The 72,089-nt window shown below is 34.2% G+C and overlaps 4 protein-coding genes across 4 annotated transcripts; 1 reads left to right on the plus strand and 3 right to left on the minus strand.

The window, feature by feature from the left end:
• Positions 1 to 11,936: 11,936 nt before the first annotated feature.
• Positions 11,937 to 12,902, minus strand: LOC134360619 (olfactory receptor 6C6-like). Its single transcript, XM_063075233.1, has one exon. The coding sequence runs from the start codon at positions 12,894 to 12,896 to the stop codon at positions 11,937 to 11,939; it is 960 nt and encodes a 319-aa protein (XP_062931303.1). The 5' UTR covers positions 12,897 to 12,902.
• Positions 12,903 to 22,691: 9,789 nt separating this feature from the next.
• Positions 22,692 to 23,633, minus strand: LOC134360516 (olfactory receptor 6C74). The gene has a single exon (XM_063075005.1). It carries the CDS (start codon positions 23,628 to 23,630, stop codon positions 22,692 to 22,694), a length of 939 nt encoding a protein of 312 aa, XP_062931075.1. The 5' UTR covers positions 23,631 to 23,633.
• Positions 23,634 to 41,754: 18,121 nt separating this feature from the next.
• Positions 41,755 to 42,693, plus strand: LOC134360591 (olfactory receptor 6C76-like). Its single transcript, XM_063075176.1, has one exon. It carries the CDS (start codon positions 41,755 to 41,757, stop codon positions 42,691 to 42,693), a length of 939 nt encoding a protein of 312 aa, XP_062931246.1.
• Positions 42,694 to 60,261: 17,568 nt separating this feature from the next.
• Positions 60,262 to 61,200, minus strand: LOC134361307 (olfactory receptor 6C4-like). Its single transcript, XM_063076345.1, has one exon. It carries the CDS (start codon positions 61,198 to 61,200, stop codon positions 60,262 to 60,264), a length of 939 nt encoding a protein of 312 aa, XP_062932415.1.
• Positions 61,201 to 72,089: the final 10,889 nt, after the last annotated feature.

Genomic DNA, 72,089 nt, shown 5'->3' on the forward strand with positions numbered 1-72,089 from the left:
AATTCCATTTCTTTCTGTAGACAAATCACTTCCCCACTTTCTGAAAGCCTGGATCATGTCTTTATAATGTAAATTATAGCATCATTTGATTTTCAGTATGAAAATGTCCTTTCGTGTATTCATTTTATCTTTGAGGAAACACAGGCCCCATGATTTCTAATAACTCTCCTAAGACCACATAAATGGTCAGTGATGTAAGACTCTCATTGCCAGGACTACTGGCATATCTTAATTTTTAGCACCATCATCATTTTTGTCCTTATTGTCCTTATCACATTTATATTTCTTATTGATGCATGAATGTTATCATCATCTCTTTATTCATTCTCATTTAATATGCTATAGACAAAAACACGACAATATTCTTCTTGTTTACCTCAGTACTATATTGTCTTAATTTATGTTTAATTTCTTTATCATACTACTCAGGTGATATACCTCATTGCTAGCAATGATTAAGTGATATTTATAATACCATATTAAGTACGTACTTGATAACATTTGATAAATTAATTCTTAGGATTTTGCTTCAATCACAGGAACAAATATAAATCTTGAAAATTAAAGAAACAATGAAAAATTTAGTTGTAATCTTCCTAATGATTCCAAGTATTTTTTTTATACATGATCAGTTTTGAGAAGAAATAGTCATCGTACAATATCATAATTGCTGGGAAGGAAAGAGATACCAGGAAATCTGTAGCTGTCTTTTTCTATCCTTGATGATGCCTGAGGTAGTTTTGATTTAGATCAGACCAATTTAAAAATGCTTAGGTGGAACATAATAGTTGAAAGACAACCAAGACTCTCAGGGCTCTACAGATTATATGTTTATGCAAGTTTGAAAATACTTTTATCAGGAAAAACACATAGTTTTCATAAATTAAAATTTCTCAATCTCAGTACTATTGACATTTCCGGCCTGACATTTTTTGTTGTGTGGGGCTGTCTTTCAACAAATGATGCTGGAAAGACTGGCTGTCCATGTGCAAAATTATCAACTGTGATCCATCTTCCACACCATGTACAAAACTTAATGCACATGAATCATAGGTATAAAAATTAATATAAAGGTATAAACTTCACAGGAAAAAACATAATAGAAAATACTTGTGAGCTTGGGCTAGGTAAAGTCATGCCCCTCCGCTCCCAAATTGATAAATTCAAATAATCAAAATTAGAAATATCTGCTCTTCAAAAGACATTAGTTGTGAATGAATAGACAGGCCTCAGGCTGGAAAAAATTTTCAAATCACATATCTTAAAAATGACTTGTACCTAGAATACATAAAGAATATCGAAATGTAATAATATATGAATAAATAAAAAGAGAAAATTTAAAGCGTTAAATTTACCAAAGAAAAAATAAAAATGGCAAATAAGCATAAAAAAGATGACCAACATCATTGGCCATAAGAGAAATGAAATTAAAATCACAATCAGATACAAATATGCATGTTTTGGAATGGTTAAAAAAAATGTAACCATAGCAAGTGTTGACAAGGATGTGGAGCAATTGAAACTCTCATACACTGATGTTGGGAATGTAAAATTATGCAACCATTTTAGAAAACAGTTTTGCAATTTCTTAAAAAGTTAAACATATACCTACCGTATAACCCAGCCATTACACACCTGGGTGTTTATCCAAAAGAAATAAAAGCATATGACCACACGCAAAGATTTGTAGTCAAATGTTCATAGCAGCTTTAGTATAATAACAAACAACTGGACACAACCTTGGTGCCCATTAACAGGTAAATGAATAAATAGTGTGTTACAGTAAAATTGAGTAATATTAGCAATAAGAAATAAATTATCTGGGCCGGCCCCGTGGCTCACTTGGGAGAGTGCGGTGCTGGTAGCACCGAGGCTGTGGGTTCGGATCCTATATAGGGATGGCCGGTGGCTCGCTGGCTGAGCGTGATGCAGACCACACCATGCCGAGGGTCACGATCCCCTTACTGGTCCAAAAAAAAAAAAAAAAGAAATAAACTATCTATGCAGACAATAGTGTGGGTAAATCTCAGAATAATTAGGCTGAAGGAAAGAAGCCTAGTTAAAAAGAATTCCATTTATACAATATACTAGAAATTGCAAATTAATCTGTGGAGATATAAAATTGATAAATGATTCCTAAAGGATGGGGCGGAGGTATGGCAAGCAGAGATTACAGCGCTGCATAGGAATCATGATACTAAAAGATACGTTCGTTATCTTGATCGTTGTGATGGTTTTAGCTTTATATAATTCTTAGTAAATATAAAATATTTTATATACATCAAAGCTTATTACATTATACACTTTAAATCTATGCAGTTTATTGTACACTATACCTCAATAAAGCTTTTTGAAAATATATTGACTCAAACTGAATCATCATGGAAAATAAATACCACGTACAATAAATACGTGCTTTTTGTCTATATGACCCAACTGTTTTCTAAAATTGTTGTGAAAAATTATCCAGTGTTGTTTCATATCGACATAGTGTCAGTTGAAATCATTAACTGATAAAAGGTTCATTTCTCAAACAAAAGTATCTTGCAATTCCAATTCCTTTTCCGCTTCCCAATTTACATTAAATAATTCTGACCCAGGTGAATAATTCAGACTCTTCTCTTTTGGCAACACTAGTGTATTTCTGCATGTTCACTAATTCAGAAAGTTTTCAAGCCAGAAAAGGTACATTTTCTTTGTGCAAGTATTTCATTTATTAACTTGGCTTTGGGATGGTAATACAGCCACATCCTTTCTCTCTCCCTCTCCCTTTGTTTGCGCTTGTAAGGTCGATACCTCCCCCTGTTTGCAAGCCCTACATATATGCATCTGGCCTCAGGTGTTGGTGACTACCTTTAGAATCTAATATATCAGTACTATGCCTTTTATTTTTGACCTTTTTAGCAATTCACGGACAACATAAAATTCTCATTTAACATGCAGTTTTGCAAGCAATTTTGCAAGCTATTTTTCTTTATTACTAAAAGTAAGATTACTATTATTATCACTGAATGATTCTGAGAATCTTCTGACTTAAAAATGTTTTTTTCTGGGGAAGGGGGAGTGGTCAAGATGGTGGAATAGTTGGTTCCTGGTGTCTCTCTCTCTCACAGAGCAACCAATTTGCAGCTTTTGAGGAGCAGCAACAGAGGACCCAAAATCTGTGCTAGAACGGACAGGAGCTGCCCACCGTGGGACCCCAGTTCAGGTTCTCCTCATTTCCTAAAGAGACTTTAGAGCTTTTGGGCCCACACGCCCCAAGCCTACTGGCCAGAGAAGGCAGGCAGGGCCGGGGGGTGGGGGGTGGGGGTGGCTAAAGGCGCAGGCCGTCTATCTCCGTGAGTGACCTGGGAGGCACAGGTTCCCAAGCCCCGAGCCAGACAAGCTGGTGAACGCAGGCAGGGTGGGACTTCCAGCACAGACCATCCGCCACGGGTTTCTGAGCCAAGAGCTTGACAAGCCGGTGAAGGCAGGTGGCCTGTGACTTCCAGTCCAGGCTAGTTTCTGCTGCCCAGAAGCAGCAGACCCTTGAGGATCCAAGCTATACAGCAGGGTGAAACGAGTGAACTGTGATACCCCAGGCCACGATGACAAAACACCAAAGGAAAGAAACCAGAAATATGAAAAATCAAGAAAGTACATAGCCACCAAAGAAAATTAATAACTTACAAGTGCTAGACCCTATAGAACAGGAAGACTTTGAAATGACAGACAAGGAATTTAGAGTAACTACTCTAAGGAAACTAAATGAGATACAAGAAAACTCAGTGAAACAACACAATGAAATGAGAAAGAACATACAGGATCTGAAAGAAGAAATGTACAAGGAAATCAATGCCTTGAAAAAGAATGTAGCTGAGCTTGTGGAGCTGAAGGATTCATTCAACGAAATAAAAAATACAACAGAGAGTTTAGCCAGCAGACTTGAACAAGCAGAAGAGGGAATTTCTTGCCTTGAAGACAAGCTGTTTGAATTATCACAGGCAGACCAGAAAAAAAGAAAAAAGAATCAAAAAAGTTGAAGAAAATTTGAGAGAGACAACTGACAACCTTAAGCACTCAAATATCGGAATCATGGGTATTCCAGAAGGGGAGGAAAAGGAAATGGCATTCAAAAACATACTCAATGAGATAATAGCAGAAAACTGCCCAGGTATAGAGAAAGTTACAGATCCCCAGATTCAGGAAGCTCAAAGATCACGAAACACATTCAACTGAAAAAGGTCCTCTCCAAGACATGTGATAATCATACTGACAAAAATTAAAGACAAAGAGAGAATCTTAAAAGCTGCAAGAGAGAAGCAGCAAGTCACCTAGAAGGGAGCCCCTATCAGAATAACATCAGACTTTTCATCAGAAACTCTAAAAGCCAGAAAAGAATGGGATGATATATTCAAAATACTAAAGGCCAAAAATTGCCAGCCAAGAATACTTTACCCAGCAAGGCTATCCTTCCAAAATGAAGGACAAATAGTACATTTCTCAGACAAACAAAAACTGTAGGAGTTCACTACCACACAAACAGCCCTACAAGAAATTCTCAAGGAAGTACTGGTTTTATACCACAAAAACAACCATCACTACCATGAATACACAAGAAAGAACAATACCTACCAGCAAAACAAAAATGCTAACAAAAGAGAGAAAAAATAGTTTATCTATCTCCCCAAGAAACCAACAAATATAGAAGACAAACAAAATTTGAAAAAAAAGGAACAAAAGATACTTAAGACATCTAAACAAATATCAGTATAATGCTAGGAGTAAATCAACACTTTCAATAATAACTCTGAATATAAAGGGACTAAATTCCCCATTCGAAAGACACAGATTGACTGACTGGATTAAAAAGATGGACCCAACAATATGTTGTCTCCAAGAGACTCACTTGACCTGTAAAGACACACATATACTAAGAGTGAAAGGACGGAAAAAGATATATCATGCAAGTAGAAATGAAAAACGAGCTGGAGTAGCTATTCTTATATCAGATAAAATAGACTTTAAAGGAAAAAGCATTAAAAAAGATAAAGATGGACCATATATAATGATAAAAGGATCTATCAATCAAGAAGACATAACAATCATAAGTATATTTGCACCTAATGTTGGAGCAGCCAGATTTACAAAGCAAATGCTATTAGATCTAAAGAAAGAAATAGACACTAACACCATAATAGTGGGGGACCAGAACACCTCACTCTCATCATTGGACAGATCATCTAGACAAAAGTCAACAGAGAAACACAAGATCTAAACAATACTTTAGATGAATTGTATTTGGCAGATATCTACAGAACATTCCACCCAACAACCTCAGAATATTCATTCTTCTCCTCAGCACATGGAACATTCTCCAGGACAGACCACATGTTAGGTCACAAAGCAAGTCTTAACAATTTCAAAAAAATTGGAATAACTCCACATACTTTTTTTGATTACAATGGATTAAAATTAGAAATCAAAAACAAACAATACTCTGAAAACTATACAAACTCATGGAAATTAAACAACATTCTACTTAATGACTTGTGGGTCCAAGAAGAAATTAAACAGAAAATCAAAAAATTTCTTGAAACTAATGAAAATAATGACACATCATACTAAAACCTGTGGGATACTGCAAAAGCAGCACTAAGGGGGAAATTTATTGCATTATTTAACTCAGTAGAATGGAAAGATGGCAAATAAATAACCTAACACTTCACCATAAAGATCTAGAAAAGCAAGAACAATCCAAAACTAAAGTTAGTAGATGGAAAGAAAGAATTAAGATCAGAGCAGAACTAATTGAAATAGAAACATGAAAAACAAAACAAAAGATCAAAGAAACAAAAATGTTGGTTCTTTGAAAAGATTAATAAAATGACAAACCTTTAGCAAGACTAACTAAGAAAAGAACAGAGAAGACCCAAATAACAAAAATTAGAAATAAAAAAGGTGAAATTACAAATGACACCTCAGAAATGCAAGAAATCATTAGAGACTATTATACACAACCACATGCCAACAAATTTGAAAATCTGGAGGAAATGGATAAATTTCTGGATGCATACATGCTACTAAAACTGAGGCAAGAAGATAGAAAATCTGAACAGACTAATAACAACAAAAGAGATTGAAGCGGTTATCAGAAGGCTCCCAACAAAGAAAAGCCAAGGACTGGATAGGTTCACTGCAGAGTTCTACCATATCTTCAAAGAGGAACTGATACCAATTCTCTACAAACTGTTCCAAAAGATTGAAACAGAGGCCATTCTCCCAAACTCATTCTATGAGGCAAATATCACCCTGAGTCCAAAACCAGACAAAGATACATCAAAAATAGAAAACTACAGGCCAATATCCTTGATGAATATAGATGCAAAAATCCTCAATAAAATACCAGCTAACAGAATACACCAACACATAAATAGAATTATACACCATGATCAAGTGGGATTCATCCCAGGGATGCAAGGTTGGTTCAACATATGCAAATCAATAAATGTAATATTCGATGCTCATAAAAGCAAAGACAAAAACCACATAATCATCTCTACTGATACTGAAAAAGCATTTGGCAAAATTCAACATCCTTTCATGATAAAGACTCTCTACAAGTTAGGCATAGACAGAAAGTATCTCAACATAATTAAATCCATATATGATAAGCCCACTGCCAATATCATCCTGAAACAGGAACTAGACAAGGACCTCACTCTCACCACTCCTATTCCACATAGTGTTGGAAGTACTAGCCAGAGCAATCAGAGAAGAGAAGGAAATAAAGGGCATCCAGATTGGAAAGGATGAAGCCAAGCTGTCCATTTTTGCAGATGATATGATCCTATATATTGAACAGACTAAAACTTCTACAAAAAATCTCCTAGAGATGATGAACGATTTCAGCAAGGGTACAAAATCAAGACATAAAAATCAGTAGAATTGCTATACTCCAACAGTGAACATGCAGAAAAAGAATTCAAGAAAGCTAGGCCATTTACAATAGCCGACAACAGCAAAAAAATATTTAGGAATAAAGCTGACCAAGAACGGAAAATCTCTACGAAGAGAACTGCAAACCACTGTTGAGAGAAATTAAAGAGGACACAAGAAGAGGGAAAGATATCCCATGCTCTTGGATTGGAAGAATTAACATTGTGAAAATGTCCATATTACCCAAAGTGATCTACAAATTCAATGCAATCCCCATCAAAATTCCAATTACATTTTTCTCTGAGATGGAAAAAACTATCCAGACATTTATAGGGAACAACAAAAGACTGCACATAGCCAAAGTAATCCTGAGTAAAAAAAATAAAGCTGTAGGCATAGCATGACCTGACTTTAAACTATATTACAAAACTATAATAACCAAAACAGCATGGTGCTGTCATAAAAACAGATACACAGATCAATGGAACAGAATAGAGAACCCAGAAATTAGCCCATATGCCTACAGCCATCTGATCTTTGCCAAAGGTAGCAAGTCTACTTACTGGGGAAAAGACCGCCTTTTCAACAAATGGTGCTGGGAAAACTGGATAATCATATGTAGGAGAATGAAACTAGACCCATATCTTTCACCATATACCAAAATCAACTCAAAATGGAATAAAGAATTAAATATACATCCTGAAACAATAAAACTCCTTAAAGAAAATGTAGAGGAAACACTCCAAGAAGTAGGAGTGGGTACAGAATTCATGAATAGGACCCAAAAAGCACAGGCAATTAAAGGTAAAATAAACAAATGGGATTATATAAAACTAAAAAGTATCTGCACGCTAAAGAAACAATCAACAGAGTAAAAAAACAACCAACAGAGTGGGAGAAAATATTTGCAAAATATATATCTGATGAAGGATTAATATCCAGAATATACAAGGAACTCCAACAACTTTTCAACAACAAAAAACCCCAAATAGCTCAATTAAAAAATGGGCAAAGGAACTGAACAGAAGTTTCTCAAAGGAAGATATACAAATGGCCAACAGACACATGAAAAAGTTCTCAATATCACTCAACATCCGGGAAATGCAAATGAAAACCACAGTGAGATACCATGTCACTCCAGTTAGGATGGCTAACATCCAAAAGACTGAGAACAATAAGTGCTGGAGAAGTTGCAGACAAAAAGGAACTCTCATAAACTATTGCTGGGGCTTCAAAATGGTGCAGGCTTTATGGAAAATGATATTGAGGTTCCTCAAACAATTACAGAAAGATCTACAAAATAACCCAGCAATTCCACTGCTGGGAATATACCCAGAGGAATGGAAATCATCATGCCGAAGGGATACTTGTACTCCAATGTTCATCGCAGCACTCTTTACAATAGCCAAGAGCTGGAACCAGCCCAAATGTCCATCATCTGATGAGTGGATAAGGAAACTGTAGTGTATCTACACAATGGAATACTACTCTGCTATAAAAAAGAATGAAATACTACCATTCACAACAACATGGATGGACTTAGAGAAAATCATATTAAGGGAAAGAAGTCAGGCACAGAAAGAGAAAAACCACATGTTCTCACTTATTTGTGGGATCTAAAAATTACTAAATAAATAAGCACACAAACAAATAAAGGGTGGGGGAAAGAAGACAGAATAAGCACAAAAATTCATTGAACTATTTAAACTAAGTGCACAGATACGATGTGAGGGGGGAGGGGAGGAGGTGGAGAAGAATGAGTAAAGGGGCATGAAAATCAAGTATAATGTAGTTTGAGAAGTAAAATAAAACAAAATAAAATTTTTTAAAAAATGTTTTTTCTGATAATATAGTTTTAGAGTTCTATTTTACATTTTTTCTGACAGTTTCATCTTTAGGTATTTCAGCCCCCCAGGAAACAAGAGTGTTGCTTAGATCATTAAAAGAATAACCCTGAACTGAAAAATTTTATTCATGTATAAGGATCACACTACTAAAATTAGTTTACATGTAACTACTGAAAGTGTTAAGGAAGTCTGCCCAGAGTTTAGGAAGCCACAGGGCAAAAACAAAACATTTGCCTGGAATGTCAAGTCCAATTGGTCCTAACAATGCCTTACTGGACTAGAAAGAATCTTTAATTTTTTAGGAGTTGAAACAATTTCCTTATGCTTGCTTAACAGATTTTGGTGGGTTTAATACTGTAAGAAGTGAAAAGTAAGCAGAAGAAAGTTTATAGAGGAAAATCTCCCTGTCCTAAACTCTTTAAGATCCTGTATCATAGGTTTTAAGATTCAAATATACCTCTTGTATTATCACACTTTTATTGCATGGATCTCAATCTCTGTAATCAACACAACCATAAACATTTAGTTTCCAGGAGCATGTCTGTTATGTGCACTTCAGTAAGTACTGCAAGTTCTTAGGCGCTATTTGTTGACATAATGAATGAATAATGAGTGAATGAATGAATGAATGAATGAAAAAATGAACAAACATAGTTCTCTTTCCAGAATCTGGGAATTGCTGTGTAAAAACTATTTTTCCTAGCAGACCTTGTAGTAGAGGTCTTGTTCTCCCAGACATGTAAATCTAGATCTTAACATTAACACCTGTTTTAGCCTCATGGAAAAATTAATTTACTTTAACAGTAATATAACATATTTTCCTATGTTTATTGCTTTTTTTTTTTTACTTTCCTCCATTAAAAAGCCATCTACTGTACCCTGTGGAACCATGCTTTCCAACCAGGGTAAAGAAAGAGTCTGAAGTAACATGAATGGATTTCATGGATTTAAGCATTCTTAATGGCCAGTGACTTCAAATAATCCTCTGTAATGGGATAAATTCTGCAAGAAATTTCAAAATGCATCTCATCTCTCCTAACCTATTCCCAGCACTTTGGGAAGAGCCAGTGATAGAAACAATGGCTTGCAATTTTGGAGACCATGGCTTTCGTTATTTTCAAAGAATCTGCATTGAATTGTATGTTGCCAACTCTGCAGCACACAGGACATTCAAAAATTTTTTGTAAGTATAGAGGAGAAACTGGGAGGCTATTTCTCAGAGTTCCCCACTCAATATGGTTCTAATTTACAGTGTGTCGTGTGAGGACTTTGTGCAAAATTTGGAAGTTGGAAGAGAAGCAGAGACTATTATTCTCGAGAGGTGTTTGTAGTCAGATTGGTGAGCAAAGGTGAGATCCATAGGAGCTTCTCACTAAGTGTTTAAGAACTACCTACTTTACTGCTAGGTTTCCTGGTAAGCACTTTCTCAGAAATTAATGAAAGTCACTGCCATTGTCTGCTAAGCTTTTCCAAACCATTCTCTGCAGGCTTCAACCTGAAATCTTTAGTATCAGTTTCCTCAAGATTCTGTCTAGTCTTCAAACTTCTGCTCCCCCGGTTCTTCAAAAGCAGGTTGAATCTTGGAGCCTGCTACATAAAAGTGAAGTTACAAGGAGTTAATTTGAGTCTGAGATGGCCCCTAAAATGAACAACAAAATGGGAAATGATGTTCCTTCACATGTATTATTCTTATTTCCTCTTGGGGACAATTTCTGAAACTCCACTGCCTTGAACAATGGAAATTCAGGAATAGAGTCACCAAAACAAAGGGAAAGACCCCTCTCAATTAATTCCCCTTTGGTAGACACCTTATTTCTAAAAGACATTACAGGAGGATAGAGGCTTTCAGGGGTCGGCATTTCACAATATGAAATGTGTTCACTTTTTACACTGATCAAGGTAAATGAATGATTCAGTTTCGTGGAGAGATTCCTCAGAGATTAAAAATACCAAAGCATTGTAATAATGAACGTAAACCTCACATAGGACACAGATGTTCTTCTAAAAGACATCAGAAAAAGAATGAACTATAGGTGCGGGCAACACCATGGGTGTACCTTAAAAATATTGTGCTGAGTAGAGAAGTCCAAAAAATTGCACACTTTGTTTTCTTTTATAGGAAATTTCAGAAAAGGCACAACTAATCTATAGTGACTGAAATAACTTTGGTGCCTCCATTCAGTGGCAGATGGGGTTGCAGCAGGGGAATGACTAGGAAGAGGCAAAGAGAACTATTTACTATGGTATATATGTTCTCTATCTTTATGGTTATATGGATGTGAATATTTGTCCAAATGCATTGGTTGAAAATGATTGTATGTTATTGTACATAAGATATACTTAATTAATTTGGTGATAGTTGAGAGCAAGATTGATTAGGAAACTTTTAATTTATGAATTATTTTAAATATATGGAAAGTTCTTCAAATCAGATAAAAATAAATTATACCTTGAATTTCTTTCATGGGTTACTATCGCTTGTAAACATCAGAGACTACAAAGCAATATAACCAGTTGCAACCAAAGCCTGGAGTTCAATTACTTTTACCCGAAACAACTGATAATGTTTACAAATGTGATGATTCTGAAGGTAAAACTATGCAGTGGAATCTCATTCCTTTTGTATACTTTATACCTCTGATTATAGCACACTTGATGTTTAATTTTTTATTTCATATTTCAAAGTTCATCATAAGTGATGATTCCTCTTGGAAGGCTACTTTGGTCTTTAAAATTAATCAGATATTTCTACCTCTTTTCTATCACATCGACTACATTATAAAATAATTACCAAGTTCTCTCATTGCCTCTGACAGTTTTAGCAATGCAAAATACTTAAGAGTAGATGCAATGCTTAGAAAAACACATTTATTGAAATAATTATCTAAGTTATTTGGCAAGGCTAACTTTTACAAAGCATTCAGTAAATATAACTATCACTTATGAGAATATTTCTGTGTGAAGATGGAATTTAATATTCTGTATTGAAGAAGGCAGTTTACTACTAGAGAGTAGGAAGATCTACTCAGAATAAGAAACACAGAGAAGTGCAGAGAGTAAAGAGTCTTAGTAAACCAAATATTATGTAAATACTCAAGGGGAGAAATGGTAGACCTGAGCTAATGTAATTAAAATTTGTATTCATTTTCCCATCGATCATTCAACAACATGTTATTTATGACCAAATTTTGTCTCACTGTTTTGAAAATTACAACATCTTTGAAGCCTATTCTTAAGAGCTTTTTTCACCTGCTGGTTCCTTAGGGTGTAAATAAAGGGATTGAGTAAAGGGGCAACAGAGGTATTGAGCACAGCTACACCTTTAGTTACAGTCACCCTTTCCTTTGCTGATGGTGTCATATACGTGAAGATACAACTCCCGTAAGTAATAGAGACAACAACCATGTGTGACGAGCAGGTTGAAAAGGCCTTTTTTTGTTGTTGGACAGAAGGCAATTTTAGAAGGGTTTTGATGATGTATGTGTAGGAGAGGACCACTAACAGCAATGTGATGACAAGTGTCACCACAGCTAAGACAAAAGCCATCAATTCTATGAAACGTGTATCTGTGCAAGAGATCTGCAGGACAGGAGAAGTGTCACATAGGAAGTGATCGATAGTTTTGGAAGCACAAAAATCCAGCTTGAGTCCCATGATCAAAGGGGGAAAGGTAATGAGGAATCCAGATACCCAGGAGCTGAGCACAAGTTGGTAGCACACTTTGCTGTTCATGATGATTGGGTAATGCAGCGGTTTGCAGATGGCAACATAGCGGTCATAGGACATGGCAGCCAGGAGGTAAAACTCTGTTACTCCTAACAGAAGAAAAAAGAATAATTGAGTTGCACAACCACTGTAGGAAATTGTTTTGTCTCCAGTCAGAATGCTTATCAAGAACCGTGGAATGCAGACTGTTGTGAATAAAATTTCCAAGAAGGAGAAATTTCGGAGGAAGAAGTACATTGGCGTCTTGAGATGGGGATCCAGCAGGGTGAGGAGGAGGATGATTAAGTTCCCCATCAAGCTCAATATGTAATTGAAAAATAGAAACAGGAAAATCACAATTTGTAGCAGAGGGTCATCTGTCAGTCCAAGCAGAATGAAGTCTGTCTCCGTTGACTGATTCTTCATTTCTCTTTGGTTATATCAAATCTGTAGAAAATGAAAACTAATATCACAAGTAAAGAAAGATATTTCTTCATTGTCAGTTACCTTAAGTTTCATGCTTAGAATCTTGCCTGTGTGCAAATATTTTTACAAATCAACTTAAAGTTCATCAAAATAAACATATCCTCCAATTCATCAGTCCTGTTTGTCATGTTTGTAAGAATGTTGCGATCTTCTTTTCCTGTTCAGAGTTGAATAAATACTACTTATCACTTTGCAGGAGGCTTATCAGTTGTTTGAAATGCTGTTCCATAATTTGGTTCGTGTTAACCTATGATCCATATTTCAAACACTTCATCTCAATAGGCTGTTTAAATATTTAGTATCTTCAAATTTCTGGATTTAGCTAGTATCTCAAGTAATTGGTTACTTAAGACATTCATTCATCATCAAGTTCCATTTTATATTTCCTTTGCTTACTTTTTTTTGGTATCAATTTTCTTTAGTTTTTCTAACTCCATTTTCTTGCCTTTCTTATACTTATTTTATCATTGGCCTTTAGATTCAACAGCTAAATAACTTTCTAGTAAGTCATTGACGATATCTAATTTTGAATGATAAAAACAAAACAAACAAAAAAGCTAATTGGTTCATCTTTATTTTTATCTTGTTATTCTTTATTCTATTTTTAATTTTCTCATATTGCTTTCTTGTGCAAATACAGTAAAAACTGTATATCTCTTTTGAATGTAAAATTTTTTAAACTAGTAATTGCAGTTCTTGTCATTGACTTGTATTGCAGTTATATTTTATTTTTACCAATTATAATTTTTTTGTTGTTAATTATTTTCTTCCTACTAGAGAAACAATTCTTTGTCCACCAATTTTCAGAATTGCCAGGCACAATTTTAGAGGGCATTTCTTTTATGTTCTTGTTTCTTTCTTAATATATAAGTTATGATAGGAAAAATTAAATGCCACATAGTGATTTTTTACTTTTTGATTAAAATTCTTAATGTATATTCCTCTGCTTTTCTAGATAACTTGAAATTCTTTGTTTTGCACATATTTTTTAAAGCTACTGAATCCTTAGAATATTTGTCTCAAACATATCTGATTGCTTACCACATCTTAATTTTTATATCTTACATGAATAATATGTTAATACATGCATAATAGTGCTTACAACATAAAGTATTTCTATTTCTTATCTCTTTTGTTTTTCCATTAGTCACTATTCTTCTATTATAATAAAATATGTATGAAATGTATATGCATTATTTTAATACTTATATATAATATTATAATAAATTTGTTTATGTACTGTCTGTGGAATATATATTCAACAGTAAACTAAATATGTTGGTAAGACATTGCTTCTTAATTTCATTATAGTGTTCTATCAATCATAATCTTCTGAGTTTTAGAATAATTATCTTGAGCTTGAGGTAAATATTTTTATGAAATTTCTTCAAAATGTAAAAAATAGCTGTTCTCTAATTTTCCCTCTTCAATTCATCCAATGGAACTACAGATTGACAGATAAATTAGAGACTCATTTGTATATCAAAAAATGAATGCTATTACATATATAGTATATACACACACACATATATATATGAATTTTTACTTTTCCATCAAAAGGAATAAATAAAATAAGAAAATTTAAGGACAAATTAATTCCCTGACTTAGAATTGTAAAGTTTTCCCTAATTTCTGTTTCATAAAAAGATAAGCGAAAACTTTTCTTACCTTGAACTGCATATATTGGATTTGACTTTCTGTTATGGAACATTGTAGATTACAAAGGCTGAGTTAAGGGTGGTTATAATCATTTCAAGATATTGTTCAATTATTAAAGAGATATTGCATACCAAGTTTACTTCAGAAGGCTTCAACAAAAGATGAAATATAAAGCTTTTTATGTTTCAAAATATTTCCCATTTTCACTTAAGTTCATCTTAACTGCACATCTCAGGATTCAGGCACTAAAAAATCCTAACGACTTTCTTTCATTCTTTCCAGTCTAATTAAGTTTTCTGAATGTTTTAATTAATATTTTACCACACTTATTATACCAAAGATTAAAACCTGGGGGAAAAAAGTTTTTAACTAGAATAATTTACCATATCTTATAATTCTAACTAAGCTACAGTTAGTTTTATCTTTTTGCTCAAAAAAGACACAAGGGAACCTATTGAAATTACAAAACAAAAAAAGGTAGATAAAATTTTTCCCTATGGACTGCTAATCAGAAAGCACTACTCATGTAGAAAAACATCCATGAGTTTGTTTTTAAGATCTAGGAAATAGGCAACAGTGATTTTTTTCACAGTCCTGAGTCAACGTGAGAAAATCTTCTTCAATAAGAAAATTTCTGTTACTTTCACATGAAAAAGATTGGCATCGAGGCGATTCTGTCCACATAAAATGAGTTTGGGAGAGTGGCCTCTGATCCAATTTTTTGGAATAGTTTGAAGGGAATTGGTATTAATTTCTCTTTAAAGGTTTGGTAGATTCTAGTAGCAAAGCTGTACAATCCTGGGCTTTTTGCTGGGAGACTGCTGATTACTACATCAATCCCTTGCTTGTTACTGATATGATAGAGCTTTCTATTTCTTTTTGGTTTAGTCTTGGTAGGTTGTATGTGTCCAGAAATTTATTCATTTCCTTCAGGCTTTCAAATTTGTTGGCCTGTTGTTGGTTGTAACAGTCTCTAACGTTTTGGATGTTTTTGTATTTCTGTGGTATCAGTTGTAATGTCTCCTTTTCCATTTCTGACATTTGCAATTTTGGTCATCTCTCTCATTTTTTTTTTTTTAAATTTTGGTTTGTCTAATGGTTTGTCTATTTTATTTATCTTCTCAAAAAAACAACTTTTAAGTTCATTGATTTTATGTATCATTTTGGTGGGGGGTAACTATATCATTTAGCTCTGCTCTGATCTTAATTATTTATTTCCTTCTACTAACTTTGGGATTGGATCGCTCTTGTTTTTCTAGTTCTGTGAGTTGTAGCATTAGGTTGTTTGTTTGAAATCTTTCTAATTTTTGGACATAAGTATTTATTGCCATAAACTTCCCTATTAGCACTTTTTTGCAATATCCCTCAAATTTTGATATGATATCTTTATTTTTGTTGGTTCCTAGAAATTTTTTCATTCCTGTTTAATTTTTTCTTGGACCCATATGTCATTCAGGAGCCTGTTGTTTAATTTTCATGTATTTGTCTAAAGTCCTGAGGTTTGCTTGTAATTGAGGCCATCATCACCTTGATACCAGGACCAGGCAAAGATACAACAATAAAAGAAAACTACAGACCAATGTATCTAATGAACGTAGATATAAAAATTGTAAAAAAAAAAAAAAATACTAGCAACTAGAATACAGCAATACATCAAAAAAAATTATACACCACAATCTAGTTGGATTCATCGCAGGGATGCAAGGATGGTTCAACATATGCAACTCAATAAATGTGACATACCACATCAACAAAATCAAGAATAAAAACCATATGATCACCTCAATAGATGCAGAAAAAGCATTCAACAAAATTCAACATCTCTTCATGATAAAGACTCTCAGCAAATTAGGTATACAAGAAAAGTATCTCAACATAATAAAAACCATTTATGACAAGCCCACTGCCAATATCATCCTGAATTAAGAAAAACTAAATATTTTGCCTTAAGAACAGGAAAAAAACAAGAATGCCCACTCTCACCACTCCTACTTAACACAGTATTGGAAGTACTAGCCAGAGCAATCAGGCAAGAGAAAGAAATTAAGAGTGTATAGTTTGGAAAAGATAAAGTCAAACTGTCCCTCTTTGCAGATAACATGATCCTATATACAGAAAAACCTAAGGAGTCTTCCAAAAAACTCTTAGAGCTGATTAATAATTTCAGTAGTGTTGCAGGATATATAATCAATACCCCCAAATCAGTAACATTTATTTTCTCCAATAATGAACTAAGCAAAAGAGAAATCATGAAAGTAAGCCCATTTACAATAGTCATCAAAAACAAAGCAAAACAAAACAAAACCCTAGGAATCAATTTAACCAAGGAGGTGAAAGATCTTTACAATGAGAACTACAAATCAATACTTAAAGAAATTAAAGACACGAAAAGAAGGAAAAACATTCCATGCTCTTGGATTGGAACAATCAACATTGTAAAAATGCCAATACTACCTGTATTAGTCCATTTTTGTGTTGCTATAACAGAATATCTGAGGCTGGGTGATATATAAAGAACAGAGGTGTATTTGGTTTATGATTGTGAAGAGCTTCATCTGGCATGGGCCTCAGGCTGCTTCTATGCTTGCTGGAAAATGTCAAGCCAGCCTATGGTTACAAGCAGATTACATGACCAAAGGAAGTAAAATAGAGTGAGAGGGGAGGTGCCAGTTTTCTTTAAACAACCAGCTATTGTGGGAAGTAATAGAACAAGAACTCATTCACTATCCCCCACACCCAGGGCATTAATCTAATCATGAGGTATCTACCCCAAAACCCAAAACACTCCCAACATTGCCAAGTTGGGGATCAGATTCTGACATAAGCTTTGGGGGGAAAACATATCCAAATTCTATCACTACAAAAAGTGATCTACAAATTCAATGCAATCTCCATCAAAATACCAATGACATTTATCACAGAAGTACAAAAAACAATCCAAAAATACAGATGGAACAACAAAAGACCTTGAATAGCCAAAACAATCTGGAGCAAAAAAAGCAAAGTGAAGGCATAACAGAACTTGACTTCAAACCATACTACAAAGCTATAGTAACCCAAACAGCATGAAACTGGCATAGAAACAGACACTCATAAAAGTGGAACAGAATAGCAAACCCAGAAGCAAGCCACAAACTTACAGCCAGCTAGTTTTTGACAAAGGCACCAAGAACATACACTAGGGAAAAGCCTGCCTTTTGGATAAATGGTTCTGGGAAAACTGGGCATCCATATGTAGGAGAATGAAACTAGACCCACATCACTCCCCATACACCAAAGTCAACTCAAAATGGATTAAAGACTTAAAAATATGTCTTGAAACTACAAAACTCCTCAAACAAAACATAGAAGAAGTAGGACTATGCAAAGACTTGATGAATATGACCCTTAAAGCACAGGCAACGAAAGAAAAAATAAACAAATGGAATTATATCAACCTAAGAAGTTTCTGCACAGCAGAAGAAATAATTAACAGAGTGAGAAGACAATCTACAGAATGGGAGAAAATATTTGCCAAACATGCATTTGACAAAGAATTACTAACCAGACTATACAAGGAACTCAAGTAACTTAACAGCCAAAAAAACACACAACCCAATTAAAAAATGGGCAAAGGAGCTGAATAGACCTTTCTCAAAGGAAGATATACAAATGACCAACAGACACTTGAAAAAAATGCTCAACATCACTAATCATCAGGGAAATGCAAATCAAAACTACATTGAGCTGTCATCTCACTCCAGTTAGACTGGCTATTATCAAAATACAGAGAATTATAAATGCCGGTGAGAATGCAGAGAAAGCGGAACCCTCCCACATTGTTGGCAGGACTGTAAACTGGTACAGCCATTATGGAAAACAGTATGTAGGTTCCTCAGACAACTACAGATAGAACTGCCACATGATCCAGCAATCCCACTGCTGGGTATATAATCAAAGGAATGGAAATCATCATGTCGAAAGGATACCTGTGCTCCCATGTTTATTGCAGCTCTATTTATAGTAGCCAAGATACAGAACCAACCTAAATGTCCATCACTGGACAACTGGATAAGGAAAATGTGGTATATTAACAAAATGGAGTACTACTTTGCCATAAAAAAAGAATGAAATACTGTCATTCACAACATGGATGAACTTGGAGAAAATTATGTTAGGTGAAATGAGCCAGGCACAGAAAGAGAAACACTGCACATCCTTATTAAGTGGGAGCTAAAAGAAAGAAAGAAAGATACAACAATTACAATAAAATATTGAACTTTCAAATGAAGAGACAAGAACTGAAGTTACCAGAGGTGGGAAAGGGAGCGGGGAGGATTTTAAGAGAGGAATTGGTAAAGGACCATGAAAATCCATTACATTGTATAATGGTGAATGTACTAATTATGCTGATTTGAATATCACATATTGCACACAGGTATTGATGTTCAATGCTGTACCTCAAGGTATGTACAATCAATCAACTACGTTTCAGTAAAAATAAATAGACAAACAAAGATGCAGGGCAACAGAGATACGGAATAGTTTGATCCTGTGTAATTCACTTACATATCCTTAACTAGGTAACTAGTGAAGATCCAGAGGAAGATCCTTTCTACTAGATATTGACATATTCACAAGGGGATTTGCTAGCAGCTTTAAAAAGTATTGTAACTGCTGGCCTGCAGTGAAGGTGGGAAATGATTGTATTAAAATGAGCTCCCTGATTTTGTTAGAGAGGATGGATCATGGGAAGGTAGAGACTACATTATAGTATTTAACTTACATTAGCAAGTTGGGTGTGGTTACTAATTGTTCAGTAGGGATAAAGATAAAGTGGTCACCAAAATTGCATAATTCACTGTAGTAGTGAATAACAGACCATGGAATTATAGGACTAAAATACACAGGCAACCCATTAAGCTCATACTGGGCCTATGTAATTGAAAGGACTCAGATGAGTGAAAGGAAGAATGATTCAGCATCATAATGGAATTAGATCTCCTTATCCAATCACAAACTTCAGTTATTTCAAAGAGCCAGAGCCCATGAAGAAAGTCAAATCTTTGTGGAAGGGTCATGCATTGGTAATGATATCTAAATCTTCATACTAAAGCCCTTTGCTGTAATTCATTCCATGGGCCAAAAAACCACAGCCCACAAACCAAATACAACCAAAAGACTGTTTTTGGACAACATTCCATCCAAGAATGTTCTCTACATTTTTAAAGAGTTGTTGAAAGAAGGAGGAGTAGGCAGTGGAGAAGGAGGCAGAGGAGGAGAAAAGGAATAGAAGCGTATCAGGTGTATATGATGATATGTTAAGTAACCATTTAAAAAATTTCTATTAGATACAGAAGGAGAACTTCTCAGACAAAATATTTTTAAAATACACACTAAAGAGAGTTGTGCAATTTTATTTTACAAGTAGACATATTCCAATTTTCTCTTTCTATGATAATAAGTAGCCATTAATACTATGCTTTCCTAAAGGTGTCACCCTATTACTCTGTTCTGAAATAGATGGTTTTTTAATAATAAGTGAAAAAATAATTAGTTTTTAAAAGAAAGTTGCGATAAATGAGAAATTTGGGAATTGATTGTTTGAAAATTCTGCCATAGTTTTTGACACTGGAAATTATATAGGCTTATTAAATATGAGAATACACATCTACCTATTAGAAACTTGAAAACAGAATTATTTTAACCTCTTTTAAAATTTTCCAAATAAAGAATTTTTGTGTGCTTTAAAAAAAATTATATAAAATACAAATCAAGACAGTTAATTAACAGAGAAGACAAAAATGTAGTAGCTCAATTTCAAAAAAATATGTGAATGGAACTGAAATAGTTATCGTGATTTCCACTTCTTTTAAGGTGACTCTGCATGTTATTGAGAAACATTAATTTTGTACTATGACAACTCTTCTAACTAAGTACTAGGTGAAAAAAACTTGGAGTAGGACTTTCAGATAATTTGTCAGAAGAATAAAATCAATATTTGCAAATATAACAAAGTATTACCCAAAGCAATCTACATATTCAATGTAATCCCTATCAAAATACCAATGACATCCTTCACAGAAATAGAAAAATGTTCATAAAGTTAACATGAAACCACAAAAGACCCTGTATGGCTAAAGAAATCTTGAACAAAAAGAACAAAGTTGAAGGCATCATACCACCTGACTTAAAAATATACTATAAAGCTATGGTAACCAAAACAGCACAGCGCTGGAACGAAAACAGATAAATTGACCAGTGGAATAGAATAGAGAGCCCTGAAATAAACCCAAGCACTTACAGCCAACTGATTTTTGACAAAGATGCCAAAAATATTCAGTGGGGAAAGGACAGTCTCTTCAACAAATGGTGCTGAGGAAACTGGATATCCACATGCAGAAGATTGAAGTTAGGCCCCTATTTCTCACCATACACAAAAATCAACTCAAAATGGATCAAAGACCTAAATTTAAGACTCGAAATTATTAAACTACTAGAATTAAACATAGGGAAAACACTACACAAAATGGGAGTGGGCAGTTCTTTTTTGAGTGAGACTACAAAGGCACAGGCAACTAAAGCAAAAATATGTAAATGAGACCACATCAAACTAAAATCTTCTGCATAGCAAGAGACACTGTCAGCAAAGTGAAAAGACAACCTGCAGAATGTGGTTGTGAGAAAGTGTTTGCCGACCATGTATCAGACAATGAGCTAAAATCCAGAATAAATAAGGAACTTAAATGACTTAACAGTAAGAATACCAATAACCCAATTGAAAAATGGGCAAAAGACATGAACAGACATTTCTCAAAAGAAGACATAGAAATGGTGAACAGGAACATGAAAAAGTGCTTAATATCCTTAATTGTCAGGGAAATGCAAATTAAAACCATAATGAGATATCATCTCACTCCAGTTAGAATGGCTATTGTCAACATGACAAAAATAAAACAAATACGGGTGAGGATAAAGAGAAAAAGTTTATCTCCTACACTGCTGGTGGGAGTGTAAATTGGTGCAGCCATTGTGGAAAACAGTATGGAGGGCCCTCAGAGAACTAAAAATATATTTACTCTATGATCCAGCTATCTCACTCCTGGGTGTATAGCCAAAGGAAATAAAATCAGTATATCAAAACTGCTTCCATATTCATTGTAGCACTATTGAATCAACTAAATTTTCATCAATGGATTAATGGATTAAAAAACTGTGGTGTATGTACACAATGGAATACTACTCAGCTATTTTAAAAGAATGATATCCTATTATTTGCAGCAACGTGGATGGAACTGGAAACCATCATATTAAATGAAGTAAGTCAGACACAAAAAGACAAATACCACATGATATCACTCGTATGTGGAATCTTTAAAAAAAAAAGTGGTTCTAATAGAAGTAGAGAGTGGAATAATTGTTACCAGGTGGGGATTGGGTGGGAGGGAGGGAAGAGGAAAAACTGTGCAGTAATATATACAAAACTATGCTACCCACCCTAAGTGAATAATTGTGCACCATATATATGAATTGAAACAACACACTATACCTAAAAAACTATGTACAAGTAAATGTTAAAAAATAAAGTAAGACATTTTAAAAGATGAAAATATGAAAAATTTGAAACTATCAAATTGTGTAATTTAAAATGTCATTCAATTGATTTGCCCCAAGGTTCTACTAAATACTGAGTAAGAATTTGATTTCACTTTTTGTATCCACCAGTAGTAAGGACGCTCATTAGCTGTTCAAATCTAGGTAGTATATTAAAATCTATATAGAGTAGAAATTGAATCTCTGCATACCAGAATAGTGGAAAGGAACATGGAAAAACTGAAGTCCCACTTTATCTCCCTCTGAGAGAAAATAGGAAAATAATTTTGACCAAAAACAAGAAATATTTTTTCTATTTGCTCTCAGCATGAGGGAAAAATGGGGGTGAGGGCTGGGCTTTGGAGATTAGGCAGGCCCCAATGAAAATTACAGGTCAAGAAAGAGACAATATTATTTTGAATAAAGACATTGAAGAGCTCTGTGACACACTTTATTCTTCTTGTTTTATTTTACTCATGACCTTAGTGATATCACTAAAATGATTCACTTCAATGAGAAAGCTTCAATCTTTTTGGTCATGTGTTTAAAAGCATCTTTCACCTGTTTGTTTCTCAGTGTATAAATGAAGGGGTTTAACATGGGGGCGACAGAAGTGCTGAGCAAAGCTATCCCTTTATTCAAAGACACTCTTTCCTTTGCAGAGGGTTTCACATACATGAAGATGCAGCTGCCATAAGAAATTGACACGACCACCATGTGGGAAGAACACGTAGAAAAGGCTTTCTTCCTCTGTTGAGAAGAAGGTATTTTCAGAATAGTTTTTATGATATTTGTGTAGGAGAGAATCACTAGCACCAGTGTAACCAGGAGAGTCAAAATGGCTGAGAGAAGCATCATTAATTCTATTACATCTGTGTCTGTGCAAGAGAGCTGCAGGATAGGAGAAACGTCACAGAAAAAATGATCTACAGTGTTGGCTGCACAGAAATTAAGCTTGAGACCCACAAGCAGTGGTGGAAAAATTATTAGGAAACCAGCCAACCATGAAGCAAACACCAGCAAGTTGCAGAGTCTGCTGCTCATGATGGTGGTGTAACGCAGGGGTTTGCAGATGGCCACATAGCGGTCATAGGACATGGCAGCCAGAAGAAAAAATTCAGTTGCTCCCAAGAGAATAGTGAAAAACAGCTGTGCTGCACAGTTGTTGTAAGAAATTGTTTTGTCACCTGTTGCCATACTAACAAGAAATTTGGGAATGCAGACAGTTGTGAACGATACTTCTAAAAATGAGAAATTTCGGAGGAAGAAATACATGGGTGTCTTGAGATGTATATCCAGTAGGGAGAGGGTGATGATGGTTAAGTTCCCAGTGACACTCAACATGTAGGTGAAAAAAAGGAGAAGAAAAATGACCACCTGTAACTGTGGATCATCTGTCAGTCCAAGAAGAATAAAGGTTGTCACTGTTGTGTGGTTTTTCATAGTTGATTTCTATTTTTAAAAAATAGAAGAAAAAGTTAGAACTGAAAGGGAAAGGCCTACATGACATATCTATTTTTTTTTTTTGAGATCCCTCATAAACATGTTGCTACCCACACCAAACTTCCTTCAACAGCTGCCTATAGAATTTGCTCGTGTAATTTTTACTCAAAATTCCACTAACTAAAGGCAACTCTCTCGGTTTGTTTTCTTTCCTAACGATTCATGCATTCAGACATTCCAAAGAGATAACACATTGCACTGATAAAGTCATATAAATGTAAGAACAAAGAAACACAAGGACTTCACAATATTCTTTTATCTTCTGTATTTGAAATTTTTTTCCAAAGTATTTACTTTATGTTAAATTATTTTACACTATCTGGTGATTCATTCTTTGCTAAATAAATCTTTTTCTCTGTCTTGTTACTCTTTTTTCATAGACTTTGCTATTTCTTTACGTTAGATTTCAGCTGAGGACTATCTCTTAAAATTAACACAACTTTAACATCTTTGGCCATGCACAGTGGGAATTCAGTACCCTCACAAGCTTCTGAAAACTCTTCAAGATTTACATCCTCATAACCATTTTTAGTTCCTTTTCTGTTTTTCCTGTAGACTTGAATTGCTTTTACCTCGCTCCCCCTGGTTGTTATCTTTTCCCTCATATATACCCACGTAGATATAACTCACATCTTCATGCATGATGCTCACCTTGTTTATATAGTATGTTTTAATAAACATTTGCAATGACAAAGGAGAGTACTACAAAACAGTTTTAAAAAATGTTAGTTGGCCATCCCTCGTGGTTATCGTTAGTGTTATTGCTCTGCATGCTTCTCCCTGTTGCCAGGGTAGCCTCTTTTCTTCTGTATCTTATTCACATCTCTCCACCTTTTCATTTTTTTTTTCTTGTTTTTCTATCTTCTTCCGGACCATGGGTAGGTCCTTGTATTTATCACCTGAAAAGTCTATCACCAAATTTTTCTAAAAAATGTCAGTACTTTCCCTAAGAAGAACACTGTGCCATATGTTAAATTGTATTTGAACCTTATTACATTTTGTACCTTCCAGCTATGGTGTTAAAAAGATGTACAAACATTTTCAGTGTTTATAAATGATTACAAAATAATAAGATTTGTCCTACCCTCTCTTCATTTCTTTTTCTTTTTTTTTCTTTTCTCATTTTCTTCGATTGATCATTGAAGAAACATTTTCTAAAACATATAAACATTTTCTAAAAATGTTTATATTCTGGCCATTTAAATATAACCCATATTCGTCACGGAGAGTTTTTAAAATTAAAGGTTACAGTCTATATTAAAGTTTTAAAAACACAGGAAAACCTCAGTCAACAAAAGACAAGTTATATAGGGTGCCAGAGTAGAAAGTCAGAAGGGGATTCATTTATGGATACTGTTTAGCATAAATTTAAGTTACACATCCTTAAAAAAAAAATGAACTGTTATAAACTACTTCACAGCATTAGTTTGCTTCTTAATGCCATAATAAAATGCTTGCTAAATGATAGTAAAATCGTCATATGTTTCCAATCACTATAATAGTCCCAGGGACATCTGTGGCTGTTATGGCAGTGTTTAGAGGTAAGATAAGAGATTCCTTTAGAATATGAAAATTGGATTTTACTTGAAATGTTTAACTGCTATTGAATTTAATATGACTGCTTTATATATATAAAAGAAAACTTCATAAGTACAGGCAAACCCAGTTTTTAGTGTCATATTTCACAATATTCACAACTATCATATATACTTGCAGCATATGCATTATAACTATCAGGAAGAAAATGCATCATTTAAATAAAATGCATCTCTGAGATTCTGTTGTATACTAGGAAGAATATCTGTTCAAAATTTCATTCCTACAAAATGAAAGTTTCAAAGGTTTCTTATAACACAATTCATTCTTTCAGAACAACTTCTAAAATGGTCAGCTTAATGCTTGCATTGTAAAAAAATTAGTTACAAATTCCTACCATATTATTTTGATGATTTTACAAAGAGATTATTTTAAATCCTCTAGCTTCATGCAACAAAATTGATATGATTAAAATAAAGACATAATTTTTCCAAACCTTAATTTATTTAGTAGCAATTTCATTCCCAATTATCTTCTGATGTGAGTCCCAGAACAGAGGCAATTTCTGAATGTTGCATATCCATCATATTTATTATGTTGCTTTAGCGCATATCTCTATCTTGCATTCACATCCAAAAATACATTAGCACCAGTGACATACGTTTAGTGTGTGTAAGCTCAAAGATTTTATCATAAGAATTTTATCTAGTTTCATCTCTTCTCATGATTTTTTATTAAAAAGAGGCAATGTTCTTCACTTCGTGCGATGTTAAGAGCATATTTTCTTTGGTTACACATAAAATATATATATTCGTTTAAAAGTCTAGAATGGGGGGGAAAAAATTCAGGCTTTCTATTAATCTAAGAAGTTCTAACTTATATGATAGTGCAGTAGCTTATTTTGTAGTTTTTAAGATTGCAAGAACTATAAATCTTTTTGTACACTGTGCCACTTGTCTCATGAGGATTAACTGCTTGAAATGTAATAAAAGAGGGACATATTTCCCTGGAGAACATTGTACTAGGATTTTAAAAATATATTAAAATTATTTTATTGAGTGTAAAAAACTCCATAATCCATTAACTCAAGTTTAAACTCAAAATAAAAACTACTTTTTGAGACTACTTTTTTCTATTTTATAAACTGTAAGGTGATTAACAAAACAAAACAAAACCCTAAGTCAGCTTACATGTCCATGACAAATACACAACTTGAACAAGAAAAATTAGGCTCACTGATCTATAGTGTGGAAATACTTAAGAGCATTACTAAAATTTTGAATTCAGACTGATTCTATAAGGGGCTTATATTATTTCCCTCTGAAGACCATCCTCTTGGGTCGCACATTTTGAGACTTAATTAAGTTTAAGATCTAGAAGGCCAAGATATGTCATCATTGAGAGAGATAATAGTATAAGTGGGGTGACAATACCATTTCAGGGACAGCATCATAAAGATTTGAATTAAAGGAAAATAAGGCCAATATTGAGTTTCTCAAGACAAACATGAGTCAAATGTGTTTGCACCTGCTCTCTAAGTGTCCACATCCAATCTGTAGGAAAGTTTGTTGATTCTACATAAAACTTATATTTCAAATACTTTTACCCTTCTACATTTCCACTGTTAAGTATTTAAACTAATGCTAGCTGCTATAACAGATAAATGTTTAAATCACTGAGGCATTATGTACCAGATACTTAAAATAGTTTAATGAAGTATAAAACACATACACAAAATGCAATTATCCTAATTATAAAGTTTGGTCACTTTTCACAAACTGACTGTATCCAGGTAAGCAGCACTCAGATGAAGAAACAGCAGATGAGCTAAATAGGCAGTTCTCAAAGAAATAGGCAAATGGTGACTAGACATGTGAAAAAAAATGCTCAACATCACTAATCATCAGGGAAATGCAAATCAAAACCATATTAACTGGCTATTATCAAAAAGACTGAGAATAACAAATGCTGGCAAGGATGTGGAGAAAAGGGAGCTCTTCTACACTGTTGGTGGGACTGTGAATTAGTACAGCCACTGTGGAAAACAGTACGGAGGTTCTTCAAATAACTGCATGTAGATCTACCATATGATCCAGCAATCTCACTTCTGGGTATATAACCAAAGAAATGGAAATCATCAGGTGGAAGAGATACCTGCACGGCCATGTTCATCGCAGCTCTATTTACAATAGCCAAGATGTGGAACCAATCTAAATGTCCATCGACATATGACTGGATAAGGAAAATGCGCTATATATACACAGTGGAATACTACTCAGCCATAAAAAAAGAATGAAACTCAGCCATTTGCAGCGACCTGGATGAGTTTGGAGAAAATTATGTTAGGCAAAATAAGCCTGGCACAGAGGGAAAAATACCGCATATCCGCACTCATAAATGGGAGCAAAGAGAGAAAGAAGGAAGGAAAGAAAGACTGCAGTGGTGTGTCGAACATGCAGAGGGAGAGAACAGACCTAGGATTGCCAGGGCAGGGATATGGGAAGGAGAAGGGTGCTGGGGAAAGGTTGAGTGGGGGACATGGGGAATAATTGCAATTTGTGGTGGGGGCATGCTGCTCCCCACATCTTGGGTGCAGGTGCTGACCGTCAGCTCTTGCCCCATGAAAATATATAATCAACAGAAGAAAAAAAAATCAGAATTTCAGCACAGAAAAAAGTGTTTGACTGTACTTTTTGATAATACCCCCATAGTTTTTGTTGTTGTTGTTCCTGTTTTTTAACTAAGCAATTTAAGGTATACAGTTCAGTGGCATTTAAAACATTCACAATTTTTTGCAATGACAACCTATATTAAGCTCCAAAACATTTTGATCACACCAAAGGAGATCCTGTACCCATTAAGCAGTTATTCCCCATCCCTGCTCCTCTTAGTCCCTGGAAAATATCAATCTGTCTCTATGGATTTACCTATTTTGGATATTTTATGTAAATGGAATCACACAATATGTGACTTTTTATGTCTGGCTTTTTTCACTAATCATAATGTTATCAAGGTTCATCTACACTGTAACATGTATCAGTAATTCATTCCTTCTCCTGGTTCAATAATATTCCATTGCATGCATATATATTTCACATCTTGTTTATCCATTCATCTGATGATGGACATTTGGGATGTTTCCACCTTTTTGCTGTTGTGGATAGTGCTAGTAGGAACAATAGTGGACAAGTATTTGTTTGAGTATCTGTTTTCAATTATTTAGGCATATATCTAGGAGTGGAATTGCTAGATCGTATGGTACTTCTGTTTAACTTATGTAGATATAGCAAGACTATTTTCTCCAGTGGCCATACTATTTTACATTCTCACCAACAATGCATGAGCATTTCAAGTTGTCCACATCCTTACTAACACTTGTCCATTTCCTTCTGTTGTTCTTATAGCCATTCTGGTGGGTATGAAGTGATATTTTTCATTGTAATTTTGATTTGTATTTCCAGAATGACTAATAATGATGAACATCTTTGCATGTTCTTGTTGAACATTTGAAGAAATGGCTCTACAAATACTTTGCACAATATTAAAATTCAGTTGTTTACTGATTGTTCCTGAATTGTAATGGTTCTTTATGTGATATAAATACTAGAACCTTATGAGATATAGTATTTGAAAATTTATTTTCCCATCCTATAGGTTTTCTTTTCACTTTCTTGAAAATTTCCTTTGATGCACAAACATTTTTAATTTTGATGAAGTTCAATTTAATTTTTTCTTTTGTTGCTCATGCTTTTAGTGTCATATCTAAGAATCTATTCTCAAATCCAAGAAGATTTACTCTATATTTTTCCTAAGTGTTTTCTAGCTTTGGCTCTTACATTTAGGTTATTGATATATTTTGAGTTACTTTTTCTATGCAGTGTGAAATAGGAATCTAATTTCATTCTTTTATATGTAGCTACCTGATTGTTCCAGCACCGTTTGTTGAAGAGCCTATATTTGTCTTCATTGAATGGTTTTAATACCCTTGTAAAAAATTATTTGACCATAGGTGTATGGGCTTATTTCTTAATTCCATCCAGAAAAGTTATAATCCATTTTTCTGTTTATCTATTCTTATATCACACTTTTTTTATTAATGTACTTTTGTAGTAAGTTTTGAAAGTGGAAAGTAAATCCTTCTACTTGTTTCTTTCCTTTTTTTTTTTTCCTTAGGAATTGTCTTGACTATTCAGGATCCATTGCACTTGCATATGAACTTGAAGATTGGATTTTTTATTTCTGAAAAAAAAGCCATTGGAAATTGATAGGGATTTCATTAAATCTGTAAATTGTTTTGCATAATATTGACATCTTAGCAATCTATGAACATTGGATATCTGTCTACTTATTTAGATCTTTAATTTCTTTCAGCAATGTTTGTAGTTTAGAGTGTACATTTCTTTCGCTTTCTTGGTTAAATTTATTCCTAGGTTTTTTTTATGATATTGTAAATTGAATTGTTTTATTAATTTCATTTTCATATTATCCATGTTTATATATAGAAATATCAATGATTTCTGTGGGTTTATGTTGTATTCTACAATGTTGTTGAATTTGATTTGGGTGGATTCTTCAGGATTTTCTATTTATAAGATTATATCTTCTGAGAATAGGGATAGTTTACTTCTTTCTAATTCAAATGTCTTTTTTTTCCCCACAATTGCTCTGGCCAGAACTTCCAGTACAATGAAGAAGAGCAGTGGTGAATGTACCCATCCTCGTCTTATCCTAATCTTAGAGGGAAGGTTCTTAGTCTTTCACCATTGAGTATGGGTTAGCTGTGGGTTTTTCATGAATCCTTTTTTATCAGGCTGAAGAAGTTACCTTCCATTTCTAGTTTGTCATACTTTAATCATGAAAGGATGTGAATTTTGTAAAATACTTTACATGCATCAATTGAGGTGATCGATTTTTTTATCCCTTTAATCTATAATGTGGTGTAATACATTTGTTGATTTTCATATATTGAACCATCCTTTCATTTCTAGGATTCATCCCATTTTGTGATGGTATATAACCCTTTTAATATGCTTGCTGAATTTGGTTTGCTAGTTTTCTGTTGAGGATTTTTGTATCTATACTCATAGGAATATAGATGAGCACTACTTTCACTATATCCCATAAGTTTTGGTATGTTTTGTATTTGTTTTCATTTGTCCCAAAAGGCTTTCTAATTTCCCATGTGACTTCTTCCTTGACCCATTGGTTGTCTAAGAGTGTTGTTTAATTTCCACAAGTTTGTTTATTTTTTAATTTTTCATCTGTCATTAATTTCTACTTTTATTCCATTTTGGTTGGATAAAATATTTTATATGACTTGAATTACTAAGTCTGTGTTGAAACTTGTTTTGTGGCCTTTCATGTGATCTCTTCTGGATAATGTTGCATATGTATCTGAGAAAAATGTGCATTCTTCTGTTTTAGGGTGGATAATTATATGTCTGTCAGGTCTACTCAGTTTATAATGTTTTTCAAGTCCTCTGTTTTCTTATTAGTCTTCTGTCTAGTCATTCAAACCATTATTGAAAGTGGGGTGTTGAAATTTCTGACTATTATGATAGATCCATTTCTACCTTCAGTATTGTCAATTTCATATTTATATATTTTGGGGATCTGCTGTTAAGTTAGTATATGTTTGTAATTGTTATGTCTTCTTGATCAATTAACCCTTTGGCCCTTGTAAAAAAATTTTACATAACATTTATTTTTTCAAATATTAGGACATGCACCCCATTACTATTTTCATAATATAACTTTTTCTATCCTTTCACTTTTAATCTATTTGTGACTTTGGATCTGAATTGAGCCTCTTTTAGACAGCATGTAGTTGAGTCATCTTTTTAAAAAATTAATTCTGCCCATCTCTGCCTTTTAATAAACAGTATATTCTTTTTAATTTTTTAAAAATTTTTTAAAGTTATTATTAGCATATTCATTCTTACAAATCATATTTCCTTTTTTTTTTTTTTTTTTTTTGTCTTTTTCGTGACCGGTACTCAGCCAGTGAGTGCACCAGCCATTCCTATATAGGATCCGAACCCACAGCCAGAGCGTCGCTGCGCTCCCAGCTCCGCACTCTCCCGAGTGCGCCACGGGCCGACCCACGAATCATGATATTTCTTTATGCCCTTTGCCAGACCTATCACTTCCCAAATGCCCTCTGTCCGTCCCCCTATCTCTAGCATTCTTAGGTTTGTTCTCTCTTTCTGAAAGTTCAACTTACTGTTGTGGTCTTTTCTTTCTTTCTTTCCTTCATTCCTTCCTTCTTCCTTCCTTCCCTTCCCATCTCCCTCCCTCCCTCCCTTCCTTCCTAGCAAACAGATATGAGTGAAAACATGCAGTATTTAAAGTAAGTGCTGATAAAAAAAGGAATAACCTCTGACATTTCATTGGTTTGCTATGTGTATTATTTCTGCAGTTCTTCCACTACTGCCATATTTGTGTATAATTGTTTTTTGTCGTGTACAGTTTTGATCCTTTTCTCATTTTCTATTTTGCTATTTTTTACTTCTTTACTTAATGATGACCCTGGGGATTATAATCAACCTCTTAAATTTATAACAATATATATTTTAATTAACACAACCTTAGTTTTAATGGTATACAAAAAATATACGTCTACACAGTTCCATCTCTCTCCGTTATATTGTTATGAATCACAATTTCATATGTCACATAGCCAATAACATAGATTTATAATTTTTATTTTATGCATTTGTCTTCTAAATCATGTAGGAAAAAAGTAGAGTTTAAAACCGAAAATATTGGCTTTTGTATTTACCTATGTGGTTACCTTTATCAGTGTTCTTTATTTCTTCCTATGGCTTTGAAATGCTTATGAGTGTCTTTTCATATCAGCCTCAAAAACTACCTTTTGAATTTCCTGGAGAGCATGTCTACTAGCAAAAAACTTACTCAGCTTTTGCTTATCTGAGAATGTCTTAATTTTTTTTTTAACTTTTAAAGGATATTTTTGCCAGATATAGAATTTTTGTTAACAAGATTATTTTATTCTTTCACCTCTCTAAATATGTCGTTCCACTGACTTCTGGCTTCCATTGCTTCAGATGATAAATATCTTATTTCTCTCTGCTTTCAAGATTTTCTCTTTGTCTTTTGCTTTTGACAGTTTGATTATTATGTCTCAGTGTGGATCTCTTGCATTTATCCTTCTTGTAGTTTATTGAGCATTTCGGAATGTGTTGTTTCATGTACTTTATCAAATTTGGAAAGTTTAGAGGAATTATTCTTTCAAATATTCTTATGCCTTTTCATTTTCTCTCCTACTGTGGCTTTATTATGTTTCTGTCGGTACATTTTACAGGGTCGCATTTATCTATTATGGTCTCTCTCTCTTTTTTTTTTTTTTCTAAATCCTTTTCTTATTCCTCATCCTCAGAATAAATACCATCAATTTATTTATATTCAAGTTCACTGACATTTTCTTCCACTTACATCTGCTATTGGAATCCTCTTGTAAATTTTTTGTTTCTGTTATTATAATTTATAGCTACATTATTTCTGTTTGAATCTCCTTTTCAAAGTTCAACATATTATTTCCAAAAAATTTTCTAATCCCAACCTTTCATCACAGGCTTTTGGCCTGTCTGTTGTTTTTGGCTTTGGGGAGTTTTGTTTTGTTTTGTTTTTTGTTTGCCTCAACTATAATTTCTGCTGCAGGTGTCAGTAGGTTGTTCATTAGCTGTTATGGACTAAATCGTGCACCCCCCCAAAAATATTTTTATGTTAAAGTCCTCATTCCCAGTACCTTAGAACATGACCATATTTGGAGACAGTGTCTTTACAGAGGTAAGTTAACTAAAGTGGTGTCACTATGGTAGTCCTTAATTCAATATCCTTATAAGAACAGGAAATTTGAACATAGACACACACAGAGACAAGATAATGTGAGGACACAGTAAGAAGACAGTTATCTATAAGCCAAGGAGAGAGGCCTGGAACAGATCCTCCTTTCACAGCCCTCAGAAGGAAACACTGGTGACACCTATGATCTCAGATTTCTAGCCTACAGAACTGTGAGAGAAAACACAATTTTTGTTATTTAAACCACCCAGTCTGTGGCACTTTGTTATGGTAACCCTAGCAAACGAACACTTTTTTTTTTTTTTTTTTTTTTTTTGCTGTTTGCAGAGGTGATTTTATTTTACTTATTTATTTTTTTTAATTAGCAAAAATATTTTATTTATTTTTTACTTTTTGCTTTTTTAAAAAAATTTTATTTTGTCGATATACATTGTGGCTGATTATTGCTCCCCATCACCAAAACCTCCCTCCTTCCCCCCCTCCCCACCTCCCCCCCCAACAATGTCCTTTCTGTTTGCTTGTCGTATCAACTTCAAGTAATTGTGGTTGTTATATCTTCTCCCTCCCCCCGGTTTGTTTGTGTGTGTGTGTGTGTATGTGTGTGTATTACATATTAATTTTTAGCTCCCACCAATAAGTGAGAACATGTGGTATTTCTCTTTCTGTGCCTGACTTGTTTCACTGAATATAATTCTCTCAAGGTCCATCCATGTTGTTGCAAATGGCAGTATTTCATTCGTTTTTATAGCTGAGTAGTATTCCATTGTGTAAATGTACCACATTTTCCGTATCCACTCATCTGATGATGGACATTTGGGCTGGTTCCAACTCTTGGCTATTGTAAATAGAGCTGTAATAAACATGGGAGTGCAGGTTTTTCTTTGACAAGATGATTTCCATTCCTTTGAGTATATCCCCACAATGGGATTACTGGGTTGTATGGCAGTTCTACCAGTAGTTGTTTGAGAAAACTTCATACAGTTTTCAATAATGGCTGCACTAATTTATAGTCCCAACAGTGTAGGAGGGGTCCCCTTTCTCCACATTCCCCCCATCATTTGTTATTCTCTGTCTTTTTGATAATAGCCAGTCTAGCTGGGGTAAGATGATATCTCAGTGTGGTTTGATTTGCATTTCCATGATGCTGAGTGATGCAGAAGATTTTTTCATATGTCTGCTGGCTATTTGCATGTCTTCATATGAAAAATGTCTATTCAGCTGCTTTGCCCATTTTTTAATTGGGTTACTTGTTTTCTTACTGTTGTGTTGTTTGCATTCTTTGTATATTTTCAGTATTAATCCCTTGTCAGATGCAAAGTTCACAGATATTTTCTCCCATTCTGTAGGTTGTCTTTTCTCTCTGTTAATTTTTTCTTTTGCTGTGCAGAAGCTTTTTAGTTTGATATAATCCCATTTGTTTACTTTTTCTTTTGTTGCCTATGCTTAAGGAATCATATTCAATAAGTCATTGCCCAGTCCTATATCCTAAAGTATTTCCCCTATGTTTTCTTTTAGGAGTTTTATAGTTTCAGGTCTTATATTTAAGCCTTAATCCATTTTGAGCTGATTTTGGTATATGGTGAGAGGTACAGGTCTAGTTTCATTTTTCTACATATGGATGTCCAGTTTGCCCAGCACCATTTATTGAAGAGGCAGTCTTTTCTCCAATATATGTTCTTGTTGCCTTTGTCAAAGATCAGTGGGCTGTAAGTATGTTGGCTGATTTTCGGGTTCTGTATTCTGTTCCATTGGTCTAAGTGTCTGTTTTCATGCCAGTACCATGCTGTTTTGGTTACTGTAGCTTTGTAGTATAGTTTGAAATCAGATAGTGTTATACCTCTGATTTTATCTTATTTTATTTTTGCTCAGGATTGCTTTGGCTTTTCAGGGTCTTTTTGTTGTTCTATATGAATGTTAGGATTGTTTTTTCTATTTCTGTGAAGAATGTCATTGATATTTTGACAGGGATTGCATTGAACCTGTAGATCGTTTTGGGTAGTGTGGACATCTTCACAATACTAATTCTTCCAATCCAAGAGTATGGAATATCTTTCCATCTTTTTGTGTCCTCTTTAATTTCTTTCAGCACTTATTTGCAATTGTCATTGTAGAGATCTTTCATCTCCTTGGTTATATTGATTCCTAGGTATTTTATTTTTCTGGTGACTATATTAAATGGACTTGTTTTCTTGATTTCTTTTTCTGCTAGTTTTTTAATGGAGTATAAAAATGCTACGGATTTATGCATCTTTATTTTACATCCTGCAATTTTATTGAGACCATTTTTCAGCTCTAAGAGTTTTTTGGTAGAGTCTTCAGTTTTTTCTCTGTATAGGATCATGTCATCTGCAAACAGGGACAATTTGACCTTGTCTTTTCCAATCTGTACACACTTTATTTCTTTCTTTTGCCTGATTGCTCTGGCTAGTATTTCCAATAGTATGGTGATAGCAGATATCCTTGTCTTGTCCCAGTCCTAAAGCTTTTCCCCGTTTGGGATGATATTGACAGTGGGTTTGTCATATATGTCTTTTATTGTGTTGAGATACTTTATTTCTGTAAGTATTTTGCTAAGAGTCTTTATCATGAAGGGATGTTGACTTTTGTCAAATACTTTTTCTGAGTCTATTGAGATAATCATATGATTTTTGTCCTTGATTTTGTTTATGTGAGGTATCACATTTATTTACTTGTGTATGTTGAACCATCCTTGCATCTCTGGGATGAATCCCATTTGATCATGGTGTATAATTTTTTTGATGTATTGCTGTATTCTGGTTGCTAATATTTTGTTGAAGATTTTTGCATCCACGTTCACCAAAGATATTGGCCTGTAGTTTTCTTTTTTTGTTCTATCTTTGTCTGGTTTTGGTTTCAGAGTGATGCTGGCCTCACAGAATGAGTATGGGAGAATAGCTTCTGTTTCAATCTTATTGGACTTCTCAGTAAATTTCATCTACAATAATTTCCATCTGAGTGTGTGTCCTGGGAAACTCAATTAATGGCTGCCACTGAGCACAATCAATCCTTGGAGAAAAATACTTGAGGACTGAAAGCAATTGATTACCAGCTGAATACCAAGTGTGAAAATCAGAAGGCCTTCATGACAGAAAATAAAGAGACTGTCATCTCTAACAGCTGAAGGGTAGAAATTGCTGAGAGACAACTTTGGCAAGTCTGCAGCACCAAGATAAAGACTCTGACTGAGGAGGTGTGTGGGGTCCTGAGACATGGAATGAGACATTTGGGTCAATCTCCTCAAAAATTTTGAATGTTCAGATTTCCATGAACACTTTGGGCATGCAAAATAGCCTTCTCTTCCCTATTGAAAGCTATTGAAACTCTCTTGCTTAAAAAGAAGTCAATTATCTCACTCTTCTGCTCTTTACATTCAAATTACACATGTTAGACTTCTTGCTATTGTACTGCAGGTCATGGAGGCTCTGTTCATTTTAAAAAATATTTTCTCTTTATTTAATCAAATTGAATTATCTCTATAATTCTCTATTTAGTTCCCCCGATTATTTTTCTTTTATAATCTCATTTCTGGTGTTCAATCATTTCGTAAAATTTTATTTTAGATAACATTTTTTGGTTACAGTATTCCATTTATTCTTTTCTGTATTATTGAAACATAATTAATTATATATGTTTGTGGGGTGCAGAGTTGAATATCAATACCTGTGTTGATCAAATCAGGGTAGTTAGTATATTCACCATTAGAAAATGTAGTCATTATTTGTGTCTATTAACCAAGCTATTCTTTTTTAACGTACATATATTTAAGTATCTCTGTGAAGAATTACCTTTATTTCATTTTAAATTCATTGAAGAAAAATTAGTCTTTAATATTTACACACACATTTAAAATTTCTGATGTTTCCAACTCCTTCCTAGAGTTCCAGTTTTCATGCTGGGTTCAGTTTCCTTAAGCCTGAAGAACTTCCTTGGGCATTCCTTGTATGGCAGATGTGTTACTGAACAAACACTCTTAGTTTTAGTTTATATGAAAATGTCCTTATATACTCTTCATTCTTGAAGGATAGTTTCTCTGTGTAGAATTTTGAGTTGACAGTTTTTTTTTTCTTTTTTTCTTTCAGTACTTTAAAGATTCCACTTCCTCTACTAACCACCATAGTTTGTGAAGAGAAGTCAGCAGTCATTCAAGCTGTTGTTCCTCAATATTCATGGTATATAGTTGGTCCTTTTTCTCTGGCCACATTAATTTCCTCATTTTCTTTGGTGTTTATTTGTTTGATCATGGTATGCTTTAGCATTTTATTATACTTAGAGTTAGCTTGACTTCTTGACTCTGTAAATTTACAACACTCATCAAATGTGGGAACTTTGGGGCCTTTGATTCTTTAAAATTATCAAGTGTCCAAGTTGCATCTATGAAAGGCATTGTGTAAATTTCTATAACCCTTTTTTCCAATCTTGTGAGTTTGATAAAATTGCTCTTTAAAACTGTCTGTTGATTGAATCTAGGAAGGAAGAAATAATAAATAGAAAAAGAAGGTGAAAAAAAAGAAGGATGGAAGTAATGAGGTTATTCTTTCTTAGAGTTTCCATCACTCTTGTCACTTCATCCTTCTGCTCTTTCTTGTTGTCTATGTCTTTCATTATAGCCTTTAACATATTAGTTACTTCTAGCATCGACATTATATCTGATACTGGTTTGATGCTTGCCTTCCTGTCTTTGGGCTGTGTTTTATCTCACCTTTTGGCATGTCTTGCAAATTTTTGTTCAAAGTTGGACATGATATATCACGTACAAGGAACTGAAGTAAATAAGCCTTTGATGTAAATTTTTATGTTAATCTGTCTGTTTAAGTGTTGGGCCATACTTAATGTTTTCTGTAGCTTATGTTTCAATAATTTTAAATTCCTCTATTGTCCTACTTTGTGGCTCCCCTGCTGACTCTAGGTTTCTCCAGGTGTACCACCTTAGACAGTCTGCATCATTCTGCTCTTTCAGCTGTAATTCACTTATTATTCTGGAGTCCTGTTGTGTTGTGTGAAGGTGTGGAGTAGAAGCATTCTGTAAATGTATGCGTCTTTAGTAGGCCAATATTTCAGGGCTGTTATCCTCATAGCTATTTGTAGAGTGGTATAGTTTTTCTCAAGATGAGTCAAGAAGGGTGGAGAAGATAGATTGTGAGAAATGTCCTTTCCTAGGGTGAAATAAGACTCTAATAAAATCTTATCCCCTGGAGATTGGGCCTTTGTTATAGGTAATGTTCTGGTTGCATTTCACAATGATTACTCTTCTCCTTCACTTTCCAGAGACATAAGGAAAACTTTCTCGACTTTTTACCCTAAGATCTTAGTGGTTCTAGAAGCAGAAACCCATGAAAGTGTGGGGGACCCCCAAGACTGCAGCCCCCAGGAGTTTCTCACTCTCATGTTACTCTATACTCAGCCCTAAAAAGTCATCAAAGTTACCATTGAAGTGCTCCTTTCTGTTTATGTCTTCAGCATTTTGGGCTCCAGGTTTGCAGATATTGACTGTGTCTGTCTGGATGAACCTGTCTCTCCAGATTTGTGGGTGGTGGTTGGCCTTGTGACCTCAGTTCTCTGATGGATACAAGAAAAGTCATTGATTTTCAGTTTGCTTTTTCTTATTATAGGAACAGTAGTGATGCCTTCCAAGATCTTTACATGTAGAAGTAGAAACTGGAAATCTTCCATATGTGCTCTGAACCTGTTTCTAAACCCTTCCTCTTCTCAATTTCACATTCATATTCATGCGTAGTGATTACAGTTTTATGCCAAGGATATAGAAACATATTCAAGGAAGGAATAAATAAATTAATGAATAAATGAACAAATGTAGATAAAAGGAGTACGTGGTGACTTATACATAGTATGATATTCTGTATGGAATCTTCTGAGAACATAGTTAAGGGAGATAGGAAAAAGTTTCTGTACATTTTGGCAATTTGTGTATGAGTAGTAAATAAACTAAAAATCCTTAGGGAAGTATTATTTTGGCCCCTGAATTCTTTGCAGAGATTTGCACACTGTTTAGGGCATTCTCTGGACACAAACAAACCATAATTACTTGATAGGATAAATAGGTGGTTAATTTTAGTACTGTGTTGTATTAACGTAAAAACATATTTAATATGAGGAATAGAGAGAAATTTGGATAGTTTAACCTGCCAATCTGAGCTAAAATTACAAAATATCCACAAGTATTAAAACCTATTAAAAGATTACACATTTCACTGTGATTCTTGGGAAGAAGAAAAAAAAATCTGAGTGTTTTTTTCTTGCAGTGATAAGATAAGAACTGTAAACATCAACAAACAAAATCTTTTGCCTAAGTAATTCTGTTTATATATCTTTAAGGATAAAAGATTTAATGTGTTTCTTAGACTGACTTATAAATCCATATATTATTGAAAATAAATCTCTCTTAAACTCTGAGTATTTTATTCATTTTAATAGATTTAAATTTAATTACTCTGATTTGATTTTAATTACTTTGATTAAGCTTAAGGCACATTATATATTGTATTAATAATGGAAAACCTGAATTTGATTGATTTATTGAGTGGTATTATTACTAAATAAAAATTTATTCATGATTTTGAAAGGAGAGAAATATTTCTTTCAGTTTTTAATGTAAATACAAATAAAAGTGATAGGCTTGCTATACATTGTATACACTGTTACAGAATATATCCAAGGAGTTGTGAAGAGCAGTAAAGTTAGTTCTGATTTGATAACATGCTGACTTGTGAGAATGATAGGAGTCTGTTTTTGACCTAAGTGACCAGGGTCATTTTAATGCAATTAGTTTCCCCTAAGATTGTTCCTAACCTCTGGGAGAATGTGTTAAATACTAGGAAGATGTTATTATACTTTGGCATTAATATCCAGAATCTCCAGATCCTTAAACAGACCCTGGAGAAGACTGGTTATTTATTTATTCATTCATTTACTTTTCATATTCTCTCTGATACATTTTTAACCAATTCTCAGGTTTTTATTTTTATGTTCACACTATTTATTCTACTTACAAATGCCTTGTCCCACTTCCTAATCTGTCTCCAATGCCTAGGTGAGGATTCATCCTCTCTCACAAGACCATCCTCTTTTATAAATCTTCCCCAACTGCCCCAAGCAATATAAAATCTTCTCTCCTAACGTCCTACAACACATAGTAAAAATGAGCCCCATTTGTCTTTAAGCTCATGGCACATGATATATTTTTATATTCATGCATGTATCTTGTCTTCTAATTACATTGGTAAACTACAATAGTCAGAGATGTCTTATACTTCTTTGATTCCTCAGTGTATATCAACACACCCTCTACAGACCTATAAAAATTCTTTAATAAATGTTTGCTATTGAAAATGAAGTCATCAGAGAAGAAATTTCCCCTCAAGGGATGAAACCATTTATACGTAGGGGGTTTCATGGCATTTAACTTAATGGGACTTATAAATTCTCAACCACACAATCAACTTCATTTGGGTTTCCTTGGCTTCTGACTTGTATTATTTTAGGGCAGTTCGGTATCACTTGCAAGTGTCTAAACACTCATGCAGTGACTGATCATCAAAGTAAAATTTTCTTCTTCGTTTTCTCCTAGGTACAGGCAAATTGCAGGTCTGATGTAATTCAGTCTATACATCACTCGGAAGCAAAGCAAATTAGAAGTCACTGTCTTAACTGAAGAAAAGGTCAATCTTAATGGTAAGTTTCCTTTTATCTTCTTCCCTTACTGCCTTACCTCTTTTCTACTTCTTTTGTCTTCTTCCCTATTTTATTTTTATTTCTTTTTCTGATCTTTTGTTCACTTTATCTTTCACTTTATCTATCACTTTATCTATCATTTCACTTTATTATTCTCTTCCCTTCAAAACTATATAACCAGGGAAAACACCTCATTTGTTAATTCTGTTTAAGTCAAGTTTGCTACACAATCAGAAAGATTTAGTAATGGAATAGGTCAAAGTGAAGAGTGCCAGAAGAAATGAAGAGATGGAAATAGGAACAAAACATTCATAGGTGTGAAGAATCAGAAAAGACTGAGACAATGAGTGTTGATCAATTCAGTAGATGTGGCCAAAGATTTCATAGGTGTAAAGAATCAGAAGAGACTGAGACAACAAGTGTTGATCAATTCAGTAGATGTGGCAAAAGACCAACTGAAGAGCTATAATCATGATTATATCAAATTTCTTCCAGTATTCATCTTAAGCCCAAAGCTGGACTTAGGTTTATAATTATCATGAACATTTATGTATGATCTTGCTTTGCTCTTGCACTCACAGTCAGCTCCTTGGGGCAATTTCATTCAAATTATCATCAGTCAGGCTAAGTGTAAGTAGCATGACATTTCAGCCCTTACATATTGGGGAAAAAAGGAAATCTATTTTTTTACAGGAATGTTCAACTTTTTATCTCATCACCATAGATATAACAAAGCCAGAATATGAAGATAAGTTATGTTAATCTTCTTTATTCCTGCAGATTTGTACAAAATATTTATTTTCTTAGTGTGCAAAGTAGTAGATTTTGCTAGAGTTTGTCTTACGTAAATCATTTTGAAAAAGTACCACATTAGTAGATAGTCAATACCAGTTACAGTATTTTGATATTGTTGCCTTTGCATTTTATCATTGGTATCTTTACATGATTTTTTCTTAACATTTTTATCAGAGAAGAAACAGATCAAGCAGCAGCAATGGAAAACTATACAACAGTGACAGTGTTTATCTTGGTAGGATTGACAGAGGACCCAAAATTGAAGATTGTGCTGTTTATCTTTCTGCTTCTCACTTACTTGCTAAGCGTCTCAGGCAACCTGATCATCATTACCCTCACTTTGCTGGATTCTCATCTCAAGACCCCTATGTATTTCTTTCTTCGAAATTTTTCCTTCTTAGAAATTTCTTATACAACTGTCTGTATCCCCAAATTGCTTGTTAGCTTGGCAACTGGTGACAAAACCATTTCCTATAACTGTTGTGCAGCTCAGTTATTTTTTGCCTTCCTTCTGGGAGCATCTGAATTTTATCTCCTGGCTGTCATGTCCTATGATCGTTATGTTGCCATCTGCAAGCCTCTGCATTATACAACCATCATGAGCACCAAAATCTGCTTCCAGCTAGTCCTTAGCTCCTGGATGGCTGGTTTTCTCATCATTTTTCCAGGACTCATCTTAGGCCTAAGCCTCGATTTCTGTGACTCCAATATCATTGATCATTTCTACTGTGACACTGCTCCTCTCCTGCAAATCTCCTGCACAGATACACATTTGTTAGAAATGATGAGTTTCATCTTAGCTTTAGTCACTCTCCTGGTCACTTTGGTATTAGTAATTCTATCATACACACATATTGCTCTGACAATTTTAAAAATCCCTTCTGCTAACCAGAGAAAAAAGGCTTTTTCCACATGTTCTTCCCACATGATTGTCCTCTCTCTCTCATACGGCAGCTGCATTTTTATGTACATTAAACCCTCGGCCAAACAGAGGATATCCTTAATGAAGGGAGTTTCGGTACTAAATACCTCAGTTGCCCCACTTCTGAACCCTTTCATTTATACTCTGAGGAACCAGCAGGTAAAACAAGCATTTAAGGATTTGCTACATAGAGTTCTATCTTTATTTAAGAAATAGAATCATAATGAGTATATAAGAGAAATTAATTATTAAGGAAAATTGCAAAAGAAGTGTCTGGATTGGGCCCCAATTTTCTCATTACACTATCAATTATAATCATATTTGTCCTTTCACTTCTTTCTGAAGTGTTGTGATGTTTACATAAACTGTCTTTTGTCTTTCCCTGATAGGGACTTCTCCTTCAAAACAATAATTTTTTTCTCTTCTACAATAAGCATTCTAAATGTGATCCCTTCCTCTCCTCTTTTTTATATTGAAATGTAGCTAATATTTGAAATGTTATTTTAATCAATTTAATGTATCAGTTTCTTGACACTATTAGTTATTTTCACATGTATGCAGTATATTTAATTCTTATCATCATATTTAATTTTCTGTAACATCTTAAGTTCAAAGAAATTATATGATGTGACTTCTTTGGGGTTTTGTTTGTCCCTGGCTTTTTATGTCTCAATACACATTTTCACCTGTTTTTCTTTCCCAGGATATTTAAAAGTGGGAAGTTCAGATTAAAATTCAATGTTATTCTTTGTCTTCAGAATTTAAAAAAAAAATACAACTCACACTGTGTGTAATAAAAAAAATCATATGGTTTCTTATATATATGTTATATTTTATTTAATATAATTATTTATATATTAAATAATATGTGTGCACTAAGTCTAGATAACTTTAATTAGGGAAAAAATGCAGCCTAGAGAGATCACATTTGATAACTTATCAACTGTTTTTTATTCATCCTGGAACTGTATTCCTTAGATTCTACATCTGTAAGATAATAATAACAAATTGTTTTACTTTGAGATATTTTAAGACTAATTTGAAAGTATAAAATAACTACTAGATGAAAATAGTCATGTTAAGTTTGATTCCATTTATATTATTACATAAATTTAGCATATCCTATTAGGAAGACAACAACAAAAATAGACCACATAGCTCTTTTCTGTAGAAGCATGTGATTGAGTTGTAAAGAAAACATATATTTGTAACAGAAACCAGAAAATCAATCAGTGTATTTAATTATACCAAGTACAAGCCATAAGTACTTATTACTAATAATCAGTAAATTTTAATTTTTAAAAGCTTTGAATGATCAGTAAAGTTTAATTTTAAAAAGCTTTAGGACAAATTGAAGTTATATATTTTTGAATGATTTAAAAGTGAAATATCTATACATAACTACTATTTCATAGAAAATACAGGAGATAGATCAGCATGTTAAATGACACCATAGAGATTCAAACTACCTAATTCAGCATGTGTTATTCTATATTAAAATAACCCAATTACTTCAACAAACCAAAAGTATATATAAAAAAAGAGACTAGGGAACATTATTATAGATTAAAAAGAAATTAAGAAATATATCCATCAAGTACAACATGTAGACCTTGGATTGATACTCATTTAACCAAAGAAACTGCAAAGTGATATTTTTTAAATGCTTGGATAATTTAGAAATGTGTAGAGTATGATAATGTTATTGGACTTATGTTTTAAAGTTCTTTATCTATTGGAGTTAAGTAGTAAAGTATTTAAGAGTGAAATGACATGACATGCTATTGTTGTTTGTTTTAAGATTGTGCTCCAAAAATATCTGTGCCAGCCATCGTTATAGGTGTTTACATATACTAAAGATATTTTTCAATAAAATAAAAAACAAAAACAAACAAAGGTAACATAAAATATCTTAATTTTTCTTATAAAAAAAAAAAAGAAAAAGAAAGTGCTTTAAACAATTATAGTAAAAAACCCAGGGTCACATACTTAGATAGTAAGAGAGACAATTTAAATTTCTTTTCGTCTGATTCCAAAGGCTTTGTTCTTTCCAATGCTAGCACTCCCGAATCAATCTTCAGCCAAGAGTGGGTAACAGGTATGCCAAGATAGCTACAGCATCAGTTTTGGGGTTGGGTGCTTGCATCTGACTGGTATTTTAACTTACTGTAGTATCTTGTATACATATTGTCATTTAATATACATGACATGCCATAAAGGAAAAAAGATGGAAAGTACTATAATACCACAATTATGTGCCTTAAGGTAATTACACTTATACGTTTAGTATATGGCCTAGTATAGAATCAAATTGCCTTGAAGAAAATAATTATTTCTGTATGCCTAGGATTCATATTTCTCTGTCCCTCTCTCTCTCTCTGCTGTGTCTCTCTCCCTATCTTTTTATCTTTCTCAAGTTTTAGTTTTTTTCTTTTATTCCTTTATGGTAGAATGACTTCATGTAGTCCATAAACCACAGTTATTTGATCAAGTCATTGGAGTCACTGGTTATTGGGAATAGTTCAAGGCTGTGCTTCATTCTTTGCCTTGGCAAATGACTATATTCTATCAACAAGGATTCAATTAGAGTTGGGCATGTGACCAAAGTCAGTTCAGTTAAAAAAAAAAATGCATTCAATAAATCTGTGTAAGTGTGAAAAAGAATCTTCTTTTCTGCTATACTTAGAGCTATGAAAAAATAAACTTAGTTCTTCCAGGGAGTCATAAAAAGAGCACGTTTACTTGATTATGAAGCCAATATAAAGAAAAGCAGAGCCAAGAAAAAAACTAAGGGAGTGTGAATACCAGTGACTTAATTTGATTTTCTATAACTAACCACAGCAAAAGCCAGAATCCCTGGAATTTCAGGTTGGATTTTCTATACTAACATCTAAAATGATCCTATCTAATTGTCCTAAACAAAAAATGCTCTCTCTGTTCCACCCTGTACCTCTCAGCCTTTGGTGGCTTTCTAGACTTTTCTTGTGCTTGGGTAGAAAGAAAGCCACAGTAAGCACTGAAAATTAAAAATAAGAATAATTTTACACCCTATATTTCTTGCCTATTTAGTTTTCCCTAATGATTATGAGAAAGCCATCAAGACAAGTATTTTCATTTCTAGAAATTGGGTCAGAAAGCCACTTTTGTTTACCCATCAAATACTCTATGTCCACACATTCTATGTGTCTCACCTTGGGCTTAGAATGCAGAAATTCTGTTACATATAACACCTTCTTAAATAAGAAAATATCTCTGCTGACATCTATCTATGCTGCCTTCTTTGTTCCCCTTATCTTTCCTTAGGATGTAGAAACACAATCTTATTGGCCAGATTTTCTAATGGCTTGTAATTAGTCGTATATGTGCATTTAGCCTAAACCTAGGGCCAATAATACAAGCTAGGGTCCTCTCAAAACCCAATCATTTTGCTTTTTAAAAATTTCTCTTCAAAAGTAAATAGTGTAATGGTTAGGGTTTATGGCTGGATATACAACTTAGAGGGATATTGAGTTATATTGGGAGCACTGCCCTTGCTTGGATATAGAACAGCTTGCCAAAGATACTCCTAATAAGATAAATGCCAAGGTTAGAAATTGTTAAGGTTAATAAGGAAAAAGAATTTAAATTTGTAATTTGCCTGTATTGTGCTTGTAGTTAGTTCTTCAGGACTTTGAGGTACAGAGCAACAGTTGGCAAGATAAAATGCACACCATTTCAGTCTCTGAACAAATCACTATCTTTAAATAATGATAATGATAACACTAACTCAATCTAATCCTTAATATTGGCCATCTTTGGCTAATCCATAAAGTTCTGTAATCCATTAGGTTGTGAACTCTTGAGAACAGGTGCCATCTTTATTATACTGATCTTACAGTGCCTACCTCCGAATATGGTAACTGTACTCTCAGAAACAAGGCATTTTAGGACAGCAAAATAATAAACCTAAATACCTCTAGGTCATAAGAATTACTTCCTGCATGTATATCTTTCTAAATGTGTGTCAAATATTTACCTGAGTTAATTGAGAATCTAGCAGGAATTGCATTTATTAACAAACTAGCTGTTGCAGGTAAGGCTCTTTGGAACACAGATTCTGAGCTGTAGATTTATATAAAGAAGGTTTACTGGGAAACAATTTCAGGATCAACTGTTGTGGGAGAGTAAAGGAAGCAGGTGCAGGATGAGGAAGCACTTAGATGCATTTGCAACAAAGCCTTAACTTTGATCCTGCTGGGGGCTCTGGAACTGAAACAGCTCTTGACAATTTTTCCAAGTAGAGGCAAGTGGCTGGGCCTTTATATGGCTTCATCAACCAGCCATTGGATGCTGCCTTTTTCCAGGAGGGGATGAGACTTCATGTGAGGTTATGAGAGTTTAAGTCCTAGTAGAGGCCAGTGTTCTCATTAGCACAGCAAGGAATCCTTTATAGCCTAACTATTACATCAATGAGGATCCCTTTGATTCATATAATAAGTCATGGAAGCAGCTTCTCCAGGATTTCAGGGTCTATTTTCCTGGGGGAACTTACAAGAGGAAAGATAATATCCCCTGCTATTACAGTTGATCTGGAAGTTCGAATTCATATCCATCATCTACTTCCTCTATCTCCGTGAATTGAATGTTTGTGTCCCCCAAAATTCATATGTTGAAGTCTTAATCCCCAATGTGATGGTATTTGGAGGTGGGGCCTTTGAGGAGGTAATTAGTGTTAAACTGCATCATGAGGATCAGGCCCTCATAATGGGATAAATGCTTTTATAAAAAGAGAAGAGACTCCCTTGCCAAGCGTGCATACCAAAGAAAGGCCATGTGAGGACACATGCAGAAGACAGCAAACTAGGAGTACAGCTATCATCAGACACCAGACACCTAGTCTTGATTGGACTTCCCAGCCTCTAGAACTGTGAGAAATAAACATTTGTTATTTAAGCCACCCAGTCTGTGGCATTTTGTTATAGTAGCTAGAACCGACTAAGACTGCTACCATTCTAAATTTCCCTCGTTTCTTCTGAGTCTAGGTGGCTTACGTGGTGAGATATTTGAGCTTCTGAAGGCCATGTACTTCTCAGGCCATGGTTACTACATTTGTTCATTTACAGTTGGCCCTCCATATCCTTAGGTACCACATCCATGGATTCAACCAACCATGGAACTGTGGAATGAAATGAAAACAGTAAAAAAAAAAAATTGCATCTGTACTGAACACGTACCGACATTTTTTCTCATCATTATTCCCTAAACAATACAGCATAACAACTATTGACATAGTATTTATATTTTATTAGGTATTATGAGTAATCTAGAGATAATTTAAAGTATGCAGGAGGATGTTCATAAGTTATATGCAAATACTATGCCATTTTATATCAGGAACTTGAACATCTGCAGATTTTGTTATCTGCTAGAGGTCATGGAACAAATCCCCTGTAGATACCAAGGCATGACAGTACTGCCAAAATTGGACAAAAGAATATCAAGAAAGCTTGGTAGCTGGGTAGACAATATTTTCTTCCTCATTCCTATTAAGTAACAGGAAGCCTACTTCCTTAGAATGATCAAGGACATTGACTCCTTCCAAGATGGGGACTCATTTCCATGCTGGTCACTTATCATACAAACATCAGGTTTACTGGACAACAACCATAACATAAAGTTTAGTAGGACTCTTCTCGGATACCCAGGTGGAAGATTTTTCCTCTAGGATCCAGGACCTTGAAACTCACAGGGCCCAGATATGTGTAGATGTGACATACTGATTACCCAAGCAGATCACCAGGAGTAATGTTAAGCAAGACCACTCTTTCTTCCATCCCTTCCATGTGTTCTGTCCATTAAGAATACCCTCATAAAATAGTCATTTATTTAGGTACATATTACATCCTGGAGGGCAGTGCCCCATTCATACAGTTTATCTCTGGTGCCTCAACCATGCCCTTATTGGTCATTTCATTGTTTTATTAAGTCAGCTGCTTGTGGATGATTATGAAATAGGACAGTGGCTCTTATAGTCATATGCCCAATACTACATCTCCTTCGTAAAGAAGAGTCCCAGTCCAATGTAGCATTATGCTGTATCCTATGCCAATGGATCAGTCACCATGTAAGGACTCAGATAGTAAGGATATCTGAGGCCCTACAGGCATGGAAGGCAAACTCATGCTCAGAATATTTATCATTTCCAATCAAGATCAACCTCTGCTCCAACTAAGATGGAAAGCGTTTAATGTAGTCAACTTGCTACTAAGTGACTAAAGTGATTGGTTTCCTTAAGATGCTGTGCCCTATCAGGGCCTCGGTGTTAGTGTGTGTTTTTTCTAGGTTTGGCATTCAGCAGCAACAATAACTACAGCAGACTTGAGAAGTGGAGACCAGGCATTAGGACCATACATAGCCTCCATCTCTGTCATCATCAATTCACTGATCATATGACAATTGTGCCATAAATGATTTCCCATGAAACCATACATGTGAGTTGTAAAAGAGGTGCCAGTGCAAGAGTGGTAGATAACATGTGGGTCTGAACCACCTGCTCCCAGCTTAATGTACCTTCTGACCTTGCTCCTGCTCCATCCTAGATGTACAGTATTCATCTTTTAATGGATTATTCTAGGGGCAGAATGTCACTTTCATTTGATGATGGAGGGCTGCTATGCACACCCAACCTTATGACTGAGTCAAACAACATTCAGTTCATGTTGAGCAGCCAAAGTCACATGGGACTTGGTCAAGCATTCATTTTCTATCCAGTCCCAGTAATAAACAGCCAAAAGATGTTTTTAAAAAGGAGAATAGATATCCACAGCAGATGGCATATTTTTTCTCAGAATCCTAAATTTCTGCACTGTGACTCACCTCTAGGAGACTGCAAAAGTCTACATACAACACACCTCTCTTCACTGACACTTCAAGCAGCATCAGATCTGCTACAGTATATGACTCAAGTGGCAGAGAATCTTGCATGGCAGCCTATCCGTGTTGCAGAGCCTTCTTTGTTCTGGACCCCACTTGATACTGGCATTTTTTTGTGTCAAAGTAGCATGTAGTATAGGTGATGTAACTCAGGAATAGTAAGGACCATATGTCGTAACTTTTCCTTCGTTTTGGAAGGAATATCTTGACATTCTCTGGGCCAATAGATTTCTAGAAATTTTACTGAGATGGCAGATCCTTTAATTTCTGTGGAATTTATTCCCCACCTCCTTGCCCCCAAGTGTCTTACAAATATGCCTAGATTCCTTGCCACTTCCTCTTCACCAGTCCATTCATTACGCTATCCTCAATAAAAAGGAAACGTGATGTTCTGAACAAGAAATTTCTTGTTAGATTATGACATAGGGCTGGAGTTGATATATGCCTATGATAGAGAGTGGCAATATATTGTTGTGTTGACCTTTCCATCTGAAAGCTAGCTATTTGATGCTATTTAGTAACACGTACAGATTAATATTAATATTAATAACAGGTAGCCATTGCTTTGAGTGTGCTTTGTCTTCAAGACTGGACTGGTAAAGCCATATTTCATCTCCTGTTACCATTCTTCAAAGAAATGCTTCAGGATCTTGATCTGACTTGTTTAAAATTTCCATTGAAAGCTCTGTTCTTGTCTGCAGCTAATCTGGTTGCAACAGTTTTGACACTCGTGGAGTAGAAAGTTTGCTTAACTGTAATTTTTCAGTCAGAACTGTGTAAGCTGAACCAATTGAGATCTCTACATGTCGGCTATTTTTTCTTCTGTTAATTGTTGTTCTCCTTCAATTAGGGAGTGAAGATTAATTTTTTCTATGCAAATTGATGTGGATGGTCTGCTACCGTGGGCTTCATCTTCAACACCATCTTATCCCATCTTAAAACAAGTTATCCGTTTGTAAACTATTGATTTCTTTAGGGCATCGCCCTGTAAACTTTTTATAAAGCATCAATAATTTCACCATTTTTTCACGCAAGATTCACTATAAATTTGATGTGTATGTTATTGCTTCAATTTTAGCAGAATTCATGTTGCTCTGATAGAGGATCTTTTCAAACTGATGTGTTATTCTTCTTAGTGCTTCATACTGGATCCTGTTCAGACATGTTATAAAATTTAGTATGGGTTTATTTTGGTGCAAAAATTTTTTGAGATCCATGCATAATTTTTTCATAATACACATTTTCATGGACTTTTTGAAGACTCTTTGTATTATTCTTTGATGATTTGGGTCATCTAATTTTTATTTCTTTTTTTATTTTTCTAATAGTAAAATGTTTTTTAAAAAAAGTTTTTATAGCAGTTTCAGTTTTACAGAGAAATTGTGCAGAAAGTACAGATAGTTTCCCTATCCCTTCCACACACACATACATAATTTCTCTTGTTATTGACATGTTACATTAGTATGGTAAATTTATTATAATTATGAATCAATATTGATACATTATTTTAAAATTAATTCAACATTAGGGTTCCCTTCTTATATAGTTCTATGGGCTTTGCCAAATGCATAATGTCACATATTTACTATTATGATATTGTACAGAATAGTTTTGCTGCCCTACAAGTCCTCTGTGCTCCCTCCCTCATTGCCTGAAATCCTGGCAACCACTGATTTTTTATTTTAATTTCTTTTGGATGCAACTCTGTGCTGATAAGATTTGAAGTTGGGGTTAAGAGACACCATCTTATTTGAAGGACTTAGGAATATTTTCTTTCCCAAGTGTTTTTGTTGTTGTTGTTTGTTTGTTTTTGTTTTTTGACATTTTAAAATCAATCAGATGAATAGATCGCCCTCTTATAATGAAATATTGGGCTCTAGCAAAAAAAAAAAAAAAAAAAAATCACTTACCAAACTTTCTCCCCTGGCCAGTTTTCTAGAACCCATCTTTTGATATTCAACCTCTTGGATTAAGCAGTGACTAACTGATAATTCCTCAAAAATGTGCTCTTCCTCAGAGTGACTTATTCAGTATCTAACATTTTAATCTAAGTTCATATAAATTTTGGTTATCTGATGACTGGAGAAGTTGGGGCCCCAGCACAGATGTTAGAAAACCCCAAGTTGAGGGAAGATATTTGAAGGGGGGTGGAGCGAAAGTATAGAATTGAGGCCATGAGGGTTCCAAAGACAAGGTTCATCTATTCACTTTTTTCCTAAGTCTGACTCATTCACAAAAATTTTTTAAATGTAAATTAAGAAAGCATGTGTTTCTCAAGGAATATCTGCTTTATAGAAGTAAAAGATGATAATTCTTGGGGGAGGGGAAAACAGGTATAGCGAAAAAGGCACTTATATACAGGTTCTAGGAGATATGTTTATTTGTCCCAGCAACAAAACCAAATCTTGAACAGCAGCTGCAATTGAAGCCAACTGTGATTAAATTTAAGATAATCCACTGTCATCCTACCAGATTCATCTGTCTTCTGCATTGGCCAAACTGGCAAGTTGAATGAAAAAATGGTAAGATTCAAACACTGACATCTTTCAAGTTCTTCCTGGTGATACTAACCTCTGCAATTTCTCACAAAATGCTATACGTTCGATTCACTCTTTTCGTTGATAAATGTAGTTCTATTGGCTTATACTTGGCCTTTCCTACCATAATAGTCATCACTCCATGGGTCAGGAAACCATTGGGGGGATATTTCCAATTACTGAGTTAGTCTATTCCAATTATGCACTCCATCACTGAGGAAATAACCACACGATGCATTTAGGGACTCAAATTCTATAGTTGCTGTGAGATGAACCCAAGGTAAAACTCAATTGATCACCTAACTTGGGTAAGCCCTAACTCTAATTTGTGGAGTATACTAACATTTATAAAGCAAATGTATTTCACAGGGCCTAGTTTACAAAGCCCTGTAATTTCAGGTTTAACCTAACTTTTTAAAATTACATCTAGAAATGTTAACCTTGCAAAAGACAGGAAGCTTTCCCCAGGCTAAAGTCTCTGATATAGATAAAGAATTCTAACACAGTAAAATTGCTGACTCTCAAGGACAGACACCCTTGACAGCAGGTTAACCTACTGATTGATATGTTAAGAAAGTTGCTTTATTGTTATGTAAAAATACTGAGGAAACTGCTGTAGGAAAACATGGTATTTGCTAAGAACAAGCTTTTCTTGATGGATCGACTTAACCTTTTGCAAATTGCATTATGGGATGTCACTTTGTTATTTCACTGATGTTACCAACATCTATTGTTAAACTATACTTAACGATACCTCCACCTATGTTCTTTTTTTGTGACTTTCTGTCCTGGAGAATAAATACTGAGACAGAACCCCAGTTCAGGGTTAATTTCCTAAGGAAGAATGCCCCTCTTTTGAGGGTTCTAGGAAATGAACCCCTTCAGGGTGTCTCACTGCTCAGGAGAAATGGGCTTTGAGTAATCCTTTTTGCATCTCTGTCATCTCATGTGAGACAAAGCAACAAAATGGTGCCACGTGTGAGGAGTTCTCACTCAATGGATCCAAGACTGACCTGCCAAGCCTTGGAAAGGAAAAGGATGTCCACTACTCATCCCATCAAAAGGGAAGTCCCAGTAAGGGAGACTCATCCCTGTAAAGGGGGTCACAGGCAGTTCCCAATTAGGGGTCCATGCCTGTGGCAGGTCAAGTTAGGTCTTTTCAACCCCAAAGGTACTTTTCCCTCTTTTTCACTTTTAAAATATGGATAATTTGTTAATAAAAGGGGAGACTGAACATCTCCATCACCGCATTAGTGAGGCAAAGCAACACTAATTGGCAGATTAAAGTTTTGGAGTTTCATGTCAGCTTGAAACCAATGTCCAGTTATTCCTGAAAAGTATGATTATTTCCTTAATGTACAATTACACTGGTAAATGGCTTTGGGTCCCCAAATCTTGCCAGTGTAGCATAATCTTTACCCAAGAAAAGCTGGAATCCTCTTCTTTCAAGGCTCAGCACCTATGAACCAGCTCAAATCTGAGAGTTAATAGAGGGGCCACACTCTATGTTTTTGGTGATTCAAACACCTCTGTTTACTATACCCAGAGTGTTTTGGCTTATATAGATTAAAAAGAGACTTTAGTGAGCTTGCTCTGTGTTTTCATAGTAGAGACACTATAATCAACTAGGCAATACCAGAAACCTCTGTGGATCACACTATTCTGATTACCGCTGCGGATCTGCTGTCTGTTAGAGTAGCCACTACAACCTTGTATTTGGCAGTTAAGTGTTGCCACTTGGCCTCTGATACCCTAGGTTCACACCATGTTCAATGTGTTTAGGGAACTCAGTTAAGTGGAAGCAATTCCCAGTGTAATTTACTACTTAAAGGGAATAGAAACTGCATGGCTCTTTAACGATACTGATGCTCCCTAAGAGAATATATTTGTCACAGCTGTGGTGAAAAGTGTGTCCTCTGAATCCTGTTGGGATGAATGAGCAGGTTTTATGTGTAAATTCACTCTAGCATCCCGGTCTCCTTAAGTTTCTTGATACCTTCTTACACAGTACACCAAAAACTTTAGGCCTTCCAACTTCATTTAGTGTGTATGTGGTCCACATTTTAGTCAACCAATCAAGACAATTATTAAAGAAATTCCCAGCTAATCAAGCTATAATGTCAAACCTGGATTCTCTTCTAAGTGGGCCCATAACAAGAAATTCAACCTGATGCATCTTTATATTTTACCTTGATTCTTTACCCTAAAAAGTGTAAGACAAATAGGGGTTCGATGTCACCAGGTTTATCAGAATTTATGTAAATTCCCCCATTCCAATGTCCATTCCAATGTTTAGGATCCCATTTTTTCCAAATCAATGCCCCAACTTCAATAAAGAAACCCAGAAGGTTTAGGAATTCAGTTTGCTTTGTAATTCTGCCACACAGAAGATTGGACTGTGGTTTGGTTTCAGAAATCTTGGTCCTCCAACTACAGGAGATAAGGGTTTCTTTCAAAGCAATCACAGAAGCATTCAGGTCCTTTATGGAGAGATTGAGCTGGGAATTTAAAGCTCTGAGCTCAATATTTTCTTTCTTCAGATTCTCTATCACTATTATAAGCAACCAACCAACCCCATTATACTCATTATTTTGACTAAACTGTCCTAAAACAGCAAAAATTTCATTACCCAGAGCCATAACTTTTGTAGATACTTGATTACAGTTTTCTGAACTAATGTTTTGAGTAACAGTTTTGCCGGTGTTTGTAATGGGCCACCAGTGCCTGCTTGACCACTAAAAACAGGGGCATTAATGCCTTTAAATCATCCTTAAGATTGTGTTCTTCTGAAATTACTTTTAGTGTCAATATACAAGCATAGATAGAGAGATGATAGATAGATATATACATAAACACATAGAGTCCTAGAGTCTTCATCAGCTCAGGCTAGTACAACAAAATACCATAAACTAGATGGCTTATACAACAGGTATTTATTTCTCACACTTCTGGAGGCTAGAAAGTTTAAGATCAAGGTGCTGGCAAATTAGGTTCTTGGTCAGGGTCCTCTTCCTATCATGAAAACAGTTTTTTTTTTTTTTGCTAAATCTTCACGTGGCAGAGAGGGAGAGACAGATCTTTTGTGTTTCTTCTTACACAGGCAGTAATCCCATGAAAACAATCATCATCATCATCATCATCATCATCATCATCATCATCATCCTCATGACCTAACTACCTCCCCAAAGCACAATCTCCAAATACCATTACATTGGGGATAGGGTTTCAACAATTCAGTTCATAGAAGATAGATGAATAGACAGAGGATAGATAGAAAGAAGATAGATAAGTACATAGAGAGGCAGAACATAGATAGATTTACAAGAAGTTTATTGTAGGGTTTTGACCTTGTGCATCTGGGAACTGTCTGAACTTTCCTGAAGACCACAGGACAGGCAGATGGACAGGGAGGATGGGTGTAAGGTGGGGGAGAACAAGAACAAGCTAGAATTTACGGCATGGGCAGAATTACATGAGGAACTGAAATCTGTGTTAGTTCTTGTTGACTCTGACCTCAAGTTTACTAGCCTCCTACAGAAGCCAAGGTACATTGTCACAGAGCTAAGCATACATACCTAGATCTATAGTTGAAGAAGCTGAAAAAAGATCAAGAGGAAAGTGAAATTGTTGCAGGCTTGGTTGCTGCCTAATGACAGCAAAATAAGCCAGCAGATGAATAACAACCTATGTGAGCTACAAAATGGCTTTTGCCTCTCTCCATCTTCTAAATACAGTCGTGGGTGGCATAAATGATGTTTGTGTCAATGAAGGACTGCATATACTATCGTGGTCCCTTAAGATTATAATGGCTATGTTACATAGTGTAGGTGAGTAGAAGACTATACCATCTAGGTCTATGAAAGTACATTTTATGATGTTCACACAATGGTGAAATTGCCTAATGACTCATTCCTCAGAATGTATCCCATCGCTAAGTGACATGTGACTATATCCCACAAGAATCTCTCTTGTGGTCCACCATAATAGTAAACCACAACAGAAAACAGGGAGGAAAATCCTGGAAATGTATTTCAACTTAGACAAGCTGTATTGCCAGAATGCCCAAGAAAACTTTCAATGGAAACATTTACTTTCTGATTTTGATAGTGGTTTCACAGATGTATACATATGTCGAATCCCCTCCAGTTATAAACCTTAAGGGTTACACTTTATTGTGCATCTATTATAACACAGTGAAACTGTAAAACAAACAAAGAAACAAAACAAGGCAAATCCAAACAACAAAAAAACCCTGCCACCTAGCGTGAGTCAACTCAGACTCTAATTGGCTTAAGAGACTCAGTTACTATTCCCTGTCACTAACACTTCTCTCAGTGTCCTGGGATTTCCCCACCCTGCTCTTTATCTGACTTTAACTTTTTTTTTTTTCCCTGCTACAGATTTTCAGTTGTTTTAGCACAATGTTACCAGACTTTTTTTTTTGGTTGGTTGGTTGGTTGGTTGGTTTTTCTATTTTAATTGACTTAGGGATTAACAGAGTTTCTCAAATTTTTAGCTTGAAAATTTCTATCACTTTTTGGAAAACTTTTGGCCATCATCTACTCAAATATTACTCTTTCATTTTCTACATCATTTTCCTCAAGTATGTTCAATCTTTGACCAGATATCACAGAAGGCCGCAGCATCGTAACTATAATGCCAACAAGACTCATCTTGTTTACATCACATTTTTATGGAATGACAAATGGTCAAGTGTTAAAATCAGTTATTTTGTCAAGGGCTAAAAGCACCATCTCAGAAAGAAGCTAAGTATTATTACATAACATTAAAATTTCAATAAGAAAGTTATTCAAGTCTGACAACATATGTAATAACAAAAAAATTTTTCAATTCTGTTAGTTTTCTAAAGTTACTATATTAGATATTTGTGATAGTATGCAAACACTGACTTTCAAGTGAAGTAAGGTGGGAGCAAAATTTTTTTTACTACATCTTCCAGTAAATGGTATTGCTTGTGGTGATGTTTTTACTATTATTATTTTCTATTTGTTTTCCTCTCTAAGAGGAACTGAGCGAGATATAGCCTTTTTTTCATTTTCAGTTACTAGACTTTAATATTTGACTCATGCTGATGATGCAGTTTCACAAAGCAATCCCACACACTAAAGTTTTTGTGCACTGCTTGAAAAAGTTAGGTAAGAAATGCTTTCCCTCCCACGGCTCAGTTCGATAACTTTTTAATGAAGCTTCGGGAAACGAATGACTTGATTAAGGGATGCATTAAAGTAGTATACTAGAGGTAATAAGTTTATAAAGTAATGAGTGAATAACATGTTCTTTTTTTTTTTTTTTTTTTGTCTTTTTCGTGACCGGCACTCAGCCAGTGAGCGCACCGGCCATTCCTATATAGGATCCGAACCTGCGGTGGGAGCGTCGCTGCACTCCCAGCGCTGCACTCTCCCGAGTGCGCCACGTGTTCTTTTTTTTAGGTAGATGAAGAATACTCCTTAGGACCAGATAGCATCTATCCATACATTCTGAAGATAGTCTGGGATTAAACTTTGTAGCTCTTAGCTCAAAATGAGCACTCTCTCATTTAAAACAACCCTTAAACTGGGGAATTTATGGATTGTCAGTACAGAAATAAGAAGGTGTCCTGGAACTTATGAAAGTTTAAATAATGAATTCCTTTTACTCACTAGAAAAATTATGTCCTATTAACAAAACAACTGAATCTTAACGAGGCTTAACCAAATTTACATAAACGATTTTAACTGGGGGAACTCTTACTTGAAAAATGCTATTCTTAAAGGGATACAAATGCATTTGAACCACATATAATATGTGAAGACTAGAAAAATTCTTGAAAATGATCCCCTACCAAATGCCATTAAAAAACACAAGAAATCATTATGAAAGAGTAATATATCGGAGCAAACTTTCACTGATTTGAAAACATCGAAGAGATACGTATCCCACTCCCACCCCACCTCCACCATTCTAATCTGTCATTGACCAATTTGTGGCCTTGAAATACCGTGGATTTAAGACAGCCACATTCTTGGTGAAACAGTAACTCTTTCCTCACTCAACAGAACAGAAAAGGAATAAGACTTAGAACTCTGAGGGAAACCCCTTTGCAAAGCAGAGCTGCAAGATATAGTCAAAGTTGAAAGCATTTGAGAAAAACTCTGGAATCATACAGTCGTGTTAATATTAACTCTGAAAATATTCTCACAAACGAGTACATTAGTCATTCAAACTTCTGAATAACAAGATTATGCACTCAATATAGAAAGCTGATTTACAAAGACTTGAAAATGAAATATTTAACATTAAAACCTGTAATCAACATTTTAATATTTTTCCTAAATAATTTGGACATTGAAATGCGCTTTACGTGTGGTATTTCTCTTTCTGTGCCTGACTCGTTTCACTTAATATAATTCTCTCAAGGTCCACATGTTCTCACTTATTGGTGGGAGCTAAAAATTAATATATAAATTCACACACACACAGAAAAAAAAAAAAACCGGGGGGGGGGGGAAGAAGATAAAACAACCACAATTACTTGAAGTTGATATGACAAGCAAACAGAAAGGACATTGTTGGGGGGGAGGGAGGAGCGGGAGGAGGGAGGGAGGTTTTGGTATGGGGCAACAATAATCAACCACAATGTATATCGACAAAATAAAAGTTAAAAAAAAAAAAGAAAGAAATGCGCTTTACGTATAATCATTTATTATGTTTTGTAGAATCATAGAATCTCTGGTTAATAAGGATTTCAGGTTGATAGAATGATATGCTAATCCATCTTTTCTGCAAGTTTTATTAGCTACCAGTTTTCTTCCAGATAAAAGTCTGCGTGGGTTTCAATAGACTGCTTTGAATTGGCTTTTAAAATGTTGTGTGTTTCTGTGTGTATGTGTTCATGTGTTTTGAGAAAAATTATCTCTATTAATAAAATGTCTAGCTGCATATAATTCTTTAATCTGTCTTTTTAAATTGATCAACTATCACAAGATGAATATTTTAGGTTACTATAATCAATGTACTGCTGATGGTGTTTAAAACCACAAACAAATAAATGAGTGAACTAATGACTCAATTATTTGTCTGTTTAAGTCACTAGCGAAGTAACTCACTCACTCACTCACTTGCTAACATCAGTTATGCATTAGATGTTTAGGTGTTTTTTGATATAATTATGGCTAGGTATAGAAAAACTGTCAAATTCTACATTTTCAATCATCTTTTTTCTCCTTAGTTTCCCAGGACATTTTTTTAGCATCTCTGTTAAGTAGTAAATTCTACATTATTAATCAACAAATGAGTAAAGAATTCAAGAGTATAAATTTGGCACTAATTAACTAACTGCTTTAGTAAAAGTTTGTTAACATCTCTAGAACTCACTTTTCTTCACCAGTATATTGAAAGAATTGGAGTAGAAATATCTGTAGACTATTTAAATTTAAAAATTACCAATCTGTAAATCTGATCTATGAATTCTAAAAAATTAATGTGAATATAAAATGTTTAGAAAACAGCAACTTTTACTTGTGATGGAGACACTGCCTAAGGAAATCAAATTATAAACACAGTTTAATATGAACAGAAAAAGACTTAGAAGGAATATGATTTATGCCTATTAAGTCAGTAACACCATGGATAATATTAATACAGTTTTATTTTATATTCCCATTAAATAAGAACTAGAACAATGGTTAGGCACAACACTAAATTGTAAGAAATTTGCTACAAAGACACATTTCTCATTAGCTTCAACTTGAATCATCCCGTTATCTCTTTCGTGAATTCACTGAGTTTAATTTGCATATGAATCATCATTAGCTTTTTCCCATCAATATTAAAATAAACACATGTTGATTTTCTCTTCTTTAAATCCTAATTTTAAGTTTGAAAATAACCAACTTTATATAAATTCACTAATATTTTACTTAAGCTATTATGAGCAAGCTAAAGTAAATATCTTAAGTATATGAATTTAATTATGAAGTAACAAATATAGAGGTTGAAGACCATATGACAATAAACAGTTTTAAAAATTCAGTGTGAAAAACAAAGTATTAGAGTCATATTCCCAATTCTGACTTTCCTCTGAATCTTTTCTCTAAAAATGAGGTAAAAATAAAGAAAAATAGCACTGAAGTGTAAGATCATACACATACACCCAAACAGAACTGTAAATTTTTAAGAACAGTAAAATGGTAAAATTGGCTTAAATAAGCAGTTTTATTGTCTTAGTATTTAAATAGGAAAATTAATAATACTATGCAGAAAATATATTTAAATTTTAATAATGTACAACTATGGTCTAAAGGTTTATTTATTATTTTAATAACCTCAAATAGTTTTACTTTTTTGAAAAAATTGTTATCTTATTGACCATATCTTTGAAGGCTATTTTCACTTGCTTATTCCTTAAAGTATAGATGAAAGGGTTCAACAGAGGGGCAACTGAGGTATTTAAAACAGCCACTCCCTTATTAAAAGTTTCTGAATCCTTAACAGAAGGATTTATATACATGAAGATACAGCTTCCATAAGAAAGTGAGACCACAATCATATGAGAGGAACATGTAGAAAAAGCTTTTCTTCTCTGCTGAACAGAGGGGATTCTTAGAATGGTCCTGATAATGTACGTGTAGGAAAGAATCACGAGCATCAAGGTGAAGATGAGGGTCACTGCAGCAAGGACAAACTCAATTACTTCTATCAAATGTGTGTCTGAACAGGATAAATGCAACAGTACAGTATAGTCACAGCAATAATGATTGATGATGTTGGATGCACAGAAAGGCAGCTGTAGGGTCATTATATGCGGCACAATGACAACTAAAAAACCAGAGAACCAGGAACATACAACAAGTAGAATGCAAAGCCTCCTGCTCATCATAGCTGTGTAATGCAGGGGTCTGCAAATGGCCACATAGCGATCATAGGACATGGCAGCTAGAAGGTAAAATTCAGTTGCTCCTAGAAGAATTGCAAAAAAATACTGAGTGAAACAACCACCAAAGGAGATAGTCTTGTCTCCAGTTCCCATATTGACTAGCATTTTGGGAACAAAGACAGAAGTAAAGGATATTTCCAAAAATGAAAGATTCCGGAGGAAGAAATACATAGGAGTCTGGAGGTGATGATCCAGCAAGGTCAGAATGATGATGGTCAAGTTTCCCATGATACTTAAAACATAAGTTAGCAGCAGAAAAAGGAAAAGCACAGCTTGAAGCTTGACATCATTTGTCAATCCAAGAAGAATGAACTCTACCACTGGTGTTTCGTTTCCCATCACTGACTTCAAACAAATTAAGGCAGAGTGTAATAATAATGGTAAAGGCTGGAATAAAACTGAAGGCTCCAGATTTTTACTGAAATACAAAATCAAAGTTGATACAATTAGAAATAAAATTTTAAACTCTGAATCTTTTTTCACTTAATATAATTTTCTCTAAGTCCATTCATGTTGTTGTGAATAGGAGCATTTCATTCTTGTTTATAATAGAGTAGAATTCCATTGTGCAGATATACCACAGTCTCCTTATCCACTCATCTGATGATGGACATTTGGGCTGGTTCCAACTCTTGGCTACTGTAAATAGTGTTGCAATAAACAAGTCAGGCACAGAAAGAGAAATACCACATGTTCTCACTTATTTGTGGGAGCTAAAAATAAGTAAGTAAATAAGTAAATAAATAAATAAACAAATAAACAAACAAACAAACAAATAAATAAATAAAGGAGGGGGAAGAAGACACAACAATCAAAACAATTCCTTGAATTTGTTAAGACAAGTGAACAGATATGATGTAGTGAGGGGGAGGGGAACGACGGAGAGAGGAAGGGAGAGAGTGGGGGAAAGAGGAATGGATAAAGGGACACGAAAATCAACTACAATGTATATTGAGAAGTTAAAGTAAAAAGAAATAAAGAAATAAAGAAAAAAAAACACTAAATCTTTTTCTGTACTTTAGTTTGAAAATGAGATAAACCTCAAAAAAATATTAACACATTTTCCTCTTTTGCTTTATAAATAACAAAAGTCCTGCTTCGTAGAGACATTTTAAATTATTTCTTCTAAATTGTATCAATATTTACATTTCACCATTTTTTCACTTGTCTATAGTTTCCTTCTTATTCTTTCTATTCTGTTTTCCTCTTTTAAGTTATTGGCTGTTGCTACATGTGTGTAAATAAATCTAAAAAATATTTAAGGAGAGTAATTTTTCTTCGAGACTTTTTTAAAAAATGAGCCTTGTAACTCTAAATTTATTAGCCAAAAAAGTAAACATAATTCGACATATGAACTATAAGAATAAAATGGAACTTGGTTGTTTTCTTATTTTTGCTGTTTTGTATTTTTGGCTTATTTCAACTTTTTCATTTTGAATAATGATAACTCTCTGTGCTCAAAGCCTGGGTAGATTTTTCTCTTAATTCTTAATAAATTGTTAGGAATTCATATTAACTGCAGTTCCTAGCACATGGCAAGGCCTCAGTAAATGCCGTCACCATTTAATATAGGCACATGGATTAGTTAGTTCTTATGAAATATTAAATCAAAATAATCCCACTGATTACACTGTTTTACTGCACACAGGATCTGCTCATCAACACAGCATTTACAGTTCCTTAAAAGAGTCCGTTGAAATTCAGCTCTTCATATAACTTTTTCTAACAATTCCAATCAACAATAACTATTTCTCTGCCTTCTTTATAAAATTACAACATGACAAAAAGTCACATTATTTTCTAGATATATCAAATATGTATAGTTTATCAGTCCACATTAAAATAAATAAATCTCCCACAAGAGCAAATACCTTCTGCTTTACATTTTTTTATAGAGGCCAGAAAATTGTTCAGATATGGTTAAAATTTTAATACAAAATAAAATTTTGACTTCATGGCCCTATTTTATTGAATGCTATGGAGTTTTTGTTCAAATAGGAACCTCCTATTAAGTTTATACATACAATTACTCAGGATTTTCTTTCCATATTTCTCATCATCAGGCATGAATAAATATTACTGAGAATGCTTTTTCCTATTCAAACAATTATAAAGGCTTTCTTTTTATTCTAACAATTGTTTCACTACATACATTATCATAATCTCATATTATAATACATAAGTTAGCAGTAGTCACACATCTTATAGCTTTATGAAAGTTAAAATTCTGGAAATATTAACAAAGACAAAAGGGCAGTTTTTGCCAAGTTAGGAAGATTTATTATTTGGTGGAATTATATCTGGAAAATTTCAGTGTTTCAATATTATAGCATGAGTCAATTTGCACTTTTGTAGAGAATAGTCTCTTTTGTTTAATACCACACAGATTAGTTGTAAGAATCAAATATACCCATATTAAAAAATACGTATTAATATACTGAAAAGCTATAATATGCTATGAAGTTATGCAGTGTTATATTAAAAATTCTGTTATTTTACTGAATAATCTAGATGACTGTAGCAGTAATGTAAATTTAAGCATTAATTGAAATTATGGACCTATGTCTGAAAATATTATCTTGTATACTTTATAAAAATGAGTGTGAAATATTAAAAATTATGCACAAATAATGAATATTACAAAAATAATTTTACAGTCAGAGAACTACAGGCATCCCTCATTTTATTGTGTTTTGCTTTATAACGCTTCACAGATATTGCATTTTCTACAAATTGAAGTTTTCTGACACTCTTGCATAGAACAAGTCTGTCAGTGCCATTTTTCCAACAGCATGTTCTTACTTGGTGTCCCTGTGTCACATTTTGGTAATTTTCACAATATTTCAAACTTTTTCATATTATTATATCTGTTATGGTGATCTATGATCAGCGATCTTTGATGTTACAATTGTAACGGGGGGTGCCACAAACTGTGCCAATATAAGACAGCAAACTTAACTGATAAATGTGTGTGTTCCTACTGCTCCACTGACCTGCCATTCTCCCATCTCTCTCCCCACCCTCTCCTCGGGCTTCCCTATTCCCTGAGACAAACCCTACAATGGTCCCTAGGTGTTCAAGTGAAAGAACAGTCACATATCTAACACTTTCAATCAAAAGCTAAAAATAATTAAGCTTAGTGAGGAAGGCATGTTAAAAGTGAAGACATGATGAAAGCTGGGCCCCTTGCACCGAACAGTTAGTCAAGTTGTAAATACAAAGAAAAAGTTCTTGAAGGAAATTAAAAATGCAACTCCAGTGAACACACGAATGATAAGAAAGTAAAATGCCTTGTTAGTGATGTGCAAGAAGGTTTGATGGTCTGGACAGAAGATCAAACTAACCATAACATTCTCTTAAGCCAAAGCCTAATTCAGAGCAAGTTCTTAACTCTCAATTCTATGAAAACAGGGAGAGGTGGTGAAGAAGAATCAGAAGGAAAGTTTGAAACTAGCAGAGTTTGGTTTATGAGATTTAAGGAAAGACAATGTCTCCATCACTTCAAAGTGAAAGGTAGAGCAAGAAGTGTTGATGTAGAAGCTGCAGCAAGTTACCCAGAAGATCTAGCTAAGATCATTGATGAAGGTGGCTATGCTGAACAACAGATTTTCAGTGTAGACAAAACAGCCTTCTATTAAAAGAAGATGCCATCTAGGACTTTCATAGCTAGAGAGGAGGAGTCAATACTTGGCTTCGAAGCTGCAAAGACAAGCTGACTTTCTTTGTTAGGGGCAAATGCAGCTGGTGACTTCAAGTTGAAGCCAATGTTTATTTACCATTCTGAAAATCCTAGGGCCCTTAGGAATTATGCTGAATCTACTCTGCATGTGCTCTATAAGTAGAACAACAAAACCTGGGATGACAACACATTTGTTTACAGCACAGTTTACTGAATATTATAAACCCACTGTTCAGACTTTTTAAGCTCAGAAAAAAAGATTCCTTTCAAAATATTACTGCTCGTTGACAACATGCCTAATCTCTCGAGATCTCTGATGAAGGTGTATAAAAAGATTCATGTTGTTTTCATGCCTGCTAATACAACAGTCTGTCTTACTATTTAAGAAATATATTTTATAAGGCTATAGCTGCCATAAATAGTATTTTCTCTGATGGCTCTGGGCAAAGTAAATAGAAAAATCTTCTGGAAATAATTCACTACTCTAAATAGCATTAAGAACAGTTGTAATTCAGAGGAGGAGACCAAAATATTAACATTAACAGGAGTTTGGAAGAAGTTAATTCCAATCCTCATGGATGGCTTTGATATGTTCAATTCAGTGGAGGAAGTAATTGCAGATGTGATGGAAATAGCAAAAGAAATAGATTTAGAAGTGGAGCCCAAAGATGTGACTGACTTGCTGCAATTTTGTGACAAAAATTTTAAGATGAGGAGTTGCTTTTTATGTATGATCAAAGAAAGTGGTTTCTTGATATGGAATCTACTCCTGATTAAGATGCTATGAGCATTGTTGAAAAGACAACAAAGGATTTAGAATATTACATAAAATTAGTTAATAAAGCAATGACAGGGTTTGAAAGAATTGACACCAATTTTGAAAGAAGTTGTACTGTGGGTAAAATGCTATCCAACAGCATCACATACAACCAAGAAATCTTTCATGAAAGGAAGAGCCAATCTATGTGTCAAAGTTTTTTGCCATCTTATTTTGATAAATTGCCACAGCCACCCCAACATTCAGCAACCACCACCCTAATCAGTCAGCAGCCATCAACACTGAGGCAAGATCATTCACGAGCAAAAAGACTGGCTCACTAAAGGCTCATATGATAGTTAGCATTTTTTTTAGCAATGAAGTATTTTTTAATTAAGGTATGTACATTTTTAGACATAATTGCTATTGCACAGAACAGACTACAGTGAAGTTTAAACATAACTTTTGTATGCACTAGGAAACCCAAAAATTCATGTGATTTGCTTTATTGCAGTTTTCGCTTTATTGTAGTGGTCTGAAACCAAATCCACAATAACTCAAAGATCGCCTGTATTTGGACATTATTTCCACTATGACAAAATAGTTCACTAAATTGTAATATTCTCAAAACTTAGTTGAATAAATCTTGGGGATTTGATGAGTGAATAATGACTTTCTGTTTCTACAAGAAAACAGAATGCCTCTGATGATGTACAAATATCAATTTCTGTCTTCTAGTTTGAGATCCTAAATAATAGTTACGACCTAAAATTCTAACATAGAAAATAATTAATCAAGCAACTGCATTCACTAAAGAACATTAATATTCTGAAATTTCCCTTATTTAAATAGTTACTTTTTGACCAAATAAAAACTTTATAAATGATTAACTTTTCTAAATAAATAAATGAGTGAGGGAACAAAAATGAGACTAAAGATGGCATTTTTATATTAGCAAGTGATCTTATTAACTATTAAATAAAAGATAAACAAAATGATAATTTTTGTATTAGAAAAATTTATATCAAACATATTTCTTTCAGCATATTAAAGTATAATAATCCTTTACAATAAAGATTAGTGTCACATTTATATGTAGTGATATTATATATGTGTATAATCAAGTAATAAAATTTTGATTCAATCAAGTTTATTTGGCAAAAAATATATTGTCTTCAAAACTTTACTGCTAGGACACTGATAAAAAGATGAGTTTTAATATTTAACTGATAATTTGTGGTTGACAAACACAGAAGAACTTTCCCAGTCTTTTCTGGATAACTTAGTAACGAATCATTTCTCCCCAAATAAAATCATCTTCAGAATGAATTATGTAACTCTCATGTCTAGCCTCTGTCTCCTTCTGTATTAGACCTTGATACTTTAAAAAATATCTATTTGTTTATGGAACATTGTTCTAGCTTACATTTAGGAGAAAATTAATAAATAGAACCTATGGGAAATAGGAATGAACGTAGTGGAAAAGTAGAAAAAAAGTAATTTGATTTATTTTACAATTTTCAGTTGCTGTGCAAGTCTAGTGTGATATTTTCTGCCTAAAAATATGTATATATGTTAAAATTTTACATTATGAATTTTTACCTATATTTGTAATAAATTGATCAAAATTTTATAAAAAGAATGTGGACACAGTTATGTCAACAATGATGAAAAGCAGACAAACAGAACAATGAGGAAACTATGTATCTCCAGTTAAATGCAGCTGTAACCAACACTCTCCTACCTCAAGCAGGTGAGTAAGTCCTGTCTTAGTTTCATATCAGCTCCTTCTGTGGCTGAATTGGAGAAAATAAAGGTTTCAGAAGTAGAGAACGGACCTATAGTTACTAGAGGTCGGAAAGGGGCAGGCCGAGGGGGGATAGGGAGTAATTGGGTAAGGGACACAAAATGTAATTATTATTTGTAATGATGAGCATGCTAATAACATTGATTTGATCATTGTGTATTGTACACAAACACTGAGAGTCAACTCTGTACCCCATAAATACATACATATAAGTAAAAATAATAATAAATAAATAAAGATTTCAGACCCACTGGGAAATGGTCCCTGGGCCAACAGAAGACAGTCTAAGCAAGCTATTTATATGAATATGAAGATACATATGAAGATTACATAAATTTGTTCATTCCATTAACTTCATCTCAATAAACTGTCTCTCACACACAGAATCGCACTTTATACTGAGCTCTGAATGCTTATTAATTTTCACATAAATAAAGGTAAATATGAGCACTGGAAAATATACAAGTTTTCCTGACAGTTAATGCATGGTGGCCGTAATATAATAAATTGTCAGGTGTTTTAGTGAGACATTTCAAAAGGATTTGAGAAAAAATGCCATGAGCTCTTTGCTTACATGACTGTAGTTATATGACTGGACATTTATTCATTCCACAAATGTTTCCGATTAGTAAACTTTACTTCTGTTTAAGCTCTTATATAGCTTCACGGAGAAGTGGTGGTTTTCAGGGCCAGGGAGGGAAAATACAAAATGGTCCTGGAATATCTTGTAGTGCCAGGAAGAAGGGAAGTGATTTAAAAGATGGAGGCTTCTCAAACAGAAAGGACATTGTTGGGGGGGAGGGAGGAAAGGGAGGAGGGAGGGAGGTTTTGGTAAGGGGCAACAATAATCAACCACAGTGTACATCTACAAAATAAAATTTTTTTAAAAAAAAGAAAAGAAAAAGAAATAAATAAAAGAGGGGGGCTTCTCAAAACAGTAACAACAACAGCAGCAGCGCACAGCAGCCAATTCGAAGGAGCTTCTAAAGTCCAAAGCAAGAACAATTTAAGCAACGAAACACATAATGATAGCCCATAAGATAAAGTAAGTACCCTGGTGTTGATATTCATTGAAATAAATCATTAAATAAATAAATAAATGAGGAAGGACAGCTTCTTAATGGTGAAATTCCAATTAATGAATTAGAAGGAAAGAGGGAAATAGGAAACAATCATGAGGCAAACACCATGTTAATAATTGTTGCAGATAAAATCTCAAATTTATTAACAGAAATTTGAGAAGAAAAAGAATTTGCATTGCCTCAAAGTATTTCCACCAAATATTTAGTAACTACGAAGTGTGATAGTAACCTTACAGTATGGAAAACTGTCAGATATCACCTTAACCAAGTGATCAAAATTTAAATCAACAGTAGTAAGACTTATTGCCGTCATGAATCCCTTGGTATAATGCACTTAGAAGAACACAACACTTCTGTGGTAATAGCGAAAAATGCATAACTTCATTCCAATCATGTAAAAACATGAGCTCAACCCAAAATGAAGGACATTCTGCAAAATAACTGATCGGTATTCTTCACAAATGTTAAAGTCATAAAATGCACGAAAAGGAACAACTGAAGAACAGACTGAAGACTAAGGAGAATTAACAACTGAATGTAATATGGGATCCTGGAACAGAAAATGAACACTAGTGGAAAAACTGGTGAAATTCAAATAAAATATATAGTATAGTTAATAACATTGCACCAATGTTAGTTTCTTCATTTTTGTAATCATATTATTATGTTATCATATGTTAATTATATTATTAGGGGAAGTGAAGTGAGGGATATATGAAAATTTTACTATTTTAGCAACTGTTCTCTAAATAATCAAATAGTACAAAAAATTTTCTTTAAATTACCTTTATAAAGCTCAGAAAATAGGAATGAGAAAAAACAAAAGTCAGAATTTGTCTGCTTCAAAATGTCCACAGATGCCTGGCTTTCTGTCTCAACAAGAATGGGTCAAATTAGCAGGTAAGAATGAGAGAACAAAGTCGGTCAGTCCTGCGCTGGAGCTCAGAAGCAAGCTGTATTCTCTGCCAGGTCTTGCTTACTGTTCCATTCCTCTTAGAATTTATATGTTGCCGCTATTTTTCTTTTTCACTTTGATCTGTGTAACTTGATATCTTACTATTATTCCTTAGTCACCAAAGCTCATCGCTAACTCAAAGCCTCCGCACTTGCTGTTCCATCTTTCTGGAATGTTCTTTCTCCAGACATTGCGTGACAAGCTCCTTCTTGTCATTCAGATCTCAGAATTGTGCATACCTCAGAAGAAGCTTCCCTGATCATATCATCCAAGATAACCGAGCTCAATCATTGCCCAACACCTTACCTTATGTGATATTTTATACGTAGCAGTTCTTTTATTGTTCGCAGCACTCCTAAATTATATTATTTCTTTATTTACATATGTGTTCATTGTTTATCCTCCTCACTAAATCGTAAGCTCCACTAACTAAAGGACTTTATTTAATGATGTATCTCTAGGACTTAAAGTGACTGGCACACATTTGGAACCTTATAAATATATATTAACTGAATCTCAGGTTTTACCCGAATCCTAACTCTGTATCAATTTTCTCCAGGCTTGAGCTATTTCAACATCAAAAGTCTTTGAATAAACTATTTCATTTATCAAAGCTATCCAGACATACTTGCAAATCAAAACAGTTTGAGTAAACTCCAAAAATATATTTGATTTATATCAACTATTTCAAATATACTTATCTTAAAGGCCCTCCGAAGTGTTCAGTTAAGGACGTAGATTTTACTATAACATTCCCCATTTGAGAGAAAACATCAAAGAAAATTTGTAATCTGTACCTGGAAGTTTATTCTGATTAATATTTCTGATTAAATCATGTGGACATACACGCAAACATTACAATCAAAATAGTTAATTTTTAGAACCATAGCCTTCTTAGTTTGGACTATTATAAATAAAAGTATTATGAATTTTTTTTACAAGTCTTTTTTATTCACAGAGGCTTTTATTTCTCTTGGACAAATACATAAAATTGGAACATCTGTTCTGTGTGGTAGGTGTATACATAAGTGAAAAAACTGCCGAACTTTTTTCCAATGTGGTTGTACCACTTTCGATTCTCTACGGCTATGTATGACGGTTCCATTTTTCCCTCATCCTACTTAGTTTAGTCAATCACTTTAATTTTAGTCATTATTTGGAATTTGTAATGGTATCTAAGTGTGATTTTAATTTACTTACCCCTAATGACAAAAGATGTTAAGGATCTTTTCATGTGCTTATTTGTTATGGGTATGTTTTTCGGTGAGGTGTCTGTTTAAATCTTCTGTTCATTATATTTGGTTCTCTGTCTTTTCATTGAGCTGTAGGAGGTCTTCATGCTCATATGTATTTTAGAAGAGCTCCTTGGTCTGTTTTACAAATATTTTCTTCAGCCTTTGGCTTACCTTTTCACTCTCATTTTCTTTTGAGAAGTAAAATATATTAATTTTGATTCAGCCCACTTTATCGATTTCTTATTATTCATGTTTTTGTGTGTTTTGTTTAAGAAATTTCTGCCAAACAAATATCACTTTTTTTTTCAGAAGAGAAATGTCCTGTATTTTCATCTACAAGTTCATAGTCTTAACCCTTACATTGAAATTTATGGTCCACTTCAAGTTAATTTTTGTAAAAAAAGATGAAGGATCAAGGTTGTTTTATTATTATTATTATTATTATTCTGCATGTGGCTAGAAATTGTTGAAGTCATAATCTGATAATTTTTTTCTTATTTGATGCTTGGCACCTTTTGTTGAAAATCAACTTACCTATCTGTGTGGGTCTCTTTCTGTATTCTATCTGATTTATTGATCTACATTTATACCAATACCATACTATCTTGATTACAGTATCTTTGTTTTATATATATATATATTGAAACAGAATTGATTATACATATTCGTGGGGTACAGAATCAACTATCAGTATTTGTGTACAACATGTGGTGATCAGATCAGGATTATTAGCATATTCATCTTTACAAAACATAATCATTCTTTGTGTCCATTACTCAGTTCTCTCTAACCCAATCTTCCTGCTTCCCCTTTCCCACCTCAAGTAATCATTTATGACTCTTAAAAATAGTGTAAGACCTCCAACCGCAATTCTCTTTTTCCAGTTGTTTTGACTATTCAAAGTCCTTTGAATTTCCATTAGAATTTTAGAATCAACGTGCCGATTTTAAAAAACAAAAAAGCCTGCTGGAATTTTGATTAGAATTGCATTTAATCTGTGGAACCATTTTTTGTAGAATTGACATCATAATAAATTGAATTTTCTAATCCATGAACACAGTAAATCTCTCTTATATTAGGTCTTCTTTATTTTCTCTCAGCTTTTTTTTCCTTTCTTAGTTTTCAGTGTACAGGTGTTGCGCTTTTTTTTCTGGTTATGAATATTCATGAGGTACAAAGCTGATCGTCACCCTTCGTGCCCATGATGTTAGGGCCAGATTCATACTGGTAGCATAACCATTACCACAAATTGCATTTGTACCCGGTGTCCCCCACCCAATTATCCCCAACCTCTCTCCCCATCCCTCTTTCCCCCCAACTCCACTTTGTAGCCCAAGGAATGTTCTCTCCCTGTGCAAGTCCAATGCACTACTGTGGTCTTTCTTTCCTTCCTTCTTGCTCTCTTAGCTCCCATATATCAGTGAGTACATGTGGTATTTATCCCTCTGTGTTTTGCTTATTTCACTCAACATAAGTTTCTCCAGGCTCATCCATGTTGTTGCAAATTGGAGTATTTCATTCTTTTTTGTGGAAGAGTAGTATTCTATGGTGTATATATACCACAGTTTCCTTATCCAATTATCCATCAATGGACATTTAGGTTGGTTCCACGTCTTGGCTACTGTAAACAGAGCTGCAATGAACATGGGAGTGCAGGAATCCCTTCAACATGATGATTTCCATTCCTCTGGGTATACACCCAGAAGAGGGATT

This window comes from Cynocephalus volans, chromosome 12 (genome assembly GCF_027409185.1).
Source record: "Cynocephalus volans isolate mCynVol1 chromosome 12, mCynVol1.pri, whole genome shotgun sequence".
In the NCBI taxonomy this organism is placed as follows: Eukaryota; Metazoa; Chordata; class Mammalia; order Dermoptera; family Cynocephalidae; genus Cynocephalus; species Cynocephalus volans.

Excerpts from the sequence above, each read along its gene's own strand:
- LOC134360619 (XM_063075233.1), bottom strand. The coding sequence starts at position 12,896 with ATGAAGAATCAGTCAACGGAGACAGACTTCATTCTGCTTGGACTGACA.
- LOC134360516 (XM_063075005.1), bottom strand. The coding sequence starts at position 23,630 with ATGAAAAACCACACAACAGTGACAACCTTTATTCTTCTTGGACTGACA.
- LOC134360591 (XM_063075176.1), top strand. The coding sequence starts at position 41,755 with ATGGAAAACTATACAACAGTGACAGTGTTTATCTTGGTAGGATTGACA.
- LOC134361307 (XM_063076345.1), bottom strand. The coding sequence starts at position 61,200 with ATGGGAAACGAAACACCAGTGGTAGAGTTCATTCTTCTTGGATTGACA.